At 39.4% G+C, this 60,409-nt stretch overlaps 3 protein-coding genes across 10 annotated transcripts; 2 read left to right on the top strand and 1 right to left on the bottom strand.

Moving 5' to 3' along the window:
* The first annotated feature begins 726 nt into the window (after positions 1-726).
* On the top strand, positions 727-8,185 carry LOC104419227 (mitogen-activated protein kinase kinase 3). The gene is given in 12 exon segments (XM_039302029.1): positions 727-904; positions 2,316-2,455; positions 2,537-2,791; positions 2,975-3,137; positions 3,140-3,192; positions 3,301-3,438; positions 3,603-3,770; positions 5,336-5,449; positions 5,743-5,850; positions 6,621-6,712; positions 6,885-7,274; positions 7,519-8,185. Coding segments are annotated over 10 exon segments (1,554 nt in total). The 5' UTR covers positions 727-904; positions 2,316-2,353; the 3' UTR covers positions 7,246-7,274; positions 7,519-8,185.
* A 5,645-nt stretch (positions 8,186-13,830) lies between these two features.
* On the top strand, positions 13,831-20,696 carry LOC104419226 (pescadillo homolog). The gene is made up of 13 exons (XM_010030822.3): positions 13,831-13,982; positions 14,135-14,220; positions 15,015-15,263; positions 15,351-15,476; positions 16,239-16,323; positions 16,420-16,530; positions 16,959-17,052; positions 17,219-17,484; positions 18,469-18,576; positions 18,673-18,794; positions 19,759-19,978; positions 20,103-20,321; positions 20,416-20,696. Exons 1-13 carry the CDS (start codon positions 13,959-13,961, stop codon positions 20,503-20,505), a joined length of 1,800 nt encoding a protein of 599 aa, XP_010029124.1. The 5' UTR covers positions 13,831-13,958; the 3' UTR covers positions 20,506-20,696.
* Positions 20,697-24,113: 3,417 nt separating this feature from the next.
* Positions 24,114-57,132, bottom strand: LOC104419224 (microtubule-associated protein futsch). Of its 8 annotated transcripts, none has more exons than XM_039302052.1 (42): positions 56,936-57,132; positions 53,867-55,378; positions 53,581-53,761; positions 52,275-52,579; positions 51,764-52,192; positions 51,419-51,545; positions 50,442-50,755; positions 49,939-50,358; positions 49,590-49,716; positions 48,669-48,973; positions 48,163-48,585; positions 45,999-46,125; positions 45,047-45,360; positions 44,544-44,963; positions 44,195-44,321; positions 41,462-41,775; positions 40,956-41,378; positions 40,593-40,719; positions 39,666-39,979; positions 39,161-39,583; positions 38,796-38,922; positions 37,888-38,201; positions 37,382-37,804; positions 36,992-37,159; positions 36,671-36,823; positions 35,987-36,139; positions 34,757-35,905; positions 32,568-33,872; positions 32,372-32,476; positions 31,811-32,272; positions 31,647-31,730; positions 31,084-31,542; positions 30,921-30,974; positions 30,337-30,819; positions 30,145-30,237; positions 28,904-30,043; positions 28,680-28,799; positions 27,540-28,580; positions 27,310-27,432; positions 25,966-27,156; positions 25,401-25,610; positions 24,114-25,142 (listed from the first exon to the last, which is right to left on the bottom strand). In XM_039302052.1, exons 1-42 carry the CDS (start codon positions 56,972-56,974, stop codon positions 24,429-24,431), a joined length of 16,842 nt encoding a protein of 5,613 aa, XP_039157986.1. In that variant the 5' UTR covers positions 56,975-57,132; the 3' UTR covers positions 24,114-24,428. The 8 variants fall into 8 exon arrangements, with proteins under 8 accessions (XP_039157986.1, XP_039157988.1, XP_039157987.1 ...); XM_039302054.1 differs by having other exon boundaries at positions 36,740-36,823; XM_039302053.1 differs by having other exon boundaries at positions 51,770-52,192.
* Positions 57,133-60,409: the final 3,277 nt, after the last annotated feature.

The following is a 60,409-nucleotide window of genomic DNA, read 5'->3' as shown; positions in this document are numbered from 1 at the left end:
TCTGTAGGGCCATGCAAAATCCCACAGCATCTAGTCTCAGCACATTCCTCAACCTCGACAAGATATCCTAACAAAGATTGTGTCCGAACCCGATTTGATTTTGAACTTTTGAGTCGAAGCAGAACTGTTGATCAGGGCATTTGAATTCATCAAATTTCATACAAATCCAGTTTGAACTTTTCTTTTCATCCATAATCAACATGATCTCAGTGCACTGGTCTAATCTAAGATGTGCGGGGTTCGTTGCTCCATGACAAATTTAGACTATTAAAAACTATCTTGTCCGACTAAGATCATCAATAATGGTTACTACTACAAGCACGTGGGATACAATTTAACACTGTTAAAAATCTCCAAGGGGGAAAAAAAAAAAAAAAACATTCTGGGAGACCCACCCACCATGTGATGTGCATGGTCGGTACTTGAAGTTTGTCCGAAACCCGCACGACACGAGCGAGCTTGTAAGCTCGGCCCGGTAACGGCCCAAACTGCACCGGCAGGCCCAGTTTGCACTTCAGGCCGAGGCGGACGATACGACGCCGGTTATGCTCCGCCCCGAACCGAACCGAACCGAGCCCAATAGATTCTTCTCCCGCACGTTTTCCCCCGGGCCGGGTCCCCGTCCGGTCCGAACCGTTTAGTCGGGCGAGAGACGGCGGTCCGGTCTCGAGCGCTCCGGCCCGGTCGGTTCATCAAGATTCGTTCCACGCATCTCACGCGCGAGAGAAATGCGAACAGGGGGGGACGATCGAGAATCCAGACCATCCCGACGCTCCGTCGCGACCGGCCGTGGGGATAAGCTAGAAGCGCACGGTCGATCGAAACGCCCGATCGCGCGGGAATTGAGAAACGGCCAGATCGAACAGGCGAGGCTTCCGCTTTCCACGCGCTTCGTCTTCTTCCGGTACTTCGTGCGCTTCTCTCTCGCTCTCTGTGCACCGTCAATGTGCGAGTCCTTGGTTTGTTCTACTTCACTTCGGGTTCTCGAAAGTACGAAGCTGGAATTGGCAGCTCCAGTATGGTTGATTCGCGTATGCTCGTTTCTGGGGCTTTGTTTCCTTTTTAGGCAGCTTTGTTTCTTTTTTTTTTTTTTTGGGGTATATTGCTAAATTGGTATGGCATGGCTTGATGAGGGGTTCGTGCTTTCCTGGTTAGCTTGCTGCGAAATCAACCGTAGTTCTGCTCGTGCTGCAAGATTACGATATTCGACGTAGTTTACCGGCAGATTTCGTGGGATCATTGGCTGATCATAAGCCTATTGTACGGGGAAAAAGAATGGCGTTCTAAACCTTAGTCTTCCAGTCACGTTTCGCCAAATTTATCTAATGTGGCAGTCCAATCATTGCCGGCCATCCTTCGTGTCACAGCAACGGTGGGATGTGTACTTGATCGAGTAACTAAAGCCCAAATCAGACCCGAATCCCCATATCAATCTCTCCTGTTTGGACCCTGATTTCCCTGAGAAACCCCAATTCCAGTGATGGCGATTCCATGTTCAATGGGAGGAGTGTTGGATTGCTAATGACCAATTTTGCCGTCTGCGCTTTACTGAATCCACAGGAATGCAGAAACTAAAGCACGGAATTGGCTCTTTCGATGTCATTTCTATGGGCACTGAGTTTCTGAGAGATTGAAACTGTGAATTCAGAAGGAGGACCCAGAGATTTCACAGGACAATCACTCAATGGCAATGCAAAGAGGAAAATGATTTCAGGCGAACGAGAGGAGATATTTAGCTGAAACTTTGAACATTTCGGAAGCAGAAATTGGTGAGAGATGAATGGCTGACGGGTTTAAGAGAATGGAAGTCAAATTACCTCAGTCTGCGACAGTGAGAAGTGATTGTTCCTCTGCTGTTTGATTTATACTTTTGATGTTTCATGGCTGCTGAGTCTTCTGCTTCATGGAAAAGGTGCGATTAGGTTCTCAGAGGAATCAGGGTTTGAATCGGAGGGATTAATTTGGGGCATTACTTGCTTGACCAAGAAACGTTGCTGTTTATCTAAGCAAAAATGGTGTTGTTTCGTCGAAAATAATTAGTCTCTGTGTCCCATAAATAGACAATGATAGTTGATCATTGTCGAACTGTCACATTAGATAGATTAGGCGAGACTTGGCCGAGAGTACTCTATTACACTTTCCCTCAAAGATTTAGGTCTATATTGGTTTGATTAAAAGGTTTAGGACTTGATTGGTCCCATATAATAGGTTTAGGACTGAGTTTGCAATTATCCTGATTTCATTGATTGATTTTGAATGAATATGGCCAACGGTATCATGTGCTTTTGGTTTTTTTTTCTGTAAGAGATGAACAGATAAAGTGAGGAAGGGCTTAAGTTAGGCAGCAATAATTATGGCCGAGTTGGAGAAGTTAAAGAAAAAGCTCACGCCATTGTTTGATGCGGAGAAGGGATTCTCTACCGCGTCAGGCTTGGACTCTTCTGATTCTTACATGGTATCTTCTTAGTTCTTTTTTTGTAATAATTATGCAATATTGTCCTGCATTGCCCCTTATGCGCCTCATATGTTCATGAAGCTGTCAGATGGCGGAGCTGTTAATTTACTTAGCAGATCATATGGCGTCTACAATATCAACGAACTTGGATTGCAGAAGTGCACATCGTGGTCTGTAGATGAAACGGATCGTAGTGAGAAAACCTATCAATGTGCTTCACATGAGATGAGGATTTTTGGGTCAATAGGCAGTGGGGCAAGCAGTGTAGTCCAGAGAGCTATCCACATACCCACCCACAGAATTATCGCTTTGAAAAAGATCAACATATTTGAAAAGGTATTTAAGCCTGAGCTTGTTTCCAGCAGTTAGCTTCATATACTATTTATAGATTGATGGACAAAACAACCAAACTTCTTCTTACCTCAGAGGATAGGTTTGTCTTTGTCTTGTATTCCTATCCTTTAGCTCTCTGTCTCTTTTTATTTGGGGAGCTTAACTGTGTTTGATCTTTGGTATTAGGAGAAAAGACAGCAACTCCTCACCGAAATACGGACATTGTGTGAGGCACCTTGTGAGCAAGGTCTTGTGGAATTCCATGGGGCTTATTATATACCGGACTCTGGGCAAATAAGCATAGCTCTTGAGTATATGGATGGAGGATCATTAGCAGATATCTTACGAGTGAAGAACGTATTCCAGAAGATGTCCTTTCAGTTATGTTTCAAAAGCTCCTGCATGTAAGGATTATTCTGGAGTTTTAGCAATTTCTTTATTTGACATGGTCCCTCATTTTTGGCCAAGCTTATATATCTGGGTTTCATTTGCTTTTGCCCCTTTCACTGCAGGGCCTAAGCTACTTGCATGGAGTTAGACACTTGGTTCATAGGGACATTAAACCTGCAAATTTGCTTGTAAATCTCAAGGGGGAGGCAAAAATCACAGATTTTGGTATCAGTGCTGGCTTAGAGAATTCCATGGCAATGGTAAGCGATAGAGGTTGAAATTAACTAACATACCGTTTATTCTCTTGCAATATGCTCCTTTAGAAGTCAAAACAGATGTCCACTGCTTTCTACCAGTTTAACTTTTTGTGCCTCCAAGGATATGCCATACCCTGCTGATATGCCTCCGGTTTGTGATTAACCAGTGTGCTACTTTTGTTGGGACTGTAACATATATGTCACCTGAGCGTATTCGCAATGAGAGCTATTCTTATCCAGCCGATATATGGAGCCTCGGTCTTGCTCTGTTTGAGTGTGGTACTGGAGAGTTCCCATATACAGCTACAGATGGACCAGTCAATCTGATGTTGCAGGTGACATGTCAATTCAAAGAAGTGGACTTGTACTTTGTGCTGCTTGCATTTGATGTATGATTGCATTCAAGAGACGTGACATCATTCTAGGATTGACAAAGGTCTTTTGAAGGAGTAGGCCCTACCTTGTAAACAATATTTGATTCTGTTCTTTTGTTTCTCAAAACAAAAGAAGAACAAAAATCCGTTTGGTAACTTGTTTGTTCCCTAAAATAGATTTGGAACAAAATCAAAAGAAGTAAAAAAAAAATTGCTTCTTTATTCTCGAGAACAATTCCACAGACAAGCCCATTTTTTCCCTCTTTTCTTTTCTTCTTTTCCTTTTATTCTTTTTCCTTCTTCCTTTAGCCGACAATCTCATCGGAGTGTTGCCAACCCTCGGTGAGACCGAGCCTGGTCAAACCTCGCCCAAATCTGGTGAGGCTGAGCTGGCCCAACCGCCGACGAGGTTGGCCTTTAGACGAGGCTCGGCCTCGCCTTGGTTGGGCAAGGCTCAATCTTGCCTAGATTTGGCTTAGCTAAGCTCACTGTAGCCACGGGTGAGGCTCAATCTCATTGGGCCATTGTGAGGTTGGCCTCATGATCTGGGCGAGGTTGCCTCTTCTAGATCTAACAAGACCGAGCTTGCCCAGCCGCCGACAAGGGTCGCTCGATGAGGCTTGGCCTCGCCAAGGGCTGGCAATGCTCCAACGAGGTCGCTGGCCAAAGGAAGAAGGAGAAGAAAAGGAAAAGAGAAAAGAAAAAGGAGAAAAACGTAATAGAATTATTAAAAAATTAAAAAAAAATTCTAAATCACAAAAAAATCTGAGGGTCCTATCAAATACATTTCTATTCCGGGAATAGAAATTTTGGATAGTTATCAAACACCCTCAAATACTCAGAAACTCATTCAAGGAATATAATAAAAACAAAAACATTTATGAGCAAAAATTACTATAGGGAACAAAATAGTTACCAAATACTCCCTTAGAGTCTTGGAAAAGGAAATGGAATCATAGAAATTTCCTGCCAATAAAAAAATTGACCAAAAAATATTATGTAGATAACATCCAATCGGATAGACAATGGATATAATTCGTGCAACATCAAAAAGAGAAACGAAATTCTAAAATCTTAGGTCATATGTAAACGTCAAAATTCATTTGTTCTACATTTATAAAAACCCAAATGTCCTGCATTTATATAAACTGTATACATATATTGAGTTTAAGTTTTTATGGGTTTCTTTCAGTGGGCAATGTAGATAGAATCCTACTAATTCAAGATTTAACTAATTAGAACCAAAAAGTTTATCTTGGACTATTAAAATCCTTATTAACATTTTATTGGTATCTCAACAACCATAGATGAGTATTCTTTCATAAAACCATCTTTGCGGTTCAATACAATTGATGAATCTTTCAACTAGTGGGATAAGGTTAGTTGTTGTTATATATCAATGATGATTATACACGTTCTTGTTAATACTCGAAAGTTGCTAAGGTTTGCTCATGCCATTCAAAGTTAGTTGTGGGGGCTCTATGCAATGTCATGCATAATTTTTTTCCTTTTCGTGCTTATTGCAGATTTTGGATGACCCGTCCCCATCGCCTTTGAAATGCAATTTTTCACCAGAATTCTGCTCTTTCATTGATGCATGTCTGCAGAAGGATGTGGATGCTCGGCCAACTGCCGAGCAGGTGAGATTGCGGTAAATTTTGCATCAAAGTTACTGTTTTGGAAAACAGGTTGAGCTTTTTAAGGCATTTACACCTCCCATGGAACTTCTTCAGTCTTTGAGTGGGTTTTATAATGATTATATATATCCCTGAGGTCCTTGAGGAAATATTTAGTGAATTCATACTTCTCCATATGCCATTAGTATCATGCTACATTGCATAATTTCCACCTCATGGTAATTTTTTGCATCTTATAGGACAGGCATTCACTGACGACACTATTTTTAATCTGAATTGTGATGAATTTTCTGCAGCTGCTCATGCACCCATTCATCAGAAAATATGAGCATACCAATGTTGATTTAGCAACATTTGTTAGAAGCATCTTTGATCCAAATGAAAGGATGAAAGAGCTAGCAGATGTAAGTTCTCTTCTACATATGGGCGCACAATCTCAGTGAACCTGTAAATGCATGAAACAATGGTTTAGACTTACAGACAATATGTCTTGTCAGACATGGGAATATTCAAGAGCTCTAGATACATTTGTGGAGGGTAGAGCTTCTTTTGTTGGATCTTTTTCGTGAATCGTGGAAATGATGAACATGGTGACTACACGGTATTTTGTGTTGTGCCTGCTGAGTGCTGACGTATATATAGCTGCTATACAATAGCTATTCTCTTGTAAAAAGTTTAGCAACCCCTGTTGGTGACCCTGTTAATGAAGTTTTGATGTGGCACCTTTTCATGTGGTGATTTTAATGGAAGGAAAGTTGGTATTGCAATTTTTCAACATTCTTATGGTTACTCTTGGACTGTTTCAACCAGACTGCCTGAGATATAAGAAAAAAGTACATTTCATTTCTCAGTGAATATGCATCATCTTACCAGGGCTTGCATTTTAGATAGTAGAGTAAATTTGTTCACAAGGACCTGACGTTTAGGTCTAGTTGGGTTTTTCTTCTGTTGTGTCAAATCCTTCTCCTATTGACTTTTGCAAATATTTTAACCATCGACAGAGTTAAAGCCATGCTTGAATTAATCTGTTTGCTTATTTGTTGAGTAACTTCCAAGTTGAATGAGGACCGGAACATTTGTCTGCACATTTTGAGAGTTATTTCAGTCAGTACTTGAAATATGCTGTTGCAGTCATGTTAAATGAATTTTAATATAAATTCGATCTTCTAACCAGATGTTGTCAATACACTATTACCTACTATTTGATGGACCTGATGAGCTTTGGCATCATACGAAGACCTTCTATAATGAAGGATCAACTTTTAGGTCAGAGAGTCTTCTTTCTAATTTTGTTGCTAGAAATTTTTTCTTTGCATCTTGGGATTTAATTGTTTTAATAGAGATGTTATTTTGAAGTAGCATTGGAGTTTAAATCCATAATCAGAGAATTTTCTGTGTTTTTAGGTGTGCTGATATTGTTACAATTTTCCTCTTTCAGTTTCAAAGGCAAGCAATTTGTTGGTCCAGATGATATTTTTGGAAGCTTGTCGAATATCCGGAAAACTTTATTTGGTGACTGGCCTCCCGAAAGACTTGTACATGTCGTCGAAAAACTGCTGTGCCGTAATTATGGTCAGGATGGGATTGCAATCCGTGTATCAGGCTCCTTTATTATAGGGAATCAATTCCTCATCTGCGGCGATGGAGTCCAAGTTGAAGGCATGCCGCATTTTAAAGATCTTTCCATTGATCTTTCTGCTAAACGAATGGGTAGATTCCAGGAGCAATTTACGATTGAACCAGGCAATCAAATCGGATGCTATGTCATAGTGAAACAGGAGCTTAATATAATAAACTAGAGAAATGAAAGCAGATGGTCATCCCCAAGGTTAGCAATCATACATATTGGTTTGTAGCTTTCAAATTGAAGTGTCATTGCCAAATCGCAAAAGTATTGGTGTTGCACTACGTAATTTTAAGTTCTTTAAAGAGAGAACAAACCTTTTTGGTCATAAGTTAGGGTTGGTTATATTATGATATTTCCTATCACCTAGCAATACAGTTTTGTGCAAGTCTCTCATATGATTTCTCAATCCCAGTGAATTGGATCTGACGACGTCTTTGCTACACAGACCGACCTGTGGACATCCATTCAGGAAGGTTTCTGTTTTGAGCTTTGAGGGGAGTGGGATGGATCTTTCTTCTGCTTGCAAAGGAACTTCAGTATCAAACCTTCAGGATATTCAGAAGTGACAAGCCAGACTCCAAATCTGTTGTGCGGTGATAGTGGGACTGTCATGTGCCATCTTTCAACGACTGATGGAGTTCAAGGATGTCCTGCTTTTTTTTTTTTTTTTTTTGCTGCTCAGCATATTTTTGATGCAGTTGCAGTAAAGTGGTTCGTTCTATTTCTCTCCTCTCGAGGCACGACTGGTTTTATCGGGAAACCATTACTTCCACTGCTAAGTAATGCCGGGGTTATCAGTATGGACTTCACCATATCAGGCAGATCCGGGCCCTCAAGAGCAGCTGGTCAGTCCTCCTTACAATTAGAGGAGTTGCGCCGTCATCAGATACTCCAAAACTTCATTGTAATGTATGGTTATTGTAATTTACATATTTGAGAGAATGCGACGATCATTTATTGAAGCTGCTTGTCTTCTTCCTTTATATTGATTATTGTTGCAATTCGTTAGAATTTGCTTTCTTTGTACCAGTTGTGAGGCATTAATTAACTTCTGCCAATAGGGTTTGGCGTTGATGATGGTACAGGACAAAATAATAATTTGTGTTTCTTAAGTTGTGCTTGTTGTAATTATTTTCTTTGGTCTGAATGATCTCCTTGTTAGATTTTATGCTGAACTGTGAACATAGTTCCCTCCTACCAGCTTTCCCGAAAATCTCGAAAGATATTGCGAACTTCTATGAGTCTCTAATTCGGATTTACCATAACTTGCTGCCCACTTATTTTTAGGCTTAATCATTGAATGCTATGCCTGATTATCATATACGTGTAACAGGAAGAAGAACCAAGTTTTATAATCCAAAAAGAAAATTTAGATAAACTCTTCAATAAAAGGAGTATAAGATTGATATTCACGATGTAATATAGAGGAAGATGATACCTAGCGAAACTCTGAATAGAAAATAGCAAGCAACTTTGAATAGACGATAGCAAGGATTAGATGGTCGTAATGCCATCGGAATTATGTATCTTCATATTCTGTCAAATAAAATTGAAAAATAAAATGGCTGACTTCATTTGAAAAAAATTAAAAGTTTAGTCGTCCTACTCTTTCCACTAACGGAATAGGCAATTATGTTGCACGTCTTATGGAAAAAGCACCAAAATATATATAATTCAAGCTGGTTTTCTTTGTCTTTTATAAGGCAATTTATTTTAGAAATAGAACGTTCTTGTAAAATATTTAGGCTTCTCTTTTGTGGTTTTGTTATGAAGTTGAAAGTGATTTTTCTGTTTAAAGCATGAGTTTCAATGCCTTCATTAGTAACCGTAAAATGTTGGATTAATTATATGAAAGGTGTTCCGAGGATTACTTGTTGCCTTATATTTTTTACTAGAAGAAAAGATGTTTTATAGGACATTTGATCATTTATTATTAAGGCTTATGGTAATTTGTATTGTATATTTTAGTTTGTCTCTTGAGACTGATTTTAAGGATTTGCTGATAAAGCAAAAGACATCAAACAAAAATATTACAACTACGTATATAAATATGAAGTCCATATATTTTTCTTTGATTGATTAGAAAAACAATTCCTCAAACCAAAAATAATAATTGTTTTAGATCATCATTATAAGTGGAAACTTGATAATGGAGAAACCATAGAGTTCAACCATCCTCCCCTTAGGAGAATAAAAATACAACACGGAGATAGTGAATTACAGCTACACCTTTTAGGGCTTCCACAAAGGAGACTCTCTTTACACTCACAAAGTTATTGAACAAAACAATTATACTAATCAATATTTGGTTACCATAGGAAAATAGTTGAATATGATAGAATCCACCATTCAGAATCCTACTCAACTCATCACACCACAAGTTGATACACTCAAAAAACCCATTTTCAAAGCCTTTGAATTTCCAAAAAACCTTAATCTAGAGTTTGCCAAAGCCATAGAACAAAAGAAAAAACTCCTAGGGAAATCAAAGCTAGAACCTGCTCCTATACTAGACACTCCTAAATTTCAAGGACTAATTATTAAAGACACTCGGACGAACCTACTATTAGCACCCTAACCAAACCCTCTAGTGACTTTGATAATGAATCAGTCGTTGAGATAAACATACTCAATTGGAGACAACCCCAAATGACAGAAAACAACCAGTCATTCTTACAACAACACCAAACACCTTTGAAAATATAACCCATATCATTTAAACCCATGCTAGCCTTTAATCAGCTAGTCGACATACTACCAAAAGAAACAATATTGTTACTTGTCCAGTCTTTACAAAAAACAGTAAAGAAAGAGCCATCTAATGCCATCGAGGTAAGCAACAATCTTTCCCCACTTGTTACGTAAAAACAAAAGGAATACAAAAGAATTTCGAATGAGGTAGTCATTATGCCACAAGCAACCCCTCATTCTCAAATATCAAAATTTTTCCCCAAAACATCTTTTCAAAAAATATTGACTTCTTCATGTATGAACTTACATTAGAAGATCTACATCTTCCTCTAGTTCTCTATCACAAATGGACTCAGATCCAAGTCCTATACACAAATAAGAAGTAAGAATAAAAGATTTCAACAAATCTCTAGAAAATTGGGAAATTCCTAAAATACAACTTAAGGAAATATACAAACAATCAAAATTGAAATTTTTAAAAAATTAGACTATGTTATAACCATTAAAGAAAGAGATGTTCATCTTTCTAATTCCTATGAAAAAATACATCTTTTAAATAAAAAGTCCATCCAAAAGCATAAACAAAAATACAATTACATTTATATATGACTAGTCCAAATAGGAATTAAACCTCTTACAAAAGAATGTCTTAATACATCAATTCTCTTAGTTTTACGAGATTCATGTCTCTTGAACTATGATGAATCCATCCTTGGTACAATAGAAACAAGTTTGGAATTTTCTAGGTGTATGGGGTGAAGCTCTAGTGTGAGGATGTATGACTTTACTGATGGATATAGTGGAGTATAGGATATTTTCTGTATTATTTTTGTCAACAAAGTAAGTGAACCTTGTCGATTCTGTTTTCACTAGAATTTGCTCATAATAAGTAAGGGTTTTATTTGTATTGTGTGGTTTGAAAAAGAAACAAAGAGACATCGCAAACCTGTATTTGCCAAAATCCTGACTTCATGTCAAATTTTGAAAATATTTTTGATCTACAAAGTTTGTTTAGCAAATCTTTTTTATTGGGTATAGGACATTTTATCCATCTAAGGGTTGTATTAAGATGTTTATAATTAATAACTAATCTGGGAACTCTTCTTTCTAGTTCGGCATTTTTATTGACATGAAAGGCAGAGCAACTCCATGGTGATTGGCTTTTTCTTATGAGTTTTTTATTTAAGAGGTATTGTATTTCTATTTGGCAAAATTTTAGAACTTCTTGGTTCATTTGTGTAGGACGAGCTTTTGTGGGTATTTTGTTTTCAGAAAAATTATGTTCGTAGGGTAAATCAATAATATGCTTATTTCTTTCCCAAAAAGCATTGGGTAAGGTAAAGCATATAGTTTTTTCTATGTGTTTTTGTAAGGAAGCTATTTTTTCCATAACATTTGGCTTTATAAGGTTTTATTCTATTCTTTTGAATTCTAAATCTTCTTTTAAGAATTCAAGCTGGTTTTCTTTGTCTTTTATAAGGCAATTTATTCATAAATAGAATGTTCTTATAAAATATTTAGGCTTCTCTTTTGTGGTTTTGTTATAAAGTTAAAAGTGATTTTTCTGTTTAAAGCATGAGTTTCAATGCCTTCATTAGTAACCGTAAAAAGTTGGATTAATTGTATGAAAGGTATTCCAAGGATTACCTGTTGCCTCATATTTTTTACTAGAAGAAAATATGTTTTATAGGATATTCGATCCTTTATTATTAAGATTTTGTAATTTTATTGTATATTTAGTTTTCTCAAAGCTGATTTTATTCTTGTTTTTCAAAGAACCAAGCTTTTTTGATATAATTGAGATCAACTCATGTATCAAAGAGTGCTGTTGTTTCAATAATAAACTCATTGTTGATTTTTATCATAATATTTGTTATCCATTTTCTAGATATTATTTATGTTAATAACATAAGAAATGCTGGGTCCGAAGTGTATCCTTCTACTTTCAAAATAGTTGAGACTGATGCTTCAGAATTAGGATATGGTGGTATTTGAATCATTCATATATTTAATGTCAAAATAAAATATTAAAAGTATGGCTTGCCATCTGGCAAAAATCTATTTTGATGCAATGTTTAATGCATCATTTTGTAAAATGTCTTTGGCTGATTTGTAATAAATTTTTAAGAGAAATTTTTGATTTAATAAATTTCCTTGAAATTTTGATATAGATAAAACTATAGCAAGTATTTCCTTCTTGATTGTCGAATAATTTTGCTGAGTGGAATTCCAATGTTTTGATATAAACTGAACAACTTGTTCTTTGTTGTTTTTAACCTGTTTAAGAATATCACAATATCCTAATTCTGAAGCGCCGTCTCAACGAGGAGGGATACATTTTAACAATTTACAATTTGAGTAGCAAGTTTAAAGGTAACTTAAAAAAAAAAAAAAAAACTCTATATATTAATATATATACATAAAATGGGGTGTATAAATATTGTTCCTTGGGTCCACCTTTTTTTTTGTCCCCTTTCAAAAGGAGCTAAAGTGAAAATCGATTTCCATGAAAATAAAGGAAAAAGAAAAGAAAAGAAAAGAAAAGTTGCAAGATCCCATTTTGAGAAAATTTCAAAGAAGGGCCAAAATGCTTCATTTTCTCAAATAAAAACTCAAAACAGATTTTATTTCAAATAAGAGTAAAGTAGATTTTATTTCAAATAAAAATATAAAGTGAATCTTATTTCAAATAAGAATTCAAAATAATTATATGTATTTTAAATAATGACTTAATTTTTCAATAATCAAATGTAGTTTTGTTATTGTCATTTTTCTTTTCTTTTTCTAGTTCTTTAGGGCAAGGGCCACCCTCGCAATCTCGCCCCGGGGGAGGCTGCCCCTCACAACTATCAACGAGGTTGGGGTGGCCTCCCTTGTGATCGGCGAGGTCGCCGAGCTAGAAAAGAAAAGAAAAAAAAAGAGAGGAATCAGATGAAAATATACTTAGCTGGGACCAAATGAGGTAAGACCCTTATTTGAAATAAGGGGAAAAAGCCACGAAAACCCCGAACTTTGCCCGTGACACATTTACCCTTTTTTTTTTGTGACGTGAAAAACCCCAAACTTTCCAAACCGTGACATTTACCCCATCAAGGGCATTTTTGTCTTTTTATTCTGTTTTTTCCTTTTTCCTTTTTTTTTTTTTCTTTTTTTCTTCTTCTTCCCTCCGCCGCCATGGTGGAGCCGTGCGAGGAGGAAGCGGCGTCCGGCGACCTCGCCGACGTTGGGCGAGGGCGGTGGGACACCTCGCCGATGCCGGCTAGGCAGGGGACACCCTCGCCCGACGAAGGCGAGGGCGGTCCTCGCCGGCGTCGGGCGAGGACGGCCCTCCCAGATCGGCGAGGCGGGGACACCTCGCCGGCGCGGCGAGGGCGGCCATTGCGGTGTCGGGCGAGGACGGCCCTCGCCAGATCCGGCGGCGGGACACCCTCGCCCGACGCAGCCGGGCGGCCCTCGCCGGCGACGGGCGAGGACGGCCCTCGCCGGATCCGGCGAGGCGGGGACACCTCGCCCGACGCAGCCAAGGCGGCCCTCGCGGCGACGGGCGAGGGCGGCCCTCGCCGGCGTCGGGCGCGGGCCGGCCTGGCCGGATCCGGGCGAGGGCACCCCTCGCCCGACGCAGCGAGGGCGGCCCTCGCCCGACGCCGGCGAGGGCCGCCCAAGCCCGAGGCGGAGAGGGTGACCCTCGTCCGACGCAGCCGGCGGGCGACCCTCAAGACCCCGGCCGGCGGAGGAAAGAGAGAAGGAAAAAAATTTTAAAAGTAAAAAAATTTTAAAAATTTTTTAAAAAATGAAAAGACCAAAATGCCCTCTAATTTTGGGGTAAATGTCACATAACGAAAGTTCGGGATTTTTGTGTCACAAAAGAAAGTTTGGGAGGTAAATATGCCGGTTGGCAAAGTTTGGGGTTTTTCACGTCACAAAAAAGTTTGGGGTAAATGTGTCACTTTTTGGGCAAAGTTCGGGGTTTTTCGTGGCTTTTTTTGAAATAATTATGATTACTTTAGATTGCTATTTGAAATGAAGATTTAATTTGGGCTGATAGCACTTCGGGCTCATTTTTGGGATTTTGCTCATTTTTAACGGTCGTCGCTAACATACATAAACCCTACAATCCGCTCCATTCTGAGCAGCCGCTTCCCCGCTCTCCGCTCGCTTCTCCTCTCCTCTCCCTGCGCCGACAACGCCGCGACCATGCCGAAGCACTACAGGCCTGCGGTGAGTCGAGACTTCCTCCTCCTCCTCCTCCTCCTCCTCCTCCCGTCTCTATCTCCGTGCAGGCTTTTGAAATCCTCTAGCGTCGCGGTTCGCGCCCGTCGATTCGACAAGTCCGCGCGATTTCACCTTTGCGAATCTCCCTCCGCGTGCAGGGAAAGAAGAAGGAAGGCAACGTCGCGAAGTACGTCACCAGGTCCCAAGCCGTCAAGCTCCTCCAAGTCAGTCTCGTCACTTTCAGGTCCTCTCTCTCTCTCTCTCGATGTTTAGTGTTTTTTTTTTTTAAAACCTAGATGGGGGAAAGGATGGCAGCGGTTTGTGTTGCTTTGTGCTAACAATAGTTTTAGGACATAACCTGTCTTTATTTAAAGCATCTGTCTTTCCGATATGAATTGATCTTACATGCTCGGAATCTCTCAATGTTTAGGTTGTTTTTTTTTTTTTGCCGATAGAGTTGCGCTAACGATGTTCTTTAATATTTTTCCGTGGGCTTCTCCTCTAGTATGTTACTGAAGCTTATTGGTGGATGCGATGGTAAATGTTGCTGCTTGTCTTCATTGTTTTATCAATTTCTTTTTTTTTTTTCAAAAATTTTCTTTCGGTAAGTGAATGTGACGGATGTAGTCCTTTGGACAACTTGGCCAATGAAATCGTGGTGATTTTTGTTACGTTGGTTACGCATTTCGAAGCAGACTAATCCGTGCTCATCTCACTTGTTGAACTTTCAAGCTAAGTTTGAAGCTTTTGGATGTTCTCATGGATATAAATCCATGGCTGTCTTACAATGTGGTGGAGATGAGACCATAATTTTTAATATCAAGAACCTTGCAGAGGTTTTGCTCGTAATGTGAAATCTTTTATGTAAAAGTTGAACTCAAAACATTGATTCATAAAACAAGAGAGACTCTTGAGATGTTAAACTTTATCTTGCGGTTTTCTGTCGATTAAAAAAAAAAAACAAAATTCTCTTTGATGCGTGTCCTTTGTTTATGTATCAGAGATTTACCCTTTTTCTCTTCTTATTGGAAATTATAGGAGGCTATGCATCCTGAAAGGTGTATTTCCCCGGGAACCTAAGAAGAAAGTCAAGGGGAACCACCACACTTATTATCATTTGAAGGATATCTTGTTTGTCAAACATGATCCATTGCTCGAAAAGTTTAGGGAGATGCGGACTTACGAAAAGAAACTTAAGAAAGCCCAGGCCAAGAGAAATAAGGATCTTTATGAGCGTCTTCGCACTCGAAAGCCTACTTACACGCTTGACAGACTCATATTGGAGAGGTTTGTTGAATATGCTTTTCTGTTATCTACCATTGTAGCTTTCATATCTCATCTGACATTTACTGGCTGCTTACCCTTTTAATGTAGGTATCCTAAGTTTGTTGACGCTCTTAGAGACTTGGATGACTGCCTGTCCATGGTGCACCTTTTTGCGGCATTACCAGCCTTGGAGCGGGAAAATATCGAAGTGAAGCGCATCCATAATTGTCGAAAGTTAGTTTCTACTTTCAGGGAAAACAATGACCTTGTTACTAGCCCTGTTGTGTGCACTTTCCACATGCATGATATTTGGAAAAAGAGAAGGAACCACTTCTCACCTCCTGGAAGCGTAAATTTGTGAATTCTCCAATGCCAAACTCTCTAATGTGGCTGGTCAGGGCAGCCTGATCACTTATATGAAGCTGGGACTAATAATGACGATAGCATCACATGTATCCTAAAAGTTTTGACGTCTTACAAGAAGGAAAAGAAAGGGAAAATGAAGAACATCTAGGGCTCAAAGGAAAATTTCTAGCCACAAAGGTTAATTAAAGGCCTATTGCAATTGAAATTGAGGGCAAGTTTGTGAGATATGCCATGTTTACTTTGTAGAACAATGATTGTTTGGGCAATTGGGTGGTTTGAATCTTTGATGAAGTGAAAAAGTGTTGAAGGACAGAATAATAGGGTGGCACAGCTTTTCTCAGTTTAAGTTTCCCCAGACTGTGGAACGTTGCCAAATTACTATACTCAGAAACTACTCAAGTTAAGTAAACATAAGTAAACATAAATCCATAGCCTTCTTGTTGTTCAATCCAAAAAAATTCTAGGCAAGGATTGCCATAGGAATATTAGTCAGCTGAAATCTCACTTTTCCTGTTATAACAGTGGAGGTTCACATATTGGGATGTATTATCAGTCTAGGTTAATGTCTTTCTTCAATGATTAATGTTCACTTCTGGTTTGATCAAATATGCTTTCATTCTTCACTGTTAGGTTGAGTCATGAATGGCAAGCTTATATTGCTCGAACTCATAAGCTCAGAAAAGTCTTCATATCTGTGAAAGGCATATATTATCAGGTACTACAGGTTACTTATTGATCGACCGTATTACTTCTTATGCTGCATGAAATTCTTACTGAGCAAGGCTACATTCGCGATAATTCATTTGCACAGGCTGAAGTCGATGGTCAGAAGATCACATGGTTAACACCTCATGCCTTGCAGCAAGTTCTGCCTGACGATGTGGACTATTCTGTCATGCTAACTTTTTTGGAATTTTATGAGGTTGTATCTTGAGCTTCTGTTTTCACCTCCTATTCTAGTTTAGCTGATGACATAAAGTGGTGTTATTCCCTTTTGTTTTCTGATAATTCGACCTAAGAAGCTTCATCAATTAGAGTCTTGTATAAGAATCATATATACATCATTTAGATTGGATTTAGGTGTGTTGTTACGAACTGATTCAACTAGAGTGGATCTGGATGTACATAGATTGAATTTCCTCTTTCTAGGTTGATAAAAATGTCGGTATCTCTGTGCTGAGGAGAACATTAATTAAAGATATGACTCTACTTTAAGCTAGAGGGTCATGGTAGCCAGGTGGTTATTGCCTTTAATTGTTTGTTTTGTATTTCTGGTTGCAACAATAATCTACATTCTTATTAAGTCTGCTTTCTGTCTCTCTTTTTGACCTTGTCATTTGATTACTGCAGACTCTTCTAGCTTTTACGAATTTCAAGCTTTATCATTCAATCAATGTTAAGTATCCACCAATTCTGGATCCCCAACTGGAGGCTTTAGCTGAAGGTATTCATTCTAAAGTTCAAATAAATAGTATTGGCTATCTGTGGGGAATAGTGGAACTTCTATTTATGAGAATCTTATTGCGTACCTAGGCCATAGTTTTCCCAGTCATCTGTTGGTATTTTACTTTTCGCTGTTGAGATAATAATTAGCTCAAAAACTCGTGCAGAACTTTATGCGTTGTCAAGATATCTTGATGCTAATACTAGATCCTCCCGTGCCTCTGGATCTGACCAAGTGGAAGGTCAAGAAAATGAAAAGCAGCATGATGAATCTGATTTAAGGCTTGCACAACTTCAACATCAGCTTCCTCATAATGAACCTGGGGCTTTAATGCACCTGGTTGAGGATGCTGCTGGTGAGGATGAGGATGATGAAGATACGAAGGACTGTAAGAATCTCTTCAAGGATATGAAGTTCTTCTTGGGTCGTGAGGTGAGTTCAATTTTGTGCTGGCTTGTAGATGTTTGTTGTTGGTAGTCCTTACATATATCCTACCTATAAACCTTGTTGTCTCCTCACATATGATATTCTGTGGAAGTGCAGATTTGCTTGCTAGAAATTGAAAGTGCCTCTCTTTCCGTTTCTTAATAGATAGGGAGGGAGAAGTACTAACTCGATGTTTTCATCTTTGAAAGTGTGAAGGAAGTGGATTATGTGACCTTTAGAAAAGAAGTGAACATGGTGTGTGCTTTCCTAACTCATGGAAATAAAACAAATGTAAAAAAATCAAGCTGTGCCAAGAAAATGAGTGGAATACACTATGGGTGGTGTATAGAGTAGTTTCATTTTTTATTTGAGAAAAAGACAAAATATTTTGCGTCTGCACAGTAAAATATCAGAAATATTCCTTCTGTTGAGTTTTTACATTTGGATTTTTCTTTTGCATGGTTCGTTTGTGCTATTTAAAATCGAATAACGAGGTTCAAGTGGTGACTGCATTTTGCACTAATTGCGTCATCATGCCCAGTTTAATGTGATGCAGCATATATTACCATGTTGTATCTATGTTACCTTTCGTGTCCATCCTTTTGACTATGACAAGAAGCATGCTGCCCTCACTAACATGATTATCTTCCTATTATAGGATAGTAGCCTCTGTTTAATTTAAAATTTCCAGCTTGTACTGGTTTTGCATGCTGATAGTGTGGTATTTGTAATGTTGTGGACACTGAAATAGTTTCCAGTGGATGTGAGAGCTAATGTTTAATAAAAATATTATGTAAACCAACATTCATGGTAGATTTTAGATCTTAATTCTTTTTGAGTTTGTCACAGTGATGAAGGAAAGTATATGTTCTTGACATGCATCTATATTGTTGCTCAAGGATTGATCAGTGTTCATCTTAGGTTCATCTTTCATGCCTGACCTTTAGTCATTCTGCACCCGCTTCTATTAATTATTTATATGATATTCAGGTTCCTAGAGAGTCTTTGCTTTTCGTTATTCCTGCTTTTGGAGGTATTGTTTCTTGGGAGGGAGATGGGGCTCCGTATAGGGAAGCTGATCAGAGCATTACCCATCAGGTGTCCTATTAATGCTCCCAACTGTTCTGTTTTCTCCTTATGTTTTTTTATTTCTTTTTGTATCTCAATGCTTAATGATTGCAATTTGCTGTGCAGATTGTTGATAGACCGACTCAAGGTCATATATTTCTTTCTAGAGAGTATGTCCAGCCTCAATGGATATACGACTGTGTGAATGCAAGAGTTATCTTGCCAACTGAGGGTTACCTGGTGGGAAGGTAAAGTGGACATGCTCTAATTTATCTGACCATTGTTTTTGTCTCCCAAGTCATGATGTTCTAACAAAATTTGTTTTTTCTTTTCCTTCCCTTTCTAAATTGGTGTTCAAATTATTTGTTGCTCTCTCTCCCATATTATCTATCGAGTATTTGGTACTCACCATGATTGCCAAAAACTGCATGACGTGCCAATGCTGTGCTGCAAATATTAGCATGTTGGAGTTGCGCTTCAGAATATATCCACAGAGCCTGGGACTCGACATAAATTTAAATGGATAAGATGGGAACCTTCTCGAAAACTTGCTAGATGTGAAATATTATGAGGTTTAGCCTGCAATGGAGCCAGCCATGTGCTTAAATTGATTCATTTGATGTCAGTGCCAGATTTACTCCAACCAATGGTATAGATGCACTTGACTTAAGGCTAAAGGGTGATTGTTGTAATATAGTATATGCAAAGAAAGAAAATAGTAAGCTTCTCAGGAAAAAGCAACAAAAGTAAAGGGGCTTGTTGCTATATTAGAATTTCTACTCGATCATTGAAAATAAGGAAGATTACATTTGACCAATAATTTCTATCAACTATTTGGACTAAGCTATAGGATTTTGTGATAGGTTTACCCCAAACTCGGAAAGGTACTCTTAGAAAACTTTTGTTGGTCTGATATTGCATGTATGAAAATAACCTCATCTGTTTTTGTTTAATCACCTCTCAGGCTAATTGTTGTTATTTAAATATAATTTTGTTATCTTCCATTGCCTTCATTGCACTGGCTATTACAGAATATCTACTCAAAACTCCTGATAATATGGTCCTGTGCGTTGCACAGTCCTGCCTAGTGCTCTAGATTAGTTGGATGGACATCTTGGAATTGATGAATTTCAGCTTTTTTATTTTTTTAATAGGCTCTTTGCATCTTTATTGAATCGTTCGCTAGCATTTGACGTCATTTTTTGCGAGCAGGGTTCCTCCACCACACTTGTCACCTTTTGTCAATAATGAAGCTGAGGGATATGTGCCAGAATATGCAGAGACCATTAAGCGTTTGCAGGCTGCTGCCAGAAATGAGGTTCTTCCAATGCCAGGCACCGGAAAAGAAGACTTGGAAGATCCTCAGCGTCTCTTGGTTGAAGGGATCATTGACCGTGCTGAGGCAAAGGAAGCTACTGAGAAGAAGCGGAAGGTATTCAATCTCTTGATGGCTGATCGTTATTTTCTAGTGTAGCATTTTTACTGTTTGTTTTGACGAGTTCACACTGTAGATTTTGTCACAAGTTGTCAAAACTCATAAATTCTTGTCAATGCAGATGGAAACTCTGAAAGAACAGTATCATGACGAGTTAAAAATGGAAATAGAGGGAGCCACGTATTCATCCATGATCAATCGAAACACAGAGAGCAATGCAGCAAGTGGAGAAGCCAGGGAGGAATCCGTTCCTGATCTGGAACAAACTGCTGAAGATGGCGCAAATATGGCGAAGATTGTGATGTCACGGAAGAAGAGGAGGCTTTTAGAAGCCATTGAGGTAACTTATAATGTTTGCTGCATTTCCTTGTTATATTTGTTGGCTTATCTGTAGTTTTTCTCATGCAATGACACTCGGCCCTTGCTCTATGCAGATAGGGAAGAAACGGAAGCAAGCTAATGTCGATCTTCTTAAAGAACGGAAGAAGAAAAATGAAGCAGGTCAGACGTCAAAGGCGAAATAATTCGGCCCAGAAATTTCAGCTTTTTGGGATTATTTTGATGTTTGTGTATCGTGCTTTAATCTGTTGGAAGAATAGTGTATCGCCAATTAAAGGTATTGGCTAAAATTTTGCAGAAGTATGGATATGATAAAAATGCGTAAAATATATTCTTCTTGAAAGCTGATTGATAGCGGGGTTGTTCAACTTGCTACTGGGAATGGACTTAGCTGTGGCTAAGGCTTCATTTATTTAATTTTCTTTATAGATGATATAAATGATTATTTTGGGAAAAATATTTTTAAATTTCTTTTATTTTTGGTGAAATAAATAGATTCTATATACATATATATGATATAATCGACGATTTTGCTGCAAAACTTTCACTTTAGAAGAAATGATTCTGAATCAATATTGTTTAAGCAAGAATTTTTAAATATTTTTCAATGACTTAACAAAAAATATTCACGTTGCTCAAAAAAAAAAAAAAATTACATTTTGGCTTCAGCTAAAAAGCAATTAACACGTGGTAGAAAAATGGAGAGAAAGTCATTGAATCTGTACGCACTTTGATTCTAGAGTTCGGCTCGATTTATTGAGATTACATTGCATACTATCGTAGGATTTGCATTGCAATGTTTCTATTTCTATGTTTTTTGGTTCTTTTGCTTCTCAGAATAAAAATATATATATAAATTTGTTTAGTAATATCAGTTAATTTTTTTATTTTTCGAAATAGAAAAGTGGGAGGGAATAGATTTAAAATAAAAATAAAAAGTAAAAAAAATAATTTCTTATTTTCAGGAACAATTTTTATAAATAAGTCATTTTTTTTTTTTTTCTTTTTCATTGTCCCCGCCGTTCACTCAGTGACCGGCTAGAGGAGAAAGAAGAAGAGAGAAAAAGAGAAAAGAAAAAAAATCTCAAAGAAATTATTAAAAATTAAAAGAAATTTTACGTTAAAAAAATTTATGGTCATATCAAATACATTCATGTTCTTTTTTTATTTGGAGAATTAAAATTTTGTAAAATTACTAAACGGGTTGTTTTACTTAAAAATTATTTTAAATAATAAAAATAAAAAATAATTATTTCTGAAAAGAAATTATTCTCATGAATAAAAGTATCATCAGACGCATCATTATTGAATATGTTTTCCAACCATTGAACCCAACCGGCCAGTGCAGATGTCCTTCCACCGAAAAATGGGTTGTCCGGCGCTAGACGTCCTCGATCTCAGGATGAGGAGGCACGGCGGCGTGCTTCCTTGCCTTGAGTTCTTCGACTGGGCTGGATGTCACCACGGGTTCTACCACGCGCGCGCGACCTTCCATGTTATTTTTAAGATCCCATCGACCGCGAAGCTCATGTTGCTGATGATCAACTTCCTTGTGAGGTGCAGAATTACTTCCCCAGGGTCAGATTTCGTTATACATCGGTGACGGGGTATGCGGTCGCTGGCATAAATTCTTGAAATCCTCAGAATTACTTCCTCAGAATTACTTCCAGCTGTTTGGTAAAATGTGCTTTGGGGTTTGGACTTGGATAACTTATCGTGTCTTCTTGAATGTGTCTGTCACGACCCAATAAATTGATGCGTTCCAAAAGTTTTCCAAACAAAGGACCGTGGTTCATCCATGAGTAAGTTACCTAAATTCTTGAAATCCTAGGGTGACCTAGAATACTCCTTGTAAAAGGGTAATATAGTAATTATACATCTACGTAATAATTATAATGGTTACCGGAGATTTAAACCTCACCGTTAGATCAAAGCGAAAATCTATGGTTATAGTTAGCTTTATATATATATATAGACATTTTCTCTGAAATTATATTATCTTGTTCATAAGTCTTGACTAGAGTTTTTTTTTTTTTTTTTTTTTTTTTTTTTTTTTTTTTTTTTTTTTTTTATGGTCCATGTAAATCAAGCGCGAGCGAGTAAGGCTAAATTGGGAAGAAATTCGTGAATCAAGTGTGCGTGAGTAAAGCTGAATTGGGAAAAAATTCATAAGATCATACGAGTTAGCGAACGCCAAAATGATCGACAAATTCCTAAGGCTGCACGAGTTAGGAAACACCAAAACGATCGACTTGTGACTGATCGACCTGTGACATGTCGGTTGAGGAGTGCTGTCTATGAAGGGGCAAATTATTGACCATGACACGTTGGTGGAGGAGAGCTACTTATGAAGAGCCAAATCAGTTCAAAAATCGTTGAATGAGATATCGTAGAAGCCTTTATGAAGGGGCAAATGATCGGTGGCGAAACGAGAGGGATGAAGGATGGCTTCGCGCGATCGCGGCCTCCGCTCTTCATTATGTTTTCGCCCCCTTCGATTTCGCACCCATAGAGTGAGAAGTCGGCTCCCAGATCGATCTGAGAAAATGCAAACGTGTATTATTCATTTTTTTTTCTTTATGCTTTGCTGATGGACTTTTTTTCCTTTTCTATAAAAATATCTATTTTGAATTACCCACATAATTAATAATTCCATTTAAAGTCTTATCTATAGAATTAAAGATCGTGTACAAAAATTAGGAAGTACATCATGTTGGCAATGGAATTAGGAAGTATATCATGTGCCATTGCCATTTGCCAATTAGGAAGTACAGTGAAGGAATCAAATTCAATATTGATGTCAAATTAGGCAATGAAATATTTAATTGAATGGATTATTACCTAAGTTGAAAGATTCCAAGCAGGCTTGGAGAAGTACTCACTTGCATCATCCATACAATAATGGATTGATTGATTACGTGGGTTTCATGCAAGGTCCAGAGTTACCAATAGTTGCGAACTATGGTCCAAAATAAACATTTCATTGAGTTCTAGCGAGGGCGAGCCTTACCCGAGGACAGTGAGGTTGCTCCTCGTCCTAACAAGGGCAACCTGGCCTAAGGCTAGGCCAACCCTCACTAGTCGTGGCCTCTGGCGCCCGAGGTTGGGAGACCGACTAGAGGAAGAAGAGTGGAAAAAAGAAAAATAAATAAATTAAAAATATAAAAATAACTAAAAAATTCAAAAAGTACATTTTAAAAAATAATAAGTTTTATCCATAGCACCAATCATGCCACGTAAGACATTTGGCATCCACGTCAGCGAATTCCAACTAAAATTGGCTAGATTATCTCAATTGACAAATTATTGAAAGGTTTAGGACTCAATTGGCAAAATTAAAAGGTTTAGAACTAAATTGACAAAAGTATAATATGTTTAGAAATTTTAAGATAATTTTCCCTAAATAGTTTAGTAGCTTATTTTGCAGATTATAGATTATTAGAATAATTGGTAATTATAGAAGTATAAACAAATGCCGGTATTATTATTATTATTATTAAAAGAAAAACTGATTTCCTTACGCTAAACTGTTACCATCTAGAATTTAGTTATCAATGCCTGGCGAAAATTGCCAACGTTTTCTAAAGATTGACGAGATGTTTGGTATTTTTCCCGCGTCAGTACCTTCTCCCTCATCTTCTAAATCCTAAAATCCTTGCTCGATCCCTGCTTGATTTCGTCGTTCTCTTCGGAGTCGAATCTGCATGGATGCTAGCTTCAGCGAGAGCTCTAGTTCGGTTGCTTATAAAACACATACAGATCAATGCAAGAGAAAAAACAGAGAACATGAAGATGAATGGTAAAACAACGACCTGCAAACTCAAAGCTGTTTGCGCGATCACTCACTAACTCTGGTTGTAAACAAACTCAAGCCTGCGTAGAAGCAGATAATGTTTGCGTAAACACACATGGCTATACACGCTACTACAACAACCTGCAATCTCATAGCTGTACACGGGAGCACTCACTAATTCTAATTGTAAACACACTTGGGCGGCGAAGAAGCGCAGACAATGTTTGTGCTGCAGAAATGACCATATACAATGCCCGTTTGCTCCTGAAGAGGGTTCTTCTTCTGGTTCTTTTCCACTGCTGGGATTCGTTGTACTCACTTTGGTGAATGTGCCTTCGAATGAGAAGATTTACCAGTTATGGCTTTCTTCACTTTCGATATCGAGTGCTTGACCTTTGAGCTGACTCCTGATAGTATGTTATGGGATTTCTTATGAGGCACCTTGACATCGATGTCTTTGGAAGCTTCCACCATGACTGGAGCATCATGTCCTTGTTCTGTCCTTTCATGCTCATCTTCTTCATGCTCGTCTCTTTCTTCCTCTCTCTTCACTTCTTGAGGTGGCACAATGTCCGGTTCATCTGTTGGTCTTCTCTCTTTAGACGAAGGCTCAGTGGTTGGTGAATTGCCTTGGGGGATATTGCTTAAGAGGTCAGTCAATGAGCCAACAGACGTGTCTTTTGCCAATTCCTCCTCACTTGTCTTGGCATCAGAACTGCACGTTCTCTCTCCTCCATATTCAATTCCTTTCAGTTCAAGATCAGCTTTTGAAGGATCCCCAAGTTCAACATTGCTTGCTTCGGAGTTTTGAATGGTTTCAATATTTCTTTCCTTCCCTGCAGGTGATCTGTCTTCATTGCCTTCTGTTAGTGTGACATCTGCAGTCGTCCTCAGACATGCTTCCCCTGAAACTGGCATTTCAGGCATGGCAATTGAGGCGTACTCTTTCTGTTCAAGAACTGGATTGGTTTCCCTTACTTCTTCAAGATCCAAGTTGTCTCCTTCTTGAGTCTTCTCCACACTTGATTCCTGGACATGAGACGTGAAAGAATGTCAATTATCCCCTAAATATTTTCCACAGTTAATAGACCTGACTCTCTTATTAATGTTTTCTTGAGATTTGACGATCAAGTCATTTTCTTTCCTTCCAAGGAGCAAATTCTACTTCTAGGGAATTGGCAGTCTATGGGACAGGTTGATCTCAAGAGCAAGGTCTCATAACTTGTTGATTGGTACATCGTATTATGTTATGCTATGGGAATGAGTTGAGGTTTCATTGGTACTTACTTCGTTACATATTGCTAGGGCATCTGTCGCGCTGCTTCCAGAGTTTGCTTTACTGTGCTGGTCCTTGAAGTCTGATTCAGTTACTCCTTCTGAACTGATCTTTCCCTCACCTTCATCTATATAGTTTTTATCTACTGTCTCCATTTCAAAATGCACCTTGTCAAACTCTTTCAGAGCAATATCTTCAACTGCACTGTGTTTGCTTTTGCCCTGAAAAGGAAATGCGTAAAGGCTGAAGCTTGATACACACAGAATATTGCAAAGGACGGATAAATTGAGTTTGGTTCAGTTGCTGACAGCCTGAAATTAAAGTTCTTTAGCCTCACTGTGGAATGTGTTATGTATCTTCCCTTCTACAATTTTTTCACGATGCAGTTTATCTTCTTCACAACTCCCATTAGTTATTTCTTGATTAATAGGGCGGCTGTCAATATCTTCAAGCTGTTCAACAGTCTGATTTATTTTCATCCTTAGTTAATAATTAGCATAAACACGTGTAACTTCACAGATTGTCTAATTAGCATATGAATAATAGTATTTACGTTGGTTCAATTTTCTATCATACCTGCCCTTCGGTGTTTTCACCCTGTGAGGTTTCATTTGCTTTTGATGTTTCCTCTCCTTTCTCTTCAGCTCTAAAATCACGTGCTAACTCATAGACTTGGTTTTCCTCAACTCTAGTGTCCTTTGGTTCATTAAAGTCTTCCTGAATTTTAACCTGTGATGCAGATTTGACCAAGTCATCACAAACTTCTTGCTCATGACTCTCAGTTGCACTTGTTAGAACCGCGAGTTTCTCACTGTCTGATGGAAAATCAGTGCATTTGGTTTCATTTTGAGACTCAGGTTCCCAACCTTCATCCTGTGTACTGCTACATTCATTGTACTTTTCAGTTAAGTCATCCTGTATGGTTTCACTGCCTCTAGAATGGACTTTTGGAGGTTCGAACTGTCTATTTTCCTTCTGCCAGATTTCTTCCTTTGCTTCAGCTGCTGAGGAAAATGGCACAGTTTCGGTTTCTTGCACATTCTGTGTGTCTTGTTTCCTTACATCTTTATGTTCCTCTTGATGCAATGCAGAGACTGGTGTCTGAATTTGCACCTCCGGTTCTTTTGCTGATGTATTCTGGTCAGATGTTGCATCTGCTTCTTGAACTAATTCGGGGCAATGAGATCTGCTTTCGCTCACATCCAGCTCTTCTGCAGTTGTTTCCTCCCTTGCATCAATAACGTCCATACCTGGATCTCTGGAACCTAGCACTGCTTCAGAAGCAATTGTTATTCTCCCCAATCCATCTGCCTTCAGATTTTCAGCAGTCACATTCTCATCATCCGTAGCTAAACGCTCCTCTTCAAGCTGTGTCTCACCTTTTCCATCGAATAGACTAGTCTCAGTCTCTACTTGTTTGGGCAATTCCTTGTCAAAGCCAGTACCAGAGTCATCTACAGGCTTTTCTTCTTTAGGACAGGAGCTGGGAATTGATACTAAAGATGTCTTTGGTGCAGCGTCAACCATAACATAGCAAGAATCCAGTTCCTTTGTTAGCTCCTCGCTATCTTTGGTTGCATGCTCAGTTGGGGCAACAGAGCCACAATTTTCTTCTTCCTGTATCTTTTCTTGATGCAATACTTCCTGGATTTGTGCATCACATTTACCGTTGTGTATTTCCTCAACATCCGAATTTCCTCTTTTGGTCTTTTCAGTTGAATATGATGCTTCTATATGTTCCATTGATACTGCATTGGAATCTCCCTCCTGTGTACAGATAATTCCTCACGTCACAAAAACAGGGGGGGAAAAGAATTTTTTTTTTTTTTTTTTTTTTGGGTGTTGGTTTATAGCAGGAGTACAGTTTTTTTCATGTAAAATAGCATGTCTAAATATATTATCAGTTATGCCAAATCTGACCTCACAGATTGCACGGTTCCCAGGTGACACAGCAACAATTTCTTTTTGGTCACAATTCTCCTCGACCTGATGCTCTTTCATCAAGTTTTCACGTTCATCTGAATCTCCTGGACCAATATTCACCTGTTTGACAGACAAGAGAACAAAATGGAAGCACAGCTATAAGAAAATATGGACTATTAAATATGGAAAAGAGCATCTTGAAGTTTCTGCCAGGTTTCCTTTTGTACCTGTTCATGAATAATTTCGTCCTTCAGAGTATCAGCTGCTTCAGTTGCAATGTCACAATGTTTTTCAGGCTTCAAATCATCAGCTTCTTCCTTTGAATCTTCAATTTTTACAGCCTCGCATTCTGCAGAAATTTCATGTGCTTGAATTTCTGATACTTCTCCCCTAGGTTCTGTGACTTTGACTGCCAAAGTACCCACGTCTCCCAGGTCAGCTGATGCAGCACTCACAGATCTTCTCTCGCTTTCTTCTTCTGGAAGGTCTGGTTTCAGATTTTCAACTTGATTGCTTCCTTCCTTGTCCTCTTCACATGTGTCCTTGGTGACTCGATTGGCTTGGATTTCGAATTCAGTATCCGCATGCTTTATGGAGTCTGCCTTTTCACAGCTCACTTCTGTCACACCTGTCGATATTTTATTCTCATTACTCTGCCCCATCTCTCCATCTAAGCTCTTTTCTCCGAAATTCTCATCCATGGTTGCTGCTTCACCCTCTTTCTTTGCCAGAAACAATGAGGAGTCATTTTCGTCCACCACATTGGTTCTGGACTCACTTACATGTGGATTCTGAATGGTTGCATTCCCTATCTCTGTATCAGATAGTTGACTAACAGAGGAAGCAGAGGTCTCTTCAAGATTTTCCTTGTCAATATTTTTGCTACTGAGAATTAGACCAGGCTCTGTTGCTTCTGGTGATGGTCCCTCTAAGTCGGGAGGAGATGCCTCCACAGGCTTGTCATCTTGCTGGATTGCAAGCATGCCGGTCTCTGTTCTCAGAGAGGTCATTGCTGCAGTATCAGTCTTGTCAAAACAACTGCCTGCTTCCTCTTTGATCTCTTCTGTGACATCAAAATCCTGTAGTGCATCTTTGGCTTGTGCGATGTAGATACCACCTCCATTCAGTATGTTCTCTTTTTCCAATGCTACTGGGACATATGATTCACTTTTGCTAGCTAGATTTTTCTCAATCTCTGGCATTTCTGCATTTGTTTGCTCATCGCAGAGTGTTATTTGTCCTGCTGATTCGGAGCCCGTGTGCATGTCCTGTACAACAGATCATTTTATCCATAAAGTTCCAGCAGAAGAAGAGTAGCAGCATGAGTTTGAAGAAAAGAAAAAAGGTTCATTTATGCTACAACATACCTGATTGATTATGCTGTTCCCAGGCGTTGTTCCATGAGTTTCCTTTGAATCGACATCTTTCGTAGTCTCTTGCTCGTTTATCTCTTCAATGCCATCAGCCTTTTCTTGTTCATTTCGCATCTATTTGCACAATATCAAACATTACCAGAATGAGCTGTGAAAACGCGACTCAAATATGAAAAAGAAATTCATGAACATTCTTTTCTTTCAATGTATTTTGATACCTCTTCTTCGACATTGTCTGCTAAAATTGCATCCTCACTCTGTTCTGCAGGTTCTGAAATTGCTACTGCTTCCAAGTTCACATCCTGAATTTCACCACCTTCCAATTCTTCAAAGGTCTCCATTGTCTGAACTTCTGGCACGTCACCTTGTGCAGTTTTGCTTGTCTTGAACATTACATCAGATGCTTTCTCATATGTTCCGCTAAGTTCTTTGTTTTTAATACTACTCAATGGAGAATCAGCAAGTTCTGTCTCCTTTTCTTTTTCTTCAGGGGCTGCTTTTAGAGCTTCACCATGAGTGTTCTGTTCTTTTTCATCTTCATTTGTATCATGTGTACTTTCACTTGCTGAGATCTCTAATTCAGTGACTCCAGAATTTCTTGTCTCTCTCCTCTCCAAGCATTCTGTATCTGTCTTTTCTGCAGACGAAGACAGTTCTAGATTCTCCTTTAGTTCCATCTCTCCTGCCACTTTGTCATTTCCTTCTACATTTTCAACCTTCTCTATGTTCTCCTCCCCTCCTCCTGGAAGTGATGCAAACACGGGTGTCTGAACTAGCAACTCTGGTTTCTTTTCTGAGAGAGTCTGATCAGCAGTTGTTTCTTCTCTTAAAACTGTCTTTCCTTGATCAGTTTTGGGTACAGTTACTTGGTGGGCAGTTCGTTCTGATTCTACTTCACTTTCAACCAAGCCGAGCTTTTCATTGTTTGATGTTTTCTCTGCTCCATCAATTGTTTCGTCATTTGTAGAATTGCTATCATGAGATAGTTCAGAAACCATTCCAATTCTCTCAAAATCATCTGCATTGGAATTTTGAACTGTCACAATATCTGGTGGCACTGTGGATGTCCCTACACGAGTCTCCTCTTCCTGAGGCACCCGCATAGCAATCTCTGTTTCTGCTGCAGCTATAGTTGTGGTATTGAACTCATCAGAGGTATCTACTTCCTCTATGGTCGTCTTTCCAATGTCTTTGGTTGCATCTGCAGTTTTACAAACAAGGACACTGTCTTCTAGCTTGTCATCTGTCTTGCTTTTGCTGGTTTGAATCTCCTCATTATCTGCATTTTCTGATTCTGCCTCTTCAACTTGATCTGTTGCTTCTGTATCTCCAGCTACTACTGGGCCAAAATCTTTCTTCTGTTCAACGGTTAAAGTTATATTGTCATGTTTATCAATAGAACGATGAAAGCGACATGTAAGCATTCTAAAGGAAAGCTCCTGTTTGTGCTCACACTAACCTCATTAATTTTGCAGCTCCCAAGTAATGATGCATTGTCACCTTCCCTGGTCTCGTTTTCTTCCACACCTGCCTTTGTATGACTGTCAAGTACCTGGACAACATTTTAATGTATGACCAACTGAGTGGACAAGAGGTAATTAAATGGGAAGTTCACGGACCAACTAAATGGTCATCAAACTTTTTTTCATACCTCTTCACTAGTGATTGCATTCTGAGACATATCATTTGCTTCAATTGCATCCTCATGCTTCTCTTCAGGCTTGACATCAGCCACGACTTCCTCACCTTGCATACCATTTGTTTCAGAATCCTCTGATCCCATGGAACTTTCTTTTGCTTGAACATCTGAAAAAATTTCATATGTATTTGCACTTTTGCTTAACACAAAGCCAGATGCTTCTTCTGTGGGAATTTTGATTTCTGTGTTTTCTGGCACTGTAATGAAACTTGTGGCATTGAACTCATCAGTGGTACAGGCTTCAGTAACGATCTCCTTCTCAACGTCTTTGGTTGCATCTTCAGTTTTTGAAACAGAGACGCTGTCTTTTAGCCTGTCATGAATCTTGCTTTCACTGGATTGAAATTCCTCATTATCTGCATGTCTCGCTTTTGCCAGTTCAACTTGATCTGCTGCTTCAGTAACTTCAATTAATGCTTTGCCTGATTCTTTCTTCTGTATTACAAATAAAGTTATATTATCATGTTCATGGCAAAAAGATAATAGCAACCTGTAAGCATTCTCAAGGAAAGATATAATTATTTTCACACACTGACCTCACTGATGTTGCAGCTCTCAAGCAGTGGAGCCTTCATATGTTCGTCAGTCATCTGTATGACAAGTGGCAAATGTGACTAACAAAGCATTGAATAATTGGTGGACAACATAATGGAAAATCCAACGAAGATCAACTAAATTTTTGTCAACTTTTCTTCATACCCCTTCATTAATTATTTCATTATGTGACATATCAATTTCTTCAATTCCATCATCACACTTCTCTGCAGGCTCGACATCAGCAGTGACTGCCTCAACTCTCATAGTATTCATGTCAGCATCCTCTGATCCTATGGAACTTTCATTTGTTTGGACATCGGATATTTCATGAATATGCTCCCCTTTTGGGAACATAACGCCCGATGCTTCTTCCTTCGGAATGCTAATTTCGGCAGCTGTTTCCACAGTGGCTATGGTAGTGACATTAAGCTCATCGAGGGTATCTGTTTTCTTTATGTTCTCGTCGAAGTCTTTGGTTGGATCTTCAGTTTTTGAAACAGAAATACCGTCCTTTAGCTTGTCACTATTTTGCTCTGTATCTGCATTTCCTGCTTGTGCTTGTTCATCTTGATCTTTCTCTTCAGTATTTTCAGCGAGTATGGGGCCAAAGCAGTCTTTCTTCTGTTCAATAGAAAAAAGCTACTTAACCATGATTGTGGATAGTAATGTAATATACATATGTGAGCATTCTTAAGGAAAGCTACTGTTTATGAGCTCATACTAACCTCACTGGTTTTGGTATCACCTTCTCCATTCTCACGTTGTTCCCCATGTTGAGTTTCTTCTGACTTTTTATTTTCATCAGTCACCTGCACAACACATTTCCATGTATGGATAACAGAACATTGGATAAATCATAAGAGGTGAAGAGTCTATGGGAAAATCATACCCCTTCGTTAATTATTCCATTCTGTGAAATTCGATTTGCTTCAATTGCAGCCTCACACTTCTCTTCAGGCTTGACATCAGCAGCGACTGCCTCAACTTTCATACCTTTCATTTCATCATGCTCCAATTCTATTGAACTTCCACTTTCTTGAGCATCTGACATCACTTCATGTGCAATTTCATCAAACACACCACTAGATGCTTCCTTTGCAGGAATGCCAATTTCTTCAGTTTCAACTGCAGCTGTAGTCAGGTCATTGAAATGATCAAGGGTTGCTGTTTCCTTCACAACCTCCTTCTCGATGTCTTTGGTGGCATCTGCAGTTTTTGAAGTAGAGATACTTTCACCATCATTCTCTATTTTGCTGATTTGAATTTCCTCATTATCTACATTTCCTGCTTGTGCTTCTTCAGCTTGATCTATTGCTTGAGAATCTTCTAGTACGGGGACAAAGTCCTTCATCTGTTGCACATAAATATACATCTCATTTTTTATAGGAAGATAATAGCAACATGTGACAGCATTCTCCAGCAAAGCTAGTGTTTGTGCTCACATACTAACCTCATCAATTTTGCAGCTTTTGAGTAATAATTTCTTATCACCTTCCCCTGTCTCAAGTTCTTCCTCATTTTGAGTGTCTTCTGTCTTTAATTGTCCCTGAAGCACCTGTACAACATATTCATGAATGACTAACAGACATTTGACAAGAGATCAAAAATGTGAAATTCATGATCAACTCATCAAATTTTCAGCATACCACTTCATCAGTGATTGCATTCTGTGAGATATCAATTGCTTCAATTGCATCCTCACACTTCTGTTCAGGCTTGACATCAGCGATGGTTGCCTCCACTTCCAGGCCTTTCAAATCAGCATCCTCTAATCTTGTGAAACTTTCGTTTGTCTGAATATCTGGCACGACTTCATGCGCATTTTCACTTTTGCTTGATACAATGCTAGATGCTTCCTCTGTGATAACACTAACTTTGGCAGTGGTATTATCGACCTCTGGAGAATCAGGATTTGTGGTCTTGCTTTCTTTTTCCTGAGTCTCTACTTTCAGAACTTCTTCTCCATGAGTGCAGTCATTTTTCTGTTCATTTGGAATGTCTTTTTCACCCTCAGAATCTTCACTGTCTATTTCTGAGACTCCATCGTTATTGGTCTCTTTCTTATCAAAGCATGCTTCCTCTGTCTGCACTGTCCCTGAAGATAATTGTAGATTCTCATTTAATTGCATTTCAACCTCCTCTTCTTTGTCATCTTTAATCTTCTCATCTGCAGTTTTAGGTCCACCTTCTTTTTCTTCCAGAAGAGACATTGAAGCTGGTGTCAGGAGCTCAAGTGTTGATTCTCGAGGGGTAGTCTGATCAGGTGTGCTTCCATCTTTCACTGCTTCTCCATTTTGGGTAGAGGATGTAGCTAGCCTTTCAGAAATTTCTTCAAGCTTTTCTGTTTCTTCTGCATCTGCGTTCTCAATAGATGTGCAGTTCTCTGTTTCGGTACTTTCTTTAGCATCCGAAGCTCTTGTTTCATCCTTTTTATCTGAAGGTAGCTCAATTTCTTCTGTTGTTGTTGGATTCTCAACAACAGTAATCTCTCGCTGTGCGCTCTTAGTATCGCTTTCTGAAGATTTAGGCGGCAAGTTGGTGGAAATTTCATTATACTCCGTTCCATCAATCTCTTCACCGTGGTCAATTTCTGTTCTTTCTGGAAGCCCCATGTCCGAGCAAATACCAGATGCCATATTGGGTCTGTCATCTAGCTGTTTTTTTGGTGGTCTCACCTCTTCCTGTCCGATTTCCACAGCAGCAATATCCCTATTGACAGCACTGTCTGGTTCCTTGATTGTATCCTCCTTGATTATTTCCACCGGTGTGATGACGAGACCAACTGGATCTTCTTTATCTCGGTACTGTACCTCTTCTTCCACTTCCCCTGCAATATATGTCTCCCTTTCCAATCCCGAATGTTCTTCAATCTCCATGTTTGTTGTCTCTGTCTTTTCAGTCAACTCCATTGTTTTGAGATTTTGAGTGGATGTCGTGTCAGCAGCTCCTTTCTGTTAATTATGGTAGCTTAAGTCACTCTCTGACAATAAATAATCACTAGTAGAATTTTAGTACTATGTGGATGCGTAGTAGGCTTTGACTTCAACAATGACTTCATCTGGAGTTTATATTCATCTATGTTGGTCACTTCCTCTATAAGCCATTCTTTTACCTTTCATTAGCATTTTCATGACACTATTCTGTTGTTCAACAAGATATAGACAAAAAGAAATGGAAATAGAATTAGAAATTCAAACTTTTTTCACCTCTTATTCTCACAAACTGTCATCATTATCTGACTCATTTTGTTGACATGATGTTATAAATTTATGGCATCTTGTATCTCAATGTAGAACAAGTCTCTAGTCTTGAGTTCATGTTCTCCTTGTTTTTTCCTTAATTAGTCCTATTCTTGTCCCACCATGTGGACATAAGATTGTGATGTTAAAGTCACTGCAATGTGTGAAATCATGCTTCTCAAATTTTAGATTGCTTTCTTAGTAGTTTCTGTCAGTTTATTTTCATTTTTCATACATTTTTTTTAATTAAGTGCTGTATCTATCCTCATAATTGGTTGAAATATTTTCTCTAATCTCTTAGTAGCAGAGAACAAAAAGTCATCTCTACTAATTTATGTCAGCATCTTCGCATTTGTTGTGGGCATATTGGCACTCAAGTAGTGATGTGAAATAAATTTTTGGCTGTATAATTTAGCTGTCTTATGAAGTGTGGTGTCATCTATCTCAAGCTTCTTAATATGATATAATTTCAGAGATGGGAAATGTGTTCAATTACTGCTGCAGATCCTTTAAACAGTCATCAATTTCCAAGTTGCAATTGAAGCTGCATATTCCATCTAGTGTATGATGACATTAAAGAAAATGACACTCTTTACCTCTTCTGTAATGGGAGTACTGATTTCGGAGTGGAATGCTGCTTTATCTGGCACAGGATCTTCCTTTAAGTTGTCCTCGGCATTCTCTGTGGAAACCTTTCCTTCCAGGGTTCTGTTCTTAATATCTGTCTCAGGTGCAAATGATTCCTGGTGCTTCAAGGCTTCATCATGGGTCTCACCTTCAATTTCCTTCATTTCTAAATATGTATTTACAGATCTCTCATCTGATATAGCATTATGTTGGTCCACCTGAGTCTGATTTTCTGTTTCTTCTGTTCCATTGGAGGCTGAGATATATGTGCCTTTTGCAATATTGAGATCAGCAAAATGCACCTCAGGAGCAACGTGTAGATCTTCACTCACTTCCTTTTGAGCATTCCTCTTTGCAGTTTCAACCTCCTCAGATTCAGAGACTGTGTTTGTAGATTCATCGTCTTGTGGCATCAAGACACCTTCGGTCGAATGAGCACCAAATAGATGTCCTTCATTCTTGTCTGGGCCTTCATATTCTGCAGAAGCCTCACATTCTTCCTCACCAGCTTCAGTTTTCAGGATTGAACAGGGCCTTCCTTCTGAAATGTCCAAAGCAGGTTTTTCAGTAGTGCCTAAATCTTTAAAATCTTTAGGTTCTTTATCCAATATTTCAGACTCTGTCAATTCTTTTGTTGCATCAGCTGATACTGGAGTCTCCCCTTTTTCCTGACCTAAGTCAGTCAAGTCATCTTCCTTCACATTGCTGTCTGTATTTTCCAACCTTCTGTCCTGCTTCGCCAATGTTGGAAGCTCATCTACTGCTGAAACAATATCAGTACTTGCTGCATCATTTTTGGCTTCCGGTTCATTATCATTGGCGGGAATGCCATCTTCTATGCCAGAAACTTGGGCAGCTTGGGAACCGCTAGCAGAAGGCACTTCTAAACTCTCAGCTGCTCCATTGACCTCGGAACTGGTTTCAGGGGGTGCAAAAGGGGAGTCTGATCGGTGATATTCATCATGCTCCTTAGGCGGCATTTCTTTTTCTGAGCATTTTTCAATGCTGGTAGAGTGGATTGTATTACATGTCTCTGTATTGTCCTTTTCGGTGTTGGCAGTATTTTCAATTGAGCATGCAGCTTCCATCTGTTCTGTGAAGTCCTTCGCGTCCTTATCCTGTTGAGTATAATTTGTCAGCTAGCCTTATGGACATCAAATGACAGGGAATGGTTTCAGAGACATTTAATGCGATCTCACCTCTTCATTTAAGGAGATTGCATCAATCATAAACTTTGACTTCTGGTTTTCACTCTCTTGTTCATCCACTGCAGGAGAGAGTTTGGATTTTGCATCTTCCTCTCGTTCATCTGTTTTCTCACGTGAAGTGAATGTAACTGATTGCATGGGTACCTGGACAAGATTGATAGATATTATCGTGTTAATGGGATGGAAAACTTGTTTGAGAAAAATACAAATTTTAGTTTGATTGTCTGTACTGGAATATAAAAGCTTTTGTGTTTCTTTTGTTGCTAAAATTGTTCTTCACAATTTGATTCGTCACATAAATTGATACTAGACCTTGTGGTAGTTCAAGCATTTATTATGTGGATGTAGATAAAATAAATCTGAGGAGGATTGCTTAAGATGGCATTTTGTTAAGGGAATGGTTAGTATGCGTTGTTTAGGTAGGTTAGCATAAAAATGCACCTGGTGCCTATCAAGCAAAAGATGATAGAAGGAATTTGTCCATAGTTCCTTCAACCACATAGTAGAACTTGAAGCTATTAGCTTCTGTCATGTGCATTAATTATTCTCTGCGGAAAGTCATGAGAACCTAGAAGCTTTTTTAGGATACTACTGAAGTTGATAGACCCTGTGGAAGATGGAATTCTTGTAATATTCAAAAAGGATGTGAAGAAATCAAGTTTTGATGTAGCCAACCTCCTCGTTATTTTCTTCTTCTCGATTGTCTTTTGAAGGTCTGCCTTCACTAATCCCCTCTGCACTTACCTCAAAGTCTCTTGCTTTGTTTGTTTCCTCTGTGATGTCTTTGGTGTAGTCCGCTTCTTCAGTTGATGGATTGATCTGGCATCCCTGTTGCAATTAGTGGTTTATGATAGGTCAAAGGTAATAGAAAAAAGCACACACATTGAGATTGCAGAGACACAATGGAACGTTCATGTCTTCTGTGCATAGGAGGGGGTTCAAGTCATTATTCGATATTATGGAGGCAATTCAATAATCGGGTGCTTCTGGGTGTACCATCGCATTGTCCTCTCCATGGGCTATTGCTTTGGTAGTCCTCTCTTGAATAGGATCCTTTTCAATCAAGTCTGGTGCTGTAGATTCTTGAGCCTCCGTGTTGGCTATAAGCAGAATTATTTCTTCCAAAGCCTCAGTTGTGCTAGCTCTCCCTGTTTGCTCATAGATCTGCACACCAGGGAAGTTTGTTCATGTATACAAATCAAAGGGACTTGACAAAAGATGCATAAAATTTGCTTTGACTATTTTGAGGAATGGACCATGAAGAGAGTAATTCCTACACATGCATACTAAGCGTTACTCAAGAGCACAAGTATGATATCATTCGACAGAGAATCATTTGCCTCCATCTTGATGAAGACAAAGTGAAATGAACTTCATTATGTTTACCTTGTTTATCTCATTTTGTTCGTACTTGGCATTGTCCTCATCATTTCCTTTTGCTGATAATTCTTCATGGCATAGAATGGTTCCATCCGCTTTTGCACTATCAGTACTATCTGCCTCAGTTGGTTCAGGTATCTCATTTAACGACCTTTGGAACTCTTTTGCCCCTTCATTCTTGTTCAGTGTTTCTTCAGAATCATTTTCAGGTGTCAATGCTTGCTCTATAACCTTGTCCAGCGCAGTGACGCTGCTGTTATCAGCTAAAATGACATCAGATGTCCCTTTTTCTTCTCCTTCCACTTCCCGTGTCATTTCCCCATGCGTGGGCGGTGGAATCTGAGGAGACATCTCAGAGCTTTCATTGTCTTCAGGTGCATCGCCTTCCAAACTCCTATCTGCCCTAGCTGCTTCAGACTCCTCCGATAACTGTGTTTAATTGAGTTTTCAGGTTACTTTTGTCGTACAAAAAATAACACATCTTGATCAACACAAATTGCTATGAAGCTAACCTTGATTTCACATTCATTTTCCTTCTGTGTAGCATCAGAGTTCTCAGCCGGACTTGTTCCGATGGTTTCTTCTGTGAGGTCTGTGAGGTCTGTGGTATTGCAGGACTTTGCCTTGACTTCTTCATTTTCGTCCACTTCTGTAGCTTGTTCCTTCTTTTCACAACAGCTGTCGTGTTCAGCTCTGCTTGTTGGAGTTGTTTCCAGAACGATTTCTGGTTCAAAAGTCGGTTGAAGCATGTCATCAGTGGCACTTTCCGCACTGTAGATATCACCTGAGGCAGCTATATCAGTTGCTACATCTTCAGGATTATGTCCTGCACGTTTCCCAAGCCATCAGTACCCAAACATCTCTCTCTCCCTCTCTCACGCATCATTGCCGATTAGGTTGCAATCATGGGGTGTTGAAGCTGTTTATCTCGAATCTGATTCTTCCAGAAATTTGCTAATAAACATATTCTGATGCCTAGAGTTTGAGCACATCGTCTCTATGGTTTTCATAGGGTTGATTATTGACAAAACCATGCAAATATTTTCAAAATGCTTCATTTAGGTTATGATTGTCCAATGTGAAGTCTGGATTGAGGCCTTTAGCACGGGTTTGGTTGTTGGAATAAAGCCAGTGAAATGGGAAGTGATTCTTTTATCTCCCTTTTTTACTTTCATTTGGTTACTTGGAATTGAGATGCATATAGAATGTGGAAACAAACAGTGCTTCTTTACTATCTTTTTTCCATGATGGGCTTATGCGAGTATGGATAGGAATGAATGAATAGGAGTAAAAAGACTCAACAGAAAACTCATCTCTACACGTGAATCAACAATTTGGAGTTGGCTTTGGAAACTTTTGTGAGCAGAGATTTTTGAGATGGCAATAATATCTTTGTAAACTAATGAATATGCTTCTTTACCATGTTGAATAGGATCCTCTTCAATCAAGTCTGGTGCTGTGGATTCTCCAGTCTCCTTGTTGGCTTTAAGCAGAATTATTTCTTCTGGACCCTCAGTTGTGCTAGATCTTCCGGTTTGCTCATAGATCTGCACACGGGAATTTTGTTCATGGATACAAACCAGAAGGACTTGACAGAGATGCTTAAAATTAGCTTTGACTATTTTGAGGAATGGATCACGTAGAGTTAAGAGTAATTCCCTACATATGCATACTAAGGGTTACTCAAGGGCACAAGTATGATATCATTTGACAGAATCATTTGTCTCAATTTTGTCTCCATCTTGATGGAGACGGACAAAGTGAAATGAACTTCATTTCTTTTACCTTGTTTATCTCATTTTCTTCGTACTTGGCATTGTCCTCATCATTTCCTTTTGCGGATAATTCTTCATGGCATAGAATGGTTCCTTCTGTTTTTGCACTATCGGTACTATCTGCCTCAGTTGGTTCAGGTTTCTCATTTAACGATCTTTTGAGCTCATTCGCCCCTTCATTCTTGTTCGCTATTTCTTCAGAATCTTTTTCAGGCATCGATGCTTGCTCTATAACCTTGTCCAGCCTAGTGATGCTGCTGTTATCAGCTAAACTGACATCACATGTCCCTTTTTCTTCTCCTTCCACTTCCCATGTCATTTCCCCATGCGTCGGTGGTGGAATCTGAGGAGACATCTCAGAGCATTTATTGTCGTGAGGTGCATCGCCTTCCACACTCCTATCTGCCCGAGCTGCTTCAGACTCCTCTGATAACTGTGTTTAATTGAGTTTTCAGGTTACTTTTGTCATACAAAAAAAACACATCTTGATCCACACATATAGCTATGAAGCTAACCTTGATTTCACATTCATTTTCCTTTTGTGTAGTATCGGAGTTCTCAGCCAGACTTGTTCTGATGGTTTCTGCTGTGAGGTCTGTGAGGTCTGTGGTATTGCAGGACTTTGCCTTGACTTCTTCATTTTCGTCCACTGCTGCAGCTTGCTCCTTGTCTCCACAACAGCTGTCAGGTTCAGCTCTGCTTGTTGGAGCTGTTTTCAGAACGATTTCTGGTTCAAAAGTCGGTTGAAGTATCGCATCAGTGACTCTTTCTGTACTGTAGATATCACCTGAGGCAGATATATCAGTTGCTACATCTTCAGGATCATGTCCTGCACATGTTTCCCAAGCCATCAGTACCCAACCATCTCTATCTCTCTCTCTCTCTCTCTCTCTCTCTCATGAATCATTGCCAATTAGGTTGCAATCACGGGGGGTTGAAGCTGTTTATCTCAAATCTGATTCTTCCAGAAATTTGCCTATAAACATTTTCTGATGCCTAGAGTTTGAGCACATCGTCTCTATGGTTTTCATAGGATTGATTATTGACCAAACCATGCAAATATATTCAAAATGCTTCATTTAGGTTATGATTGTTCAATGTGAAGTCTGGATTGAGGCCTTTAGCACTGGTTTTGGTTGTTGGAATAAAGCCAGTGAAATGGGAAGTGGTTCTTTTATCTCCCTTTCTTACTTTCATTTGGTTACTTGGAATTGAGATGGATATAGAATGTGGAAACAAACAGTGCTTCTTTACCATCTTTTTTCCATGATGGGCTTATGCGAGTATGGATAGGAATGAATGAATAGGAGTAAAAAGACTCAACAGAAAACTCATCTCTACACATGAATCGACAATTTGGAGTTGGCTTTGGAAACTTTTGTGAGCAGAAATTTTTGAGATGGCTATAATATCTTCGTAAACTAATGCATATGCTTCTTTACCATGTTGAATAGGATCCTCTTTGATCAAGTCTGGTGCTGTGGATTCTCCAGTCTCCTTGTTGGCTTTAAGCAGAATTATTTCTTCCGGACCCTCAGCTGTGCTAGATCTCCCCGTTTGCTCGTCGATCTGCACAAGGGAATTTTGTTCATGGATACGAATCAGAGGGACTTGACAAAGATGCTTAAAATTAGCTTCGACTATATTGAGGAATGGACCATGTAAAGTTGGAGTTAATTCTCTACATATGCATACTAAGGGTTACTCAAGGGCACAAGTATGATATCATTTGACAGAGAATCATTTGTCTCCATTTTGTCTGCATCGTGATGGAGACAAAGTGAAATGAACTTCATTATGTTTACCTTGTTTATCTCATTTTGTTCGTACTTGGCATTGTCCTCATCATTTCCTTTTGCTGATAATTCTTCATGGCAAAGAATGGTTCCATCCGTTTTTGCAATATCATTACTATCTGCCTCAGTTGGTTCAGGTATCTCATCTAACAATCTTTTGAACTCATTTGCCCCTTCATTCTTGTTCACCATTTCTTCAGAATCTTTTTCGGACATCGACGCTTGCTCTATAACCTTGTCCAGCCCAGTGATGCTGCTGTTATCAGCTAAAATGACATCAGATTTCCCTTTTTCTTCTCCTTCCACTTCAAGTGTCATTTCCCCATGCGTGGGCGGTGGAATCTGAGGAGACTTCTCGGAGCTTTCATTGTCTTCAGGTGCATTGCCTTCCAAACTCCTATCTGCCCCAGCTGCTTCAGACTCCTCCGATAACTGTGTTTAATTGAGTTTTCAGGTTACTTTTGTCATACAAAAAATAACACATCTTGATCCACACATATTGCTATGAAGCTAACCTTGATTTCACTTTCATTTTCCTTCTGTGTAGTATCAGAGTTGTCAGCCAGACTTGTTCCGATGGTTTCTTCTGTGAGGTCTGTGAGGTCCGTGGTATTGCAGGACTTTGCCTTGACTTCTTCATTTTCATCCACTTCTGTAGCTTGTTCCTTCTTTCCACAGCAGCTGTCGTGTTCAGCTCTGCTTGTTGGAGCAGTTTCCAGAACGATTTCTGGTTCAAAAGTCGGTTGAAGCATGTCATCAGTGGCACTTTCCGTACTGTAGATATCACCTGAGGCAGCTATATCAGTTGCCACATCTTCAGGATCATGTCCTGCACATGTTTCCCAAGCCATCAGTACCCGACCATCTCTATCTCTCTCTCTCTCTCTCTCTCTCTCTCTCTCTCTCTCTCTCTCTCACGCATCATTGCCAATTAGGTTGCAATCATGGGGGGTTGAAGCTGTTTATCTCAAATCTGATTTTTCCAGAAATTTGCCTATAAACATATTCTGATGCCTAGAGCTTGAGCACATCGTCTCTATGGTTTTCATAGAGTTGATTATTGACAAAACCATGCAAATATTTTCAAAATGCTTCATTTAGGTTATGATTGTTCAATGTGAAGTCTGGATTGAGGCCTCTAGCACTGGTTTGGTTGTTGGAATAAAGCCAGTGAAATGGGAAGTGGTTCTTTTATCTCCCTTTTTTACTTTCATTTGGTTACTTGGAATTGAGATGGATATAGAATGTGGAAACAAACAGTGCTTCTTTACCATCGTTTTTCCATGATGGGCTTATGTGAGTATGGATAGGAATGAATGAATAGGAGTAAAAAGACTCAACAGAAAACTCATCTCTACACGTGAATCGACAATTTGGAGTTGGCTTTGGAAACTTTTGTGAGCAGAGATTTTTGAGATGGCTATAATATCTTCGTAAACTAATGCATATGCTTCTTTACCATGTTGAATAGGATCCTCTTTGATCAAGTCTGGTGCTGTGGATTCTCCAGTCTCCTTGTTGGCTTTAAGCAGAATTATTTCTTCCGGACCCTCAGCTGTGCTAGATCTCCCCGTTTGCTCGTCGATCTGCACAAGGGAATTTTGTTCATGGATACGAATCAGTGGGACTTGACAAAGATGCTTAAAATTAGCTTCGACTATATTGAGGAATGGACCATGTAAAGTTGGAGTTAATTCTCTACATATGCATACTAAGGGTTACTCAAGGGCACAAGTATGATATCATTTGACAGAGAATCATTTGTCTCCACTTTGTCTGCATCGTGATGGAGACAAAGTGAAATGAACTTCATTATGTTTACCTTGTTTATCTCATTTTGTTCGTACTTGGCATTGTCCTCATCATTTCCTTTTGCTGATAATTCTTCATGGCAAAGAATGGTTCCATCCGTTTTTGCAATATCATTACTATCTGCCTCAGTTGGTTCAGGTATCTCATCTAACAATCTTTTGAACTCATTTGCCCCTTCATTCTTGTTCACCATTTCTTCAGAATCTTTTCGGACATCGACGCTTGCTCTATAACCTTGTCCAGCCCAGTGATGCTGCTGTTATCAGCTAAAACGACATCAGATTTCCCTTTTTCTTCTCCTTCCACTTCAAGTGTCATTTCCCCATGCATGGGCGGTGGAATCTGAGGAGACTTCTCAGAGCTTTCATTGTCTTCAGGTGCGTCGCCTTCCAAACTCCTATCTGCCCCAGCTGCTTCAGACTCCTCCGATAACTGTGTTTAATTGAGTTTTCAGGTTACTTTTGTCATACAAAAAATAACACATCTTGATCCACACATATTGCTATGAAGCTAACCTTGATTTCACATTCATTTTCCTTCTGTGTGGTATCAGAGTTGTCAGCCGGACTTGTTCCGATGGTTTCTTCTGTGAGGTCTGTGAGGTCTGTGGTATTGCAAGACTTTGCCTTGACTTCTTCATTTTCATCCACTTCTGTAGCTTTTTCCTTGTCTCCACAACAGCTGTCGGGTTCAGCTCTGCTTGTTGAAGCTGTTTCCAGAACGATTTCTGGTTCAAAAGTCGGTTGAAGTATCGCACCAGCGAAAACACTTTCTGTACTGTAGATATCACCTGAGGCAGCTATATCAGTTGCCACATCTTCAGGATCATGTCCTGCACATGTTTCCCAAGCCATCAGTACCCGACCAACTCCCTCTCTCTCTCTCTCTCTCTCTCTCTCTCTCTCTCTCTCTCATCATTGCCAATTAGGTTGCAATCATGGGGTGTTGAAGCTGTTAATCTCAAGTCTGATTCTTTCCAGAAATTTGCTTATAAACATATTCTGATGCCTAGAGTTTGAGCACATCATCTCTATGGTTTTCATCAGGTTGATTATGGGAAACCAATAACAAAACCATGCAAATATTTTCGAAATGCTTCATTTAGGTTATGAATGTCCAATGTGAAGTCTGGATTGAAGCCTTTAAGCACCGGTTTGGTTGTTGGAATAAAGCCAGAGAAATGGGAAGTGGTTCTTTTATCTCCCTTTTTCACTTTCATTTGGTTACTTGGAATTCAGATGGATATAGAATGTGGAAACAAATATCGCTTCTTTACCATAATTTTTTCCTGATGGGCTTATATGAGTATGGATAGGAATGAATGAATAAGAGTAAAGTGAATCAACAATTTGGAGTTGGCTTTGGAAACTTTTGTGAGCAGAGATGTTTGACATGGCAATAATATCTTTGCAAGCTAAATAAATTTGCTTCTTTACCATGTTGAATAGGATCCTCTTCGATCAAGTCCGGTACCATGGATTTTCCAGTCTCCTTGTTGGCTTTAAGCAGAATTATTTCTTCTGGACCCTCAGTTGTGCTAGATCTCCCCGTTTGCTCATAGATCTGCACACGGGAAGTTTGTTCATGGATACAACAAAGGGACTTGACAAAGATGCTTAAAATTAGCTTTGACTAATTTGAGGAATAGACCATGTAGAGTTAGAGTAATTCCCTACATATGCATACTAAGGGTTACTCAAGGGCACAAGTATGATATCATTTGACAGAGAATCATTTGTCTCTGTCTTGATGTAGACAAAGTGAAATGAACTTCATTACTTTTACCTTGTTTGTCTCATTTTGTTCATACTTGGCATTGTCCTCATTATTTCCTTTTGCCGATAATTCTTCATGGCAAAGAATGGTTCCATCTGTTTTTGCACTATCGGTACTATCTGCCTCAGTTGGTTCAGGTATCTCATCTAACGGTCTTTTGAACTCATTTGCCCCTTCATCCTTGTTCACTATTTCTTCAGAATCTTTTTCAGGCATCGACGCTTGCTCTATAACCTTGTCCAGCCCAGTGACGCTGCTGTTATCAGCTAAAATGACATCAGATTTCCCTTTTTCTTCTCCTTCCACTTCAAGTGTCATTTCCCCATGCATGGGCGGTGGAATCTGAGGAGACTTCTCGGAGCTTTCATTGTCTTCAGGTGCATCGCCTTCCAAACTCCTATCCCCAGCTGCTTCAGACTCCTCCGATAACTGTGTTTAATTGAGTTTTCAGGTTAGTTTTGTCATACAATAAAAAACACATCTTGATCCACACATATTGCTATGAAGCTAACCTTGATTTCACGTTCATTTTCCTTCTGTGTAGTATCGGAGTTCTCAGCCGGACTTGTTCCAATGGTTTCTGCTGTGAGATCTGTGAGGTCTGTGGTATTGCAGGACTTTGCCTTGACTTCTTCATTTTCTTCCACTGCTGTAGCTTGTTCCTTGTCTCCACAGCAGCTGTCAGGTTCAGCTCTGCTTGTTGGAGCTGTCTTCAGAACGATTTCTGGTTCAAAAGTCGGTTGAAGTATCGTATCAGTGACTCTTTCTGTACTGTAGATATCACCTGAGGCAGATATATCAGTTGCTACATCTTCAGGATCATGTCCTGCACATGTTTCCCAAGCCATCAGTACCTGACCAACTCTCTCTCTCTCTCTCTCTCTCTCTCTCTCTCTCTCTCTCTCTCTCTCTCTCTCTCATGCATCATTGCCGATTAGGTTGCAATCATGGGGTGTTGAAGCTGTTAATCTCAAGTCTGATTCTTTCCTGAAATTTGCTTATAAACATATTCTGATGCTTAGAGTTTGAACACATCATCTCTATGGTTTTCATAGGGTTGATTATTGACGAAACCAGGCAAATATTTTCGAAGTACTTCATTTAGGTTATGATTATGCAATGTGAAGTCTGGATTGAGGCCTTTAAGCAATGGTTTGGTTGTTGGAATCAAGCCAGCGAAATGGGAAGTGGTTCTTTTATCTCCCATTTTTACTTGCATTTGGTTATTTGGAATTGAGATGGACATAGAATGTGGAAACAAACAGTGCTTCTTTACCATCTTCTTTCCATGATGGGCTTATGCGAGTATGGTTAGGAATGAATGAATAGGAGTAAAAAGACTCAACAGAAAACTCATCTCTGCATGTAAATCGACAATTTGGAGTTGGCTTTGGAAACTTTTGTGAGCAGAGATGTTTGACATGGCGATAATATCTTCATAAACTAATGGATATGCTTCTTTACCATGTTGAATAGGATCCTCTTCGATCAAGTCTGGTGCTGTGGATTCTCCAGTCTCCTTGTTGGCTTTATGCAGAATTATTTCTTCCAGACCCTCAGCTGTGCTAGATCTCCCCGTTTGCTCGTAGATCTGCACAAGGGAATTTTGTTCATGGATACGAATCAGAGGGACTTGATAAAGATGCTTAATATTAGCTTCGACTATATTGAGGAATGGACCATGTAAAGTTGGAGTTAATTCTCTACATATGCATACTAAGGGTTACTCGAGGGCACAAGTATGATATCATTTGACAGAGAATCATTTGTCTCCACTTTGTCTCCATCTTGATGGAGACACAAAGTGAAATGAACTTCATTATGTTTACCTTGTTTATCTCATTTTGTTCATACTTGGCATTGTCCTCATCATTTCCATTTGCTGATAATTCTTCATGGCATAGAATGGTTCCATCCGTTTTTGCACTATCATTACAATCTGCCTCAGTTGGTTCAGGTATCTCATCTAACGATCTTTTGAACTCATTTGCCCCTTCATTCTTGTTCACTATTTCTTCAGAATCTTTTTCGGGCATCGACTTTTGCTCTATAACCTTGTCCAGCCCAGTGACGCTGCTGTTATCAGCTAAAATGACGTCAGATTTCCCTTTTTCTTCTCCTTCCACTTCAAGTGTCATTTCCCCATGCGTGGGCAGTGGAATCTGAGGAGACTTCTCGGAGCTTTCATTGTCTTCAGGTGCATCGCCTTCCAAACTCCTATCTGCCCCAGCTGCTTCAGACTCCTCCGATAACTGTGTTTAATTGAGTTTTCAGGTTATTTTTGTCATACAGAAAATAACACATCTTGATCCACACATATTGCAATGAAGCTAACCTTGATTTCACGTTCATTTTCCTTCTGTGTAGTATTGGAGTTCTCAGCCGGACTTGTTCCGATGGTTTCTTCTGTGAGGTCTGTGAGGTCTGTGGTATTGCAGGACTTTGCTTTGACTTCTTCATTTTCATCCACTTCTGTAGCTTGTTCCTTCTTTCCACAGCAGCTGTCGTGTTCAGCTCTGCTTGTTGGAGCAGTTTCAGAACGATTTCTGGTTCAAAAGTCGGTTGAAGCATGTCATCAGTGGCACTTTCTGTACTGTAGATATCACCTGAGGCAGCTATATCAGTTGCCACATCTTCAGGATCATGTCCTGCACGTTTACCAAGCCATCAGTACCCGACCATCTCTCTCTCTCTCTCTCTCTCTCTCTCTCTCTCTCTCTCTCTCTCTCTCACGCATCATTGCCAATTAGGTTGCCATCATGGGGGGTTGAAGCTGTTCTCAAATCTGATTCTTCCAGAAATTTGCCTATAAACATATTCTGATGCCTAGAGTTTGAGCACATCGTCTCTATGGTTTTCATAGGGTTGATTATTGACAAAACCATGCAAATATTTTCAAAATGATTCGTTTAGGTTATGATTGTTTAATGTGAAGTCTGGATTGAGGCCTTTAGCACTGGTTTGGTTGTTGGAATAAAGCCAGTGAAATGGGAAGTGGTTCTTTTATCTCCCTTTTTTACTTTCATTTGGTTACTTGGAATTGAGATGGATATAGAATGTGGAAACAAATGGTGCTTCTTTACGATCTTTTTTTCCATGATGGGCTTATGCGAGTATGGATAGGAATGAATGAATAGGAGTAAAAAGACTCAACTCATCTCTACACATGAATCAACAATTTGGAGTTAGCTTTGGAAACTTTTGTGAGCAGAGATTTTTGAGATGGCAATAATATCTTCGTAAACTAATGGATATGCTTCTTTACCATGTTGAATAGGATCCTCTTCGATCAAGTCTGGTACTGTGGATTCTCCAGTCTCCTTGTTGGCTTTATGCAGAATTATTTCTTCCGGACCCTCAGCTGTGCTAGATCTCCCCATTTGCTCGTGGATCTGCACAAGGGAATTTTGTTCATGGATACGAATCAGAGGGACTTGACAAAGATGCTTAATAGTAGCTTCGACTATATTGAGGAATGGACCATGTAAAGTTGGAGTTAATTCTCTACATATGCATACGAAGGGTTACTCGAGGGCACAAGTATGATATCATTTGACAGAGAATCATTTGTCTCCACTTTGTCTCCATCTTGATGGAGACACAGTGAAATGAACTTCATTATGTTTACCTTGTTTATCTCATTTTGTTCGTACTTGGCATTGTCCTCATCATTTCCTTTTGCTGATAATTCTTCATGGCATAGAATGGTTCCATCCGTTTTTGCACTATCATTACAATCTGCCTCAGTTGGTTCAGGTATCTCATCTAACGATCTTTTGAACTCATTTGCCCCTTCATTCTTGTTTACTATTTCTTCAGAATCTTTTTCCGGCATCAAAGCTTGCTCTATAACCTTGTCCAGCCCAGTGATGCTGCTGTTATCAGCTAAAATGACATCAGATTTCCCTTTTTCTTCTCCTTCCACTTCATGTGTCATTTCCCCATGCGTGGGCAGTGGAATCTTAGGAGACTTCTCGGAGCTTTCATTGTCTTCAGGTGCATCGCCTTCCAAACTCCTATCTGCCCCAGCTGCTTCAGACTCCTTCGATAACTGTGTTTAATTGAGTTTTCAGGTCATTTTTGTCATACAAAAAATAACACATCTTGATCCACACATATTGCTATGGAGCTAACCTTGATTTCACATTCATTTTCCTTCTGTGTTGTATCAGAGTTCTCAGCAGGACTTGTTCCGATGGTTTCTTCTGTGAGGTCTGTGGTATTGCAGGACTTTGCTTTGACTTCTTCATTTTCATCCACTTCTGTAGCTTGTTCCTTCTTTCCACAGCAGCTGTCATGTTCAGCTCTGCTTGTTGGAGCAGTTTCCAGAACGTTTTCTGGTTCAAAAGTCGGTTGAAGCATGTCATCAGTGGCACTTTCCGTACTGTAGATATCACCTGAGGCAGCTATATCAGTTGCCACATCTTCAGGATCATGTCCTGCACGTTTACCAAGCCATCTGTACCCAACCATCTCTCTCTCTCTCTCTCTCTCTCTCTCACGCATCATTGCCAATTAGGTTGCCATCATGGGGGGTTGAAGCTGTTTATCTCAAATCTGATTCTTCCAGAAATTTGCTTATAAACATATTCTGATGCCTAGAGTTTGAGCACATCATCTCTATGGTTTTCATCAGGTTGATTATGGGAAACCAATGACAAAACCATGCAAATATTTTCGAAATGCTTCATTTAGGTTATGAATGTCCAGTGTGAAGTCTGGATTGAAGCCTTTAAGCACCGGTTTTGTTGTTGGAATAAAGCCAGAAAAATGGGAAGCGGTTCTTTTATCTCCCTTTTTCACTTTCATTTGGTTACTTGGAATTCAGATGGATATAGAATGTGGAAACAAATAGCTCTTCTTTACCTTAATTTTTTCATGATGGGCTTATATGAGTATGGATAGGAATGAATGAATAGGAGTAAAAAGACTCAACAGAAAACTCATCTCTGCACGTGAATCAACAATTTGGAGTTGGCTTTGGAAACTTTTGTGAGCAGAGATGTTTGACATGGCAATAATATCTTTGCAAACTAAATAAATTTGCTTCTTTACCATGTTGAATAGGATCCTCTTCGATCAAGTCCGGTACCATGGATTCTCCAGTCTCCTTGTTGGCTTTAAGCAGAATTATTTCTTCTGGACCCTCAGTTGTGCTAGATCTCCCCGTTTGCTCATAGATCTGCACACGGGAAGTTTGTTCATGGATACAACAAAGGGACTTGACAAAGATGCTTAAAATTAGCTTTGACTAATTTGAGGAATAGACCATGTAGAGTTAGAGTAATTCCCTACATTTGCATATTAAGGGTTACTCAAGGGCACAAGTATGATATAAATTGACAGAAAATCATTTGTCTCTGTCTTGATGTAGAAAAAGCGAAATGAACTTGATTACTTTTACCTTGTTTGTCTCATTTTGTTCATACTTGGCATTGTCCTCATTATTTCCTTTTGCCAATAATTCTTCATGGCAAAGAATGGTTCCATCTGTTTTTGCACTATCGGTACTATCTGCCTCAGTTGGTTCAGGTATCTCATCTAATGGTCTTTTGAACTCATTTGCCCCTTCATCCTTGTTCACTATTTCTTCAGAATCTTTTTCTGGCATCGACGCTTGCTCTATAACCTTGTCCAGCCCAGTGACGCTGCTGTTATCAGCTAAAACAACATCAGATTTCCCGTTTTCTTCTCCTTCCACTTCAAGTGTCATTTCCCCATGCGTGGGCAGTGGAATCTGAGGAGACTTCTCGGAGCTTTCATTGTCTTCAGGTGCATCGCCTTCCAAACTCCTATCCCCAGCTGCTTCAGACTCCTCCGATAACTGTGTTTGATTGAGTTTTCAGGTTACTTTTGTCATACAAAAAACAACACATCTTGATCCACACATATTGCTATGAAGCTAACCTTGATTTCACATTCATTTTCCTCCTGTGTAGTATCAGAGTTGTCAGCCGGACTTGTTCCGATGGTTTCTTCTTTGAGGTCTGTGAGGTCTGTGGTATTGCAAGACTTTGCCTTGACTTCTTCATTTTCGTCCACTTCTGTAGCCTTTTCCTTGTCTCCACAACAGCTATCAGGTTCAGCTCTGCTTGTTGGAGCAGTTTCCAGAACGATTTCTGGTTCAAAAGTCAGTTGAAGTATCACATCAGTGTCACTTTGTGTACTGTAGATATCACCTGGGGCAGCTATATCAGTTGCCACATCTTCAGGATCATGTCCTGCACACGTTTTGTAAGCCATCAGTACCCAATCAATGCTCTCTCTCTCTCTCTCTCTCTGTATGCATGTACATACATTGTATCCTCATCCGCACATGCATATCACTGTATGCATCATTGCCGATTAGGTTGCAATCATGGGGTGTTGAAGCTGTTAATCTCAAGTCTGATTCTTTCCAGATATTTGCTTATAAACATAATCTGATGCCTAGAGTTTGAGCACATTGGCTCTATGGTTTTCATCAGGTTGATTATAGCAAACCAATGAAAAAAACATGCAAATATTTTGGAAATACTTCATTTAGGTTATGAATGTCCAATGTGAAGTCAGGATTGAGGCCTTTAAGCACTGGTTTGGTTGTTGGAATAAAGCCAGAGAAATGGGAAGCGATTCTTTTATCTCCTGTTTTTACTTTCATTTGGTTGCTTGGAATTGAGATGGACATATAATGTGGAAACAAATAGTGCCTCTTTACCATCTTTTTCCATGATGGGCTTATGCGAGTATGGACAGGAATTAATGAATAGGAGTAAGAAGACTCAACAGAAAAGTCATGTCTGCACATGAATCGAGAATTTGGGGTTGGCTTTGGAAACTTTTGTAAGCAGAGATGTTTGACATTGCAATAATATCTTCATAAACTAATAGATATGCTTCTTTACCATGTCGAATAGGATCCTCTTCAATCAAGTCTGGTACTGTGGATTCTCCAGTTTCCTCGTTGGCTTTAAGCAGAATTAGATCTTCCGGACCCTCCTTTGTGCTAGATCTCCCTGTTTGCTCGTAAATCTGCATACAGGGAATTTGTTCATTGATACAAATCATAGGGACTTGACAAAGATGCTTAAAATTATCTGACTACTTTGAGGAGTGGACCTTGTAGATGTTACAGTTATTTCCCATATATGCATACTAACAATTACATAAGGGCACAAGTACGATCTCATTTGACAGAGAAATCATTTGTCTGCATCTTGATAGAGAAAAGGTGGAATAAAATGCATTACTTTTACCTCGTTTGTCTCATTTTGTTCATAGTTGACATTGTCCTCATTATTTCCTTCTGCTGACAATTCTTCATGGCAAAGAATGGTTCCATCTGTTTTTGGACTTTTGGTAATATCTACCTCAGTTGGTTCGGGTGTCTCATTTAACGATCTTTCGAACTCTTTTGCCCCTTCATTCTTGTTCACTGTTTCTTCAGAATCTTTTTCAGGCGTTGGTGCTTCTTCTATAACCTTCTCCAGCCCAGTGATGCTGCTGTTATCAGCTAAAATGACAGTAGATGTCCCTTTCTCTTCTCCTTCCACTTCCCGTGTCATTTCCCCATGCGTCGGTGGTGGAATTTGAAGAGACGTCTCAGAACTTTCATTGTCTTGAGGTGCATCATCCTCCAAACTCTTATCTGCTCCAGCTGGTTCAGACTCCTCTGATAACTGTGTTTAATTGAGTTTTCAGGTTACTTCTGTTATACAAAAAATAACACATCTGATCCACATGTATTGCTATGAAGCTAACCTTGATTTCACATTCATTTTCCTTCTGCATAGCATCAGAGAACTCAGCTGGACTTGTTCCGATGGTTTCTTCTGAGAGGTCTGTGGTATTGCAGGACTTTGCCTTGAGTTCTTCATTTTCATCCACTTCTGTAGCTTGTTCCTTTTCTCCACAACAGCTGCCAGGTTCAGCTCTGCTTGCTGGAGCTGTTTCCAGAACGATTTCTGGTTCAAAAGTCGGTCGGAGTGTCGCATCAGCAACACTTTCTGTACTGTAGATATCACCTGGGGCAGCTATGTCAGTTGCCACATCTTTAGGATCATGTCCTGCACACGTTTTCCAAGCCATCAGTACCCAATCAACTCTCTCTCTCTCTCCATGTACGCTAGTGTGCATATGCGTGTGCATGCATTGTATTCTCATCCCTCATGCATATCATTGTATGCATCATTGCTGATTAGGTTGCATTAATGGGGTGTAAGAGTTATTAACAGCTTCTCGAGTCTGATTCCTTCCAAAAATTTGCTCATAAACATATTCTGATGCCTAGAGTTTGAGCACATCATCTCAATGGTTTTCATCGCAGCCAATGAAAAAACCACGCAAATATTTTCAAAATGCTTCATTTAGGTTATGATTGTCGGGTGCGAAGCCTGGATTGAGGCCCTTAAGCAATGCTTTGGTTGTTAGGATAAAGCTATTGGAATGGGAAGTAGTTCACCTCCTTTTTTTACATTCATTCGACTACTTGAAATTGAGATGGATATCAAATCTGGAAACAAAAAGTGCTTCTTTACCATCTTTTTTCCATAATAGGCTTACGCAGGTATGGATAGGAATGAAACAGTAGGAGTAAGAAGACTCAACAGAAAAGTCCTGTCTGCACTTGAATCGACAATTTGGGATTGGCTTTGGAAACTTTTATAAGCAGAGATATTTGACATGGCAATAATATCTTCATAAGCTAAAGGATTCGCTAATATATATAGTAGTCTGCAGTTGTGAATAGTAACCTTTAGAAAGATCTTATTCTTATTTCAAAGTATCTGCAGACATGGCAATTTGGACATTAACTACCATTCAGTTTTTTTATTTTCATTCTATTTCTAATATCCTCTTCTGGCTGTCTCGTTCCCCATAATCAGACAGGTGATATATGAAACCTTGACAAATAAAGTGATGATGTTAAACCTTGCATTCGGTATATATGCAAACTACAACGTATTCTCTTCTATCTAGTCCCTAACTCAGTTGGTCACTTATCAGAGACGCTTGCATTTATTGAAGTTGTAACTGCATAATACAGGCCACTTGTTTGGGAACTAACCTTCTCTAGATGGATGTGCTGCATCCTGAAATTCTCTGCTACTGCATGCTTCAGATTCATCTTCAGTTTTTGCTTCCTTTGGCTTGCATGCTTCCCACTCTCCAGTAACTTTTTCACATTTGACTTCCAGATCAGCCACTTCAGTTCTTTGTTCGTCCCCTTCTGGATTTAGTGGAGAGTTCTGTAAATAAAATGTACACTCTTAAGCTTTGGAATTTGAATTGTGTCAATATTGTGGATAATTTTAAAGGTTCTGAATTAGATTTTAAAAGTATGAAAGTAAAACCTCTTGTATTTCTCCATCGTTTGGCGAGTCATCCACAGATTTGTCTCCATCTGCATTTTGGGTAAAGCCACCTTCACAGCTCTTGCTATGTGAATCCTCTTTGATACATGAAACTGCTTTCTGTTGCACCACAGTATTAATATCAGGTTGCTCATTGCCCAATAGACTTGGTTGTAAGAAACTTCCCTCTGCTTCTGCTTCAACTGATGGTATTTCCTTTGCAATGTGATCTTTAGCATCAGTTATCCCTTGACGACTGGCGTCCGTGACCACCTCACCTGTCAAATATCCACTATCATTTCTCTCTTCTTCTGAAGCTTCCGTACTAAACAGATTGCTATAATCTCTCTGCGCAGACTCTTCATGTTTTGCTGGTGAATTGTCAAGGTTGTCTTTTCGGTCCACGCCATCCTCATCTTTTGCCAAGGTATTCTGAACAACTTGGATAATTGTCTCCTGAGTCAAATCATTTGCTTCCTCCACATCCATTTTGAGTGCAACCCCTTCGTCAATTTGATGCGAGCTATGTGCTACTGGTTCTATGATAACAGCAGAACCTGTTGAGTTGCTTTTGTATTCTTCATTTTCTCCTTCTGGCATCAATTGTTTCATTTCTGCACTTAATTCAGTCAGATCTTGGCTTTCAGTGCTGGTGGTTTCTTTGAGCTCTACTGTACCCACTTCATGTTCGTGCTTCATTGACATGTCCGCAGCCACTGTGGTGGATGACTCATCAGGCATTTTGTCTCCCTCATCTCTGATTATGGTGTCATCATTTGGAGTGTCTGAACTTGCTGCTACTGCTGCTATGGAGGCATCTCTGGCTCCATTCTGTATGATATTGTCGATCTCGACCTTTTCATTTTCTTTTTGTTTGCATATATCCAGTGACTGTGGCACCTTTTGTTCAGCTGGTAAATCCAACAATTTCTCTGATACTTCACTCTCTACGTCGAAGATGTTGTCTCCTACACTTTTGGGTACAAATGTAGGATCCATATTCGCAACATTGTCTGTGCAGTCAACTTTAGGACCACAGCCCGTGTCGACATTTTGGTCCAAGACTTCATTGGTTGTTTGCTCTTCAATTATATTGAAATTTGCTTCCACCGTCTTTGCAACGCGGGAAACAGCACTTGTGACATCATCAGTATCATAATCCTTGTCACCCTTCTCTTCTTGGAAATGCTTCTCCTCATCTGTCATCCTGTCATCAGTTTCTAATGTTTCAGCTCTCAGTAGTTGTTTGTTATCCTCTGCCATAACAATTGCTGCTTCAGAAGACGATTCTAAAAACTTCTCCCCCTCTGAAGCTCTGTCGATGTCTTTTCTGTCCGCATGTGTGCTTTCTGCAAACTCACAACTTGAATGCACGTCTTCTGCATGGAGTTCGCTAATTTCAGCAGGCAGGTCCTGCATGCCTGGGGATTTCTTTGATTCCTCTGAGGAAAATTTGTTTAGGATTGGATCGAGGAGCTCACATGTGACGCTTCTCTTTTCCAGTTCACTTTCCTACAAGCAGAGTCCTCGATTATTTATAAAGATAGAACTTTGATTACCTCCACTCTAAATAGATAGGACACCTTTCTAAGCCACAATTGTGAGAGATAGCAGTTTTCTCTAAGCCATGTAAAACATATTTAAGACAAATGAAAGGGTTAAGTTAGTTTTTCCTGAACTCAAGAAGATTAAAGGTTTACTCAAGCTAGATTACACAGTTTTATCAGTCCAATAGTTAAATGAAATTTCTCTGGAGGTTTCATGACACACTCTTGTGACATGACCTATGGATTTTATGCTTTTGTTGGTCTCGATAGTGTCAGTTAGCCTGATTTAGTTGGTTCTGCTCAAATCAAAGTTGGAAATATATGCCCTCAGAGTTTAAACTCAAAAATGGAAAATAATGACATCTTTGGAGATTACATACTGTCCATATATCATTATGCATGCTGGTTTGTCTGTAAAATCTCTTTTGAATCCACTAGTATGGTTTAACATGCGAACTGATGTTTTCCACTGAAATACTAACGACCATTTAGATACAATATTGCTACGAAAGAAATCACAGGATCATTATTACTAGTCTAACTGTTAGCAAAAAAGTCCTCATGCAGCATAAACGCATTGTATGTGAACAAAGTTACGCATACACTTCCAACTCGCCACCATGAGAATGAAGTAAAGAAATCAGTGATGTACCCCACGAAGAGATTGTGATGCTTTTCTTTAATTTAAACAGAGCATGGCCACTTTGCAGGTAGAATTCGTAATGACTGATATTTTATTTTAATCACATAATAATCTGTAATTTAGGCGTCTCCTATTTTGTATTTGCATAAGTTTTTGCTGGTCGGAAAAATCAGTATAGCTAATCATCAAGTGGAGTTTTTGTGCAGCTGAATGGATCTATGCTCAATTCTTAGTAAAAAGGCACTGCCTGGCATCTGGGTTGTCTTTGTTTTCTTCTTTAATCAAAAGATGCATAAATTTCTTGAGATTTAGATTAGCTTGTTCATGTCTGGCACTCCGGTCACTAACGTTTATCTACTGTAGACTTTTCTCATATGCAGAAACTGAGACTGAGGACATTGCTGGATCTCCCGCTATGTTTGATGTCATGAGAAATGTTATGAGTGAAGACAAAAGGTGGGAAACCTCAGATCAACATCAGCCACAAATTAGATCAACTAATTCGCTTGTTATTCCTCTGAGTAGTGAACTACGGTGCATATACTCCTTTTCTGCGTCACTGGTGTCAACAAACAGCTTGAGATTACTGCAGTATTAAAGCTCAGTGACTGAGCTAAATATCCCATTATACTTAAAAAGTTTCTATCTCTCGTGAAGTTCAATTCTGATTGAGATTTCTTTAGTTCCAACATCTTTGACAAATCCAAGTGATGATATTGCCGACTTGTCGACCTGTCTTATGCATGCTAACGAGGAAAGTTTGCTCGCACAAGCATCGAGAAGCTAAATACAGCGAGAGACAATTAAAATGCAGTCCCAATGACACCATGATGATATGTTCAAGCAGACATGTCATACGCAGAAGAAGATCTTCCTTACCATCGTTACTGCTTCTGCAATCTTGTTTTCCGTCGTCATCTTTCATGTATTCTCACTCCGGGTGGTGGATTATCATGAGCTCTGCATGTGCTAATCCTCTTGAAGTGAGCCAACAGTTTTCTTTTTTATTTTTCTTTTCTATGACCATTCTTGAGGCTGAGCTGAAAGAATTTAAAGATCATTAGATCGCTGTTATTATTCAATGATGGATATAGCAAAAGTAGGCGAGAACTGACAAAATGCCACTTGATATATGATATAATTTTGATGAGTTGGCCAAGCATGTGATGGTCCTACTGATTGATTTTGCCACGACTTAAGAGATTAATTCCACTTTACTAAAAAGGGTCGGCTTCAGTTAAATCACCCGCATAACACTTCCAGCCTTTTCTATTACTTTAACCGATCGTAACAAGCGGTACTACTACTCACTTTTTCCCATTTATCGAGGATAAGTTACTATTAATCTGTCTCTTATGAAATGTTCTGTTGAAGGTTGTTTTCTGGGAGGATGACCTTTTTGACTTAACCATCCGCTTTCATTCCACAGCTCTGCCCAGAAGAGCTTATGAACAGTAGTACGTGGTGAAAGATAAAAAGACCCTGTTCAGCGATGCACCGATCCATCATGGAACTGCATGTTCTTGTCAGAGTCACATGAGCATTTGCTGCTGCTGAACAGATCGGAACGTCTTCAAGAAGCACAAAAGAAGAAATGGGGAGGGGGGGTAAATGTCCCCTGTTATCTCAAAACGACTGTTTCCAGTTCTCAGGCTGCTGTTGCTTGCGTATGGGCATCTGTCACCTCCTCCGGTATTGCATCAGTGAAACATTTCAAATCAGGCATTCTCATCTTATTTTCTAAAGGCAAATGAGTAAAGATGACAGAAGACCTTGAAAAAATTCCGGGTGGGTTTTAATTGGCTAATCTTTTTCAACCGTGGATTTTGGGCCCTTAATGATGTTTAACGATAAGATAGATGATGAGGTTGTTTGGACTTTTCAAGCACCGTGCTCAGAAATTCTCGTGGGCGGGATGTACCAACATAAATAATATCGATATGGTAGGTATGCCTCCTAATCATGTATTTTAGAACCTTAATCCATCACAAGCTTGATGCATTACGTGGATCATGAGTTGCATTATTGCAGAATACACACAGTTTAACCCATTAGGTCAGGGTCGGCTGCTGGGCGGTTCGTGGGGGGTCCAATCAATTAGACATCCTGAGAACAAGACGCACCACACCGAATACAAACTGCCAGAGGCAATTTTGTCCAGCATTCGACTATCACGACATCAATTCTACTACATCTAGCATCGATCAAAAACTCGGTGGATTCATGATTATATCTACTCGATTGATTATTTTCCTCTCTTTCTCGATACCAATTCATCGAACATGATTTTGAGATCCAATCAAGATTCCGGCGTAGATGTAACACGGGGTGTGTGCACATGCTGGGAAGGAGATCAATCATGCAAAGTGGGAAACCCCCCACGTGGACATGGGTCCACAAGTATCGAGCCATCGGTAAAACATTGGTTCTTTTAATGGCTTCTTTATTGCCGTATATCCAGCATAATAACGCTATTCGATATTGTGGCTATTTCCGAATCATGTCGCTCGGGGGAAAGGAGATAGTGCCTTCCTACGTGGAAAGAGGGTACAAGATGACAAGGAAACGATCTCAATCGAACCGCCCAAGCTTTTGCAAATTATTGACATTCTCCGCCGCCCATTGAGATGGACGGATGGAGGGATGGATGGATGGATGGGCGGTCGCAACCTCAGCTTGACCCGATTTGAAATTCTGCCCCGTTTGATGACGAAACGAACTTGGTACGACCACAGAGACGTCGCATTTCGGCCCTAGTTCATACCATGGAATGCATGATTTGTCGTAAACGATTGGCATTCTGATTCTCGAGGATCCGAGCATTTGCTGACTGAGGCATCGCCGACCCTTGAGAATCCGACGGGTCGAGAAGCGATGGCCATTGGGTTTTCTTAAGATTCGTCGGTCGATTCCATTTGATTTAGAATAGCACGATGGGTTACGCCACCGGACGTGGGGTTCCATATGGGGAACCTTCGAGTCTTGTGATCGCGGACTCTATATGCATTTCGCGTGGCCAAATTTTGAAATATGAAGGTGAAAGGAGAGGCGGGTCTTCCCATATTACGTGGTCCTTTTTTTTCTATTTTTTAATGCGAAAAATGTAGACCAATTGAGATAATGAAAGAGTTTGCTTCTAAGGCAGAATCTCCACCAAGGCAATACTTTATAAAGAATCTTTTGAATTGCGGATCATTGATTGCATGATTCAAATTAGGTACGCATCCACCAAAATTGCGCTGTCAAACCCTTTTCACTAGAATGATGGACAATTGAATTCTACTAGTTTGATACGTATCGGACTCGAATTGCTTCGAGTCTATCTCATCTGCATGGCCAGCCCAAAAGGGTCTTAGTCTCTCGGCTTTTCTTGCTCGTGAAGATCGAGCTGAGCTTGCAGCTTTGACTGGTGGATATGTGTATTTTCTCCTCCCCTTTTGTTGACTTTATAGATAGAAAAGATTGGTGGTTTTTATCGTTGGTTTTGGCTGCTGAGCTATAATAGATTGGTAGGTGAGAGAGGCTGGCTGAAGCTCTTCTTCCATGCGTCTCGATTTTTCTTTTTCTTCTCTCTTCTTTCTTGTTGGTTCTCTTTTGGGGTGCCCTATCTTTGGACATTGGAGTTGGCTGATCTGGACGTGCACTATCGGTGACAGAGAGATCATGAAAGCGAAGGGGAAAGGGGGAGACAGGATAAAATTGCAGATGCAGTATATGCATCTGCGTTCTAGTGATTGTGGATGTTCATGTTCTTTAGTAGGGACCCCCTTGGTTATTTTTTCCCGGTTAAAGTTTTAAAGCCGAGCCCTATGGTTTCAACTTAGGAACATTTTCAATCCAAAGTCCAAACTCCGAATCAACTTTTATCGTAAGTTAAACAAGTCAATGATCTGTTACGGCTCAATTCCATCTGGACTGCTGGTGTTAGGTTTGCATTTAGATCAGAAAAGGCCAAACTATTAGAACCTCGAAAGAGTTGGCGAAGTGGTTGAGTACTTGACTCAAATGCGATCAGTAGATAAGTGTGTTGGAAATCCTAAGGCTTATTATAAAAGTGTAATTAAATCATAAAATTTTAAAAAATGTAATCAATTCTTAAAATTTATCAATTGATTCAATTTAGTCCTTATGTTAACTCTATCCAACTTGATTAATAGAACAATATTGACGTGATTTTTTTTTTATTATTTTCTCCCTCCTACGTGACATCAACATAGCTAGAACATGAAAGACAGCCATTATGACAATGTTTTTGTTCAAATCTGATTTTTAATCCAAATATTGCATAAGCTAGATTAAAAAATAACCTAAATGTAAAAATCAAAAAAAAAAAAAAAAATGGAAGGCAAAAGA

Source organism: Eucalyptus grandis, chromosome 9 (assembly GCF_016545825.1).
Source record: "Eucalyptus grandis isolate ANBG69807.140 chromosome 9, ASM1654582v1, whole genome shotgun sequence".
Classification (NCBI taxonomy): Eukaryota; Viridiplantae; Streptophyta; class Magnoliopsida; order Myrtales; family Myrtaceae; genus Eucalyptus; species Eucalyptus grandis.
The sequence above is the reverse complement of the archived record's forward strand: the minus strand, read 5'-3'. Positions and strand labels throughout refer to the sequence as shown.

What these genes read in the sequence shown, in the direction of transcription:
- LOC104419226 (XM_010030822.3), top strand. Translation starts at nt 13,959, where the DNA reads ATGCCGAAGCACTACAGGCCTGCG. An exon ending in GTCAGTCTCGTCACTTTCAG is followed by an intron (nt 14,221 to 15,014) that starts GTCCTCTCTCTC and finishes TGGAAATTATAG; the next exon opens with GAGGCTATGCATCCTGAAAG. An exon ending in AGTTCTTCTTGGGTCGTGAG is followed by an intron (nt 17,485 to 18,468) that starts GTGAGTTCAATT and finishes TATGATATTCAG; the next exon opens with GTTCCTAGAGAGTCTTTGCT.
- LOC104419224 (XM_039302052.1), bottom strand. Translation starts at nt 56,974, where the DNA reads ATGACGACGGAAAACAAGATTGCAGAAGCAGTAACGATG. An exon ending in GGAACAGCATAATCAATCAG is followed by an intron (nt 28,581 to 28,679) that starts GTATGTTGTAGC and finishes TCTGTTGTACAG; the next exon opens with GACATGCACACGGGCTCCGA. An exon ending in CCCTAGCAATATGTAACGAA is followed by an intron (nt 25,143 to 25,400) that starts GTAAGTACCAAT and finishes TCTCATGTCCAG; the next exon opens with GAATCAAGTGTGGAGAAGAC.